Below are 72,089 nucleotides of genomic sequence, written 5' to 3' on the forward strand. Positions count from 1 at the left end.
TGATGGTGTAAAATGTTGCGAATTGATTCGTGAGACACGGTAAGGCCACGAGCTATCTGCCTCAAGCTTAAATGCTGGTTTGATTGTTTTCCAATACCATTTCCTGGACTTTGTCAACGTTTTCATCCGTAGAAGGGCGACCAGATCGGGGAAAATCTTCCACAACTTCTCGGCCTACTGCAAAAGCCTTATACCACCCGTATGTAGACCCGTGTTTTTGATAAAGTTCACTCGCCATAGGCTGCCTGCAACATTTTCACCGATTTGGCGTACGAAGTCGATTACAAAGGATATTCGCCACTGGTTATAAGAACCACAATCACAAATTTCTATTACATCCGCTATATAGCTAAGAGTCTATGTCTAGGAGATATTATTTAAAAATTTCTTTTCTCTTGGTTTTTAGAATTTGTTTTTGTACCTTTCATTACATCTTCAACTGTATTCTATTATTCTTTTCAGACATGCAATGAGCTTGCAGACAGATGTCCATTACCCTTAACTAAATAACGACTTAATTCCGTACTTGTAATCTGTGTTCCTCCCACTAACAATAACACAGAGTGTAGAACCCCATCACCAGTTACAACGCAACTGATTCGTATAATTTAACGGCCGCTATGCGCTAATTTACCACAGTTGCAACACTCAAATAGTCACCAAAGTATAGAGCATTAAGTGGGAAGGTGTAGGCACTAAAGGGAGGCGATTGTGTTGGGATTTCGATATACATAAATACATAATTTATGTACGCGGCAGCCAATTAGTCTTAGTTACATTTTCGCACGCAAATCAACACTCGTTCAAATGAAGTGGAATAAATAAAGGAATGAATGAATGAATGCCGGCAAAGTGAAGTGGTGTGAATTGAACTAAAGGAGTCGACCGAAAAGTTGCCAACGGCAAGCGCAAATGACAAAAAAAAGTGGTAGGCGACTGTTGGTTACAAGAGCAAAGGGAGACGAGGTAAGGTAAAGAAAAGAAAAGTAAAAGGAAAGAAAAAAAGTACAACTGTGAATAATAATTGGGGCTTTTAAGTATAAAAATTGCTAAAGAATTTGTGACATGAGTGCCTTCATTGTGCGAAAAGTGCCCCTACTAACTTGCAGCAGAAAAACGAAGTTATAGAAATGGGCGTGCAAAAACAAAGCAAAAAAAAAAATATTTATAAAAAAGAAGAAATGTATGTGCGTGTGTGTGAGTATTTATAAGAAGAAACTATGTATGCCGGCAAAAGAAAATCAAAAGTGGAAGCAAATAAAAGTTAAGCGGGGACTGGTGAGTTTAACTGAATAAGACAAATAGACAAATATGCAGAAAACGTTTTTCATAACTACCAATGCCACGAGCATATTTCTATGTGGTTACACCATGTCACAAATTTAAATTTTTTTTAACACAAATGAAAAATGCACTTTTTTCAGCAGCACATCTGAATTTTAACAGAGGACTAATAAAACCTACTATTTTTCTGATGTCTACTTTTTGCAAGTTGTGAAATTCGCTATTGCAGGTAAAAGGTCTTATAAGCCTTTTAGTTTGACAAAGTTCCCAAATATACCTACTTTCTCTGTTAAAAAAAAAAAATCCTCCAATACGCTTCCTCTACCCCCCAAAAAAAAAAACGTATCCTTTCCATCCTTACCCCCGCACAATAGTCTGTGCATTATTTGCATTGCAGCTGCTAAAACAAGCAAAAAAAACACACACACACAGTTTCACATTGCATCAGTGGCGCCAGCAAGTGGAAGCAGGCAACCGCGGTAATGGGGCAGACACACGAAATTTAGCGAAGTCTTCAACCATCTGGGTGATCCTGCTGACAGAAAAATGTGAGACACAGATGTCCCTCCGAGCAGTAAGAAGGCGTTGTTGCTAAGCAACGACAGGTGGGCATTCCTACTACTTAGAACTGATAGCGGCAAGCTAATCATCTACTCTGTCAGAAATCAAAAAACGGATTAACGAAACCAACGCAAGACTGAGTCTTGTCGAGGCCCTATGCTCTCGAGAGGACCAGAAAAAAAATCTGTGAGTATTCTCCCAATTATTTATGCTACATTTAGCTTCTTTGCAGTTGATACCACAGTAGAGTCCTGGACCATGAACATCTGAAGTCTACCCCGCCCTAGTGAGTCCATCGGCAATTTCGTTACCTTTTATTCCAGAGTGACTTGGAACCCAGCCATGTGCAATTGAAGTTGTAATACTAAGCTCATTATGATTTCAAAGGCATTCGTACACTACTTTCGATTCCACAGAATGTGAAGCTACTGCTTTTAATGCAGCTTGACTGCCTGAGTATATCACTGATAGATGGGGTTGAGATACGCTTTTCTTTAGTTTTAAAGAATGGACATGAAAAATATCGAATTTATTTAACAATTTATTTAATTTTTTATATATTAATTGCATTTTATCTTCTTCTTTATTAAGTTTTCTTTGTCATAAATAAAATGGCACAATTTAGATTTGTCTCCTCTCATTAGGCGATATACATCAGTTTTTGATACCTGGTATCTGCTGCCCTTAATTCATTTTAAACTGCTGTACATTTTTCATTTCTTTGTTTTAATGCTTAACCAATTTTTTTAACAATCGCCCAACATTTTACAATGAGCTGCAATTGCGGACAGTTTGGTGGGTTGTGGTCATTTTGAACAATATTTACCCGTGATTTTCATAGCAGTTCATGGCAGGACGGCTATAATGATACGTTGCTGAAGCGGGCCAGCACAGAACTGAGCCTGTATGTTGTGTCATGAATGGCAGCAAAAGTTTTGGAAACATTTCTTCAAATAAATTTCTTGTTTTTTAATGACTGTGGTAATGCACGTTTTGCTTTTCAAGTGACACTGGCAGATGACTTTGGCAAACCAATTATTTTTTAGCGACTTACCCAATATTTTTAGCTTAAAGCTACCTAAGAATACGAACTAGGACTTGTATAGGGATATACTATCAAAAACACCAATGATACCCCGGAAATACAGGTCACACGTCGCACTTGAGAAAGGGGTTGAATTATTTGCAACTACTCTCATCAAAGCCTTCAAAAGAGTCTGCCCCCTAACGCGTAATAGACTTAAGGCAAAGCCACCTTGGTGGAACAAGGAATTATTGTAGAAGCATAAAGGCGTAGGGTACATGAATTCTATAGGTTAGCCAAAGTTGCTGACAATGATAAGGATCTACTAAAAGTATACAAGAAAGAGATACGTAAAGCCAAGAGGGAATCTTAGAAAGACTAGCAGTATAGAAGACACTAACGAAGTGGCTAGACTTAGAAAACTCTTGTCCAAGAATCCGTCTATGCCCAGAACAATACGAAAAATTAGCGGGGAGTGGGCTGACAGCTGTGAGGACTCCCTAGAAGACCAAGTCAGCACACATTTTCCAGGGTGCGCGGACACTGCAGATCTCGAACCTAGAGGAGATATTGTGCACGAATTCCCGACGAACGTAATTGCAACCAACAAGATAGAATGGGCTATACAAAGTTTCGACCCATATAAATCGCCAGGGCTGGAAGGAGCCATGCTCCAAAAGGTAAGCCATCTTGTGGTACCATGGTTAAGGACGATATTCAGGGAATGCTTGAGGTTCAGCTATGTTCCTGTATTGTGGAGAGAAGCGAGAGTTGTGTTTATTTCAAAAGGTGGAAAAAGCAACCGTCTCTCCTCTAAGGAATACAAACCCATTAGTCTGACCTCATTTATCTTGAAAACGTTAGAGAAGATTCGAGACACATACATTAGAATTAAAATTGCGCCGGACGTATTATCTAAGGCGTAGTACGCCGACAAGAAAACTGACATACTAACCACTAGAAAGGATTCAACGACTCGCTGCTCTGTGCATAACAGGAGCTATGAAAACCATCCCAAAGGCGGAAAACCTGGCAGCGAAATCCGCGAGGAGGTTAGGGGCTGCTGGAGTATTCACCTGCAGAACCTTTGGACACAACTCAATAGGAAAGTGGAGCTCTGGTTGCACAGACTACATGACTCCGTACTTGGGTTGGGAGAGAAGGTTTCGCACTACATGTGAAGAGGAGGGATGGCACAATGACATGATGCCTGGCCATAGAACTTTTCACATCTATACAGATGACTCTAAATCTTTAGACGGAGTGGGAGCAGGTATTTCTGCTCAAAACTAGGGATAAGGTAGCCTATCATGCTGCCAGGCCACAGGAAGTTTTTGCTGTGGGAAAGCCGCGGAGCTATATAATAATATATACGGGGACAGTTAAGCAGCAATAAAAACAATAAGCTCATATTGTATTAAGTCAATAAATGTTCGAAATGCAGGGAGGCCATAGAAAGGCTAGGCATATTTACTAGGTACCTGGTCAGAAATGCCTTATGGGGAACGAACTAGTAGATGAGATAGCAAAAAGTGCTGTTAGGCTACCATTTGAGCAAGAGAGCAACATACCAAAACCGTTAAATATCGGTATCGCTAGGGACCAAAAGGTCTATTGCCAACCAGGCCAACCTAACCTATCTTGGGGGACTCCTTCTCTCTTCGTTGCAATATGAAACTCAGCGACCTGAATATTCTTAGAGTCTACTTCGACGTATGTTTCATCGTCCACAACCACAAAGCTATTTTTATGGATGGCTTGCCTGTATAATAATTTTCGCGCGCTCTTATTTTACTTATCGTTTTTCTTAGGCCCTACAATGATTTTATATCATCGAAAACCTTCAATTTTGCGCACTTATTGGACGTAACCTTTCGACAGACGAGTCTGTTTTGCAGCTTCTCGAAGTAAAAGGCTAGTTTTTTTTTTTGTAATAACGACACCACTTCTTTGGGGTTTGTTTCCGATGAAAACCCTTTTTTCCTACCACTTTTAAGCCTTCGTATCACCGAGAAGATTTTATTAAACTTCCAACAGTTCAGATACCCTACTTTTCGGACAATTTAAAGTTTTTGCTGTGCCATTTTGCGACAATTGAGAATTTTCTTGCGTTTTGCGCAGTGAATATGCCAAATTAATAGTGGCAACAAAATCTATGAATGTGTGTACTTATTTTTTAATTACAGTTAGTTTTACGCAAGTGATGTGTAAACACAGTCTACTAATTTTTTTCATATCCACCACTAAAATCTTCTAGCTTTGAAATATCAACGACTTCAAAAGACATTCGCCACTTGGTATAAAAATAGTAATTTTAAGTTGTAAATGTTTCCTCATAGCCTGCTTTCATTAGCTACCCATGTATTCACATTCGATACTTTGCGAGATTTATAAGAATTTTTAGAATCCTGCGTCTTAGTTGAAAGTTTTAAGTCTTGAAAAAAAAAAATCAAAATATCCTGAAGTGCGGGTGTAAGACTAAAAATACAATTTTTCTACCTATAAAAGAACTGAGCGCCAGTGTCAAATACCCAGCGACTTTCTTATATGCGAGAAGCGCTGTTGCTTCGTTTTATTTGCGTGTGTGCGCCAAGGCAAACGTTGAAAAATATTTCATAAAGCCACCAAACTGCGCGCATAGTTGAAGTGAACGCGAAATTCATTGGCTCAGATTGGTGTTTTTTGCCGTTTTTATTTGTGCGATTTCTTCCTTCAGATTTCCTTTAGTTTTACTTTTTTGCTTTGATTTGTTGCCGGTCTGTTTTTCCTCCATTTAGTTGCTTCCTCCTCCACTTCTTATTATTTTATTAGATTAAGTTTGTTTGCATGCTGCTGCGTATGTTTTTTGTAAATTCAAATGAGCGCAGACAACTGAACAGACACCAAACTTGTTAGGAGCACACACACACATACACGCGTACTAATGTATGCGTGCGCCTAAGTGGGTGCTCGCACAATAACTGAAATTTATTCGGGCATCATACCGCCATAGTTTATTTGGCTTATTAAACATTCGAATGGGAGTGTGAAGGCGCTAGCGTTCAAGTGCACAAATGCCGGGAAACGCACACATACACACATGCATGCATACATGCACACTTATAAATTGAATTGTATATGCGCGCGTGAGTGGGTACAAAGCTTTTAAATGCGCAACCTACCTCACCGCTCGTTGGCGGGCTGTAGTGATGGCAACGACAACGACGACGACGATACCGACGACGACGACGACGATGATGAGGACCACTTCTGTCAAGGGCATGTCGCATACAACAAAAATTATGAGTTGGCAGCGCAAGATGAACACAATAAATGGAGGAAATAAAAAAAATTATCGTCAAGCGTAAAGAAAAGTCGAAGCCACAAATGCTAGCTAAATGTGAAGGCAAAAAGAAAAAAATACAAAAAAAAATACAAAAAAAGAAAATACAAAAAAAAAAAAACGAAATTCACGCAAACTTAAAAGTGCGCATAAAAGCGAAAATTGTAGGAAGCCTCTCGCATAATCAGCGCAGTATGTTGCCGCCGCCGCCATGCTAAGCAGCGCCACACAAAAACTTTCCCCCCTTAGCGGCCTCCGCACACTGGAGGTGCTACAGCCCGCATAAATAACAACCACAAAGCAGGCAGATGCAAGCTAAAATGTATAGGAAGAAAAGGAAAAATAAAATGAACGAATGCGGAAGAAATGTCACGTCGTCACTTCCGCCCGAAAATTCACCGCTTACGCTTGGCGCCCAACATTCCAGCACGACGGGCTAATAATAATCCTCTGGTGAAAAATTATGAGTCGACCCATTTGATGCAGCCGATAAGCGCGCAGGGGCGTATATACTAACATAGCTCTTCGGCAGTCAGATCTTGCGTTGGCTTGAAAATCAGTCCCTTTGCTATAAACACCACGACTCACTGCCTTTGCTGAGCCAGCGCTTAGTTGCCCTCTGGCTTTGCTTACATTTGACCGACATGTTTGCTTTGGTTGTTTTTCTGCAAGCTGTTGTTGGTGAGTGCTCTGCATATCCACATACCGCACGGATATATAAGTATAGAAAAACGTTGCCGCCTTTTGGGCGCGCTGGTATTTTTTATGGCAAAACAAATTTATTTGTTGATATTTTCTTTCGCCGGCCGCATAACACGAAAGCCGTACGCCCCTGTGTGTGTGTATGTGTATGTGTATGTATGTACATCCACTATTGCATGTATGTGTGTGTATTAGCATTTGTAGGTATGCGCGTATTTTAACTTATTTGTTTGGCTGTTTGTGTGCCGGTTTGTTTACTATTCTGTGTGGCTCAGTCATACAAACGGAATACGGACATGTTGTTGTTGTGTATATGAATATGCGTATGTATGCATGCATGCTTGTCTATATGTATTTGCTTCCGTGCCACTCCTCCAAAATGCATGAATCTGTTTTGTAAACACTTGCGGTTTTTTCTTACAAATATATGTATGTATATGTGTGTGTGCCCGCGTTCACGGCAGCACTGCGCCAAGTAGCAGACGTCAATAAGCCGGAAGTGGCTGTCTTAGCCGATAGCATAAAATGAGTAAGTGCCAATATTTTTGCTAAAATATGCGCGAAAATTAGCTCGCCAGAGCAATTGAGGTCGTTAAAGGTGACAGCTCAAAACATCCGGCAACAAGCGAAGTGCTTGTGGCAAAGAAAATATGTGAGCGTGTGAAAGTAATTTAAGGCGTTTTTTGTTTTCTTAAACTGTGCAACATTTTGAGAGTCATTGCTTGGCGGTTGGCCTTCGGAAGATAATGGCAGGCCGCCGAGTGTATTTTTGGCAAAACAAAAACAGAAAAAAAGAAAAGGAAATCTGATTTCGAAAATCATTTCGCCGGCCATTGTTCAACACCAACTAACTTTAATTATACTTTGCTCACTTATTTCTAATTTTCGTTCTTTGCTGCTGCTCGCCACAGCCAGATATTAATAATGCCGGTTCTCTCATACGGCTGCCTGCGAGTGCTGGACAATGACAAGCAAAAACGAAATGAACCTAACAGTTTGTGGAAGAAAAGTACTCCGAAGGGTGTTTGGCCCCATAAGCTGCAACGGCGAAATACTCAACTTATCGCAGAGAGAAGGCGTTGCTAAACACCAGCATGAAGGACAGCCGGCCTCAAAACAAACCTAGCAATAACTTTTAACAAGTTGAAGCACTCAGTCAGGAGAGCATTGTACTACACCTGGATAGATTTCAGTAGAAAGAATAGAGAGATAGGAAAGATAAAATGTGGGTGGTAAGGCGGAAAAATTACAATAGTTTGAGGTCACTCTTCCACAAACCTCCTTGGCTTCATTGATGAATCTTAAGAGATCCGGAATAGGAAGAGTATGAACTTTATCCATATCGCAACCCAATATCCTAAGTCTGAATCTGGAAATAGCCGGACAGCTACAGAGAAAATGCTCTGCAGTGTTGTCATCCTCAAGACAGAATAGGCATATCGGGCTGTCGACCTCATGACCTCAATCCATAGTTGAATCGAGGGTTCAGGGCGTAGTGGCATACTTGCAGAGCCTTCAATAGCCAATTTATCAGTTAACTCGTTCCCTGTAATACCATAATGCCCAGGCACCCAAAAAAGACTATCTTTGTTGTGTTTTGCAACATTGTTCAATTTACTAAATCGCCTCGATCTCTTAATTTACTGACTTACTTAAGTAAGCGTAACAAGCTACGGCCTTACGTTATCGAACTACGGCCTGTCGAATAATGTCCCGCCAGGTGTTTTTGTTTTCCGCACACCTTTTCTAGTTTCTTAAGCCAGGAGAAGCCAGCTCATCTTGTAATTAGTCTTTCCACCGGATACGAGGACGTCATTTTCGCCGTCGACGTCGATGGACGGCTGGGTCCATTGGGAGTAAAGTACCTCACAAGGGTTTTCAATATATCTATGGCTACTCTCATAATTCCTGGCGAGTGGAAATCAGGCAGAGTGGTCTCACTACTGAAATCTGGGAATCGCGCCAACCAAGGGGATTCTTATCGTCCGATAACTCTCCTTTCCACAGTAGTGAAGACCTTGAAGCCCTTCTACTCCCATTCTACACGAAACATCTGACCCCAGCCTCACACCAGCATGGCTTCCGAACAGTGCACAGAACCACCACAACACTCACCGTAATTAACACTCAGGTAAACCGCGGGCTCAATCAAAACCGCTCCTGCGAGAAGACTGTCCTAGTAGCATCGGACATAAAAAAGGCTTTCGACACAGTCAGCCACGCCCCGCTTCTAGATAATATTTTACAATCGACACTTCTGCCACAGCTGAAGAGGTGAATCGCGAACTACCTGAGTGGTCGTCATTCGTCGGTGCTATTTCGTCTTTGCTTTTCTAACTTTTATAACTCGAAACTGCCCCAGCCACCAGATGGAGCCTCCTGGTATCCTACGCTGACGACTGCACGATAATGGCGTTGGGCAATGTCTTTGATGGCCAGTGCGCCAAGGCAAACGACTATCTCGCCTGTCTTACTCGTTTATTCACTGCGAGGAATGTACAACTTTCCCCCAGGAAGTCCACGGTGACCCTCTTCACTACCTGGACAAGTGAGGGCAAAGTGCAACTTAAGGTAAAAGTCGATGACCCACCAATTCCGACTGTTAACAACCCCAATGCGCTAAGTGCGGCGAATTTTTCCATTTAGGTTGTGTTGGGATTTTGCAAAGCGATTTAGAGTTTTTACTTAGCTCTAACAACAAATATTTGTGCAAGGACTGTCAAGCTACTCGTCGGGCGTCTATTCGCTCCCCTCCCCTATGCCCTTCCCCAAGTGAGTGCATAATAAATAATACAAAAAGTTCGTGTTTATCTAATACACAAAATCAAAATGTGAATATCGCAAAACAAAAACCGTTGCCGACTAAACAGCCAAATCAAAATGTAAATGGCAATAACCAGCAAGTCTCTTTGTTAACAGTGCTAAATGAAATTTCTGCTCTTAAAATTGAATACAAGAGCGCGGTGACAATGCTAAATATTTTTCAATCAGAAAAGCAGCTCTTAGTTGAAAAAACGGAACATATGCATTCCGAGATTAAAGCTATGCGCAAATCACACGCCGAAGATGTGGTATCTGCTATTTCCATGCTCACAAAAGAAGTTAAAGAACTCCGACGCATTGCATGCTCTTGCAAGTGTGCTAATAAAAATGTGAAAAGTGCATCAAAACAATTGTCTCCTAAGTCTGCCGTTAATTTGCCATCTACCGCTTCTTCGCTTTCTCTTCAAATAAATCCTCTCCCAGCCGTCGAAGAGGGAAATAAATCAAATCAACTCTTACAAACAGCTCAGCCAATCGAGCGACGCAATTCCAACAAAGTGTCGTGTTCAGCAACCGTGGTGGATTCTGCTGCGGCTGTGACTGCATCCTACGCCGACGTAGCTAAATCAACTTCACATCCCGAACAAAATGCCTCTGCTGCGGATGCCTCTGCTTCTGCTGCTACCTCTGCTTCTGCTGCTAACTCTGCGTCCGCTCATTCGAATAAGCCAAAAGTGAAAGCGCTTACTCGTAGAATCGTTGTTGGGTCGAGCTCAAATGATGAATTAAATGTTGCGCACAGAATGAAATGGTTACACTTATCTTCATTTAAGCCATCTGTAACAGCAAATAATATTATCGCCTACGTATCTAAGCATTCATCTATTAGTTCCGAAATGATATCTTGCTATAGCCTTGTAAAGAAGGATGTGGCTGTTGATTCTCTAAAGCGAGTGAATTTTAACTAGGGGTCTTCTCAGTTCATTATGACAGCTTACTAAACTCAGAGCTCTGGCCAGCTGGCGTAAAAGTACGCCCTTTCAAGTTTTTTCAAGAGCGAGTAAACAAAGAAGTGACTACTTAGGAACTGTACCTTACCAAGCAAGTAAATCAACCGCAGAATTAGTTAGGCCTAATAATCGATTAAAAATTTATTATGAAAATGCGTCCGGACTAAGAAGTAAGTCAGATGAAGTACGATTGCTTAGTTCATGTTGTGAGTATGATGTGGTGGTTATAACCGAGACAACACAAACTTTTTTGATGCTGAATTTTTCGATCCAAACATTTACGTTCTTTTTCGTAAAGACAGAGATGCTTTTAAAACTGAATGTAGCAGAGGAGGCGGAGTAATGATTGCAGTTCGCTGTAATCGTCGCGCATCACTCATTCAATTACATGAGACTGATACTGTATTAGACCAGCTATGCGTGCGAATACGTGGTGTGCATAGTTTTCTTTATATTTGTGTGTCTTATATTCCACCCTTAAGTAATGAGTACTTGTATAAGTCGCATGTGAACAACATATTAGCCCTTCAAGATGTTATTGGGAATAACCAATTATGTGTCCTACGGGATTTTAACTTAAGCAATATAAATTGGGTATATTTAGACAATAACGTATATCTAACGCCTTCAAACGTCAATAGTCCTACTGAATCTTTTTTTATTGATAATTTACTGGGCATGGGTCTAACTCAGATTAATGGGTTAATATTAGTATGAGTCGTTTACTAGATTTGATTTTTATAAGCGACAACATTAGTTTTGTTCTATCGCAGCCTTTTTCTTCTATATCGCCGATCAACGTGCATCATATTCCTTTAAAGCTTGACTTGGAATTTTTAGAATTTTTTGAATCCAGGCCCGATAGTGCTCATATTTCCTTTAACTTTGCCAATTGTGATTTCCAAACTCTCGATAATGCCTTACGTGAAATTGATTGGGAAGTATCTCTAGGCAATATTGAAGTTGCTGAGTCCTTTGAGGTATATATGCTCTCATGTTTCAATTTTTAAGCGTGTAAATTATAAGATTCCTTGGTGCACGAAAGAACTTAAACATCATACAAATTTAAGAAATAAGCTTTTAAGAAGTTCAAGTTAACTAACGAAACCCGCTATTATGATTTTGTTATCCTCCACAGGAATAAGTTTCGTACTTTAAATAAGTCTTTGTATGAGGAATTCATTCACAAATTTGAGCTTAATATAAAAAGTAATCCGAAGAATTTTTGGCGATATATTAAATCGATTAAAAAGGCCGCTTCTATTCCTAATTCTGTTTTTTATAGAGACGTAACTGCCTGCTCTGTCAGCGATGCAGCGAATTTATTTGCTGATTTCTTTTCATCTAACTTCGTGTCTGATGAAGATATTTAGGAAGAACATTTGGCAGCCATTCGCCATAATTTCTTGGGTAAAGTGTCTTCTTCAGTTGACTTTGGTTCGCTTGTTCTATCTGATGATGATGTCATTGACGGGTTGTTAAAGATTAAAAACTCGGCCCATTCGGATGTAGACGGGCTTTCTGTAACTTTGTTTAAAAATTTTCGCTCTTTAGTTCAACCTCTTAAACTGATTTTTAACAAATCCTTGGCCGAAGGAATATTTATCGATGATTGGAAGCTGACTTTGGTCACTCCTATTTTTAAAAGCGGTAATAAAAGCAATATTGTAAATTACAGACCAATTTCCAAATTATCTGCTGTATCTAAACTCTTTGAATGCGTTGTTAAAGACAAGTTATATTTTAGTGTTAAACGTCTAATTAGTCCACGTCAGCATGGTTTTGTAGCTGCAAGGTCTACCTTATCCAATTTATCCGTTTTTTCTGATGATTGCCACGCAGGCTTTCAGAATGGTTTCCAAACTGACGCGATATACACGGATTTTTCTAAAGCCTTTGATAAAATCTCCCATACAATTTTAGTAACTAAATTGGCTTGTCTTGGTTTTCATTCAACTTTCCTCGATTGGATTCGGTCCTATTTAATAAAGAGATGCTGCACTGTAGTTATCGTTGGTGTTTATTCGAAACACTACACTGCCACCTCTGGGGTACCTCAGGGTAGTATTTTAGGTCCTTTGTTATTTATTTTGTTTATTAATAATATTTATTCGTGTTTTTCCTTCGCTAATTTTCTTCTCTATGCTGATGATCTAAAAGTGTACGCTGAAATAAGAAATTCTAGTGATTCAGCCGCCTTACAGTCTGAGTTGAATAATTTATTTTCCTGGTGCCTTATTAATCGTCTATTTCTTAACATTGAAAAATGTCATAAAATCACATTTTCTAAGCTTCAAAACCCCCTCAGCACCTCTTATCATATCAATTATACATATCTTGCTTCGTCTGATGTGATAAAAGACTAAGGGGTCTTCTTTGATTCAAAGCTTAATTTTATCACGCACCTAAATTATGCCGTTTCCAATTCTCTTGCTATGCTCGCATTTGTTAGACGTCACTCATCGCACTTCACTGATCCATATACTCTTAAGATTTTATACTCTGCGTTTGTGCGGTCCAAATTAGATTATGCCTCTTTTATTTGGAGACCTTATCATGCAGTTCATATAAATCGAGTGGAGAGGGTTCAACAAATTTTTGTGCGTTTCGCGCTACTTTCACTCAATTTCTCAGACCCCAAACCGTCTTACGTCTCACGCTGTCGTTTGATTAGTCTCTGTCCATTAAGTGACAGAGGTACGTTCCAGGCAGTTTCTTTTATCTTCGATCTCGTTAATGGACTAATTGGCTGCCCGTTTCCTCTAGAAAGAATACATTTTAATGTTCCTTGCAGGAACTTTCGCCGTGTCAAAATTTTTCATGTTGGCGTTAGGAGGACATTATATAGTTCCAAAGCGCCTCTTGTTAGAACGCTGTCTGACATTAACTATCTCGCCTCCCTTTTGGATCTAGACTTTTCCAGGGCGAAACATGTATTTAAATCCCAATTAAAAAATTTTTTCCTTTGTAAGAATTCTAAATAATTACCGAGTATATTTTGTTAATTTAGTTTTCTAAGCTTTGATTTTGTTAATTATTTCTATTTATATATAATATAAATACTCTTAGTTCTATGTAGTCTGTAAGAAACTTTGTATTTTCTTGTCTTACTAAAATGAATAATCCTCCTCTTTAAGTTATAAGAAAGTTTATATTTTTCTTTTACTCATTACAATTGAAGCTAGTTAATTATAAGTTTAATTTTACTTTGATTAATGATTTAGCATTAATCTGTTTTCATAGTCTGTAAGAAAAACTGTATTTTTTAGACTATTAATTGAATTAAATAAATAAATTGCTTGCCGGCAGCACTACACTGACAGGGCAAAGTTACTGTTGCAAAGACAACAACAACTTGTCGAATAAATACAAATAGCACTCGACTAAAAATAAATTTGTACAGTAGTTTTCCTGGACATGTCACACAAAAGTCTGTTCTTAAAAAAAACAACAATTAACCGCTTAATGTCTATTTCCTCCTTAAATCATATTTAAACCAACGATTGTTCTATGCAAATAACGAAAATGAGTTCTCTAATTTCCAATAAATTAAAGCTGGGTCCCAGAAGCCAGAGTTTGAGATCTAATCCTGTGGCTAACCACAAATGTTGCTCTAATCGATACTTTTGCTCATGACATTGCTAGTATGACGACATCAGCGGATTCTAAATAAGCTTCTGGCATCGGCATAAATGAAATCTGCCAATGGCTCCGGACATGGCGTCTGAAAGTGAACGAAAATAAATCTTCACATGCAACCTTTACCACAACTCGAAGACAGTAAAAGAATGTATCGACGTGTTGACAGAACTATTGCAGTACTTTGCAATAAACCTGCTCTAGGTACTGGGTCACAGAGACATAGTAGGCAACCGCAAAGCATATCAACAGTGAGATTGAGTACCACATTACCGATCCAATCGGACAAAGTGAACATACTTATACCCTTAGCAACTTGTAAGATGCTTTTAGACAAACAAACTATCAGAGCTGCCCAAAGGCTATGGACTCACTTCCTGGTCTGTGCAAGAAATAGAATGACGTGGGCAGAATGGAACATAGGCCACACAAACCGACTGTTGAAACTGAACAGGAAGAACATGAGAAATCTTCATTGTCTGATTGGCAGGCATGCTAGTAGACTGGGATCACCCTATTGCAGAAGCTGTAACGACATTGAAGAAGAAGAGACTATAAAACACTTTCCATGCGGGTGCATAGCACTGGATAGAAGAAGGATCAATATTTTACAAAAAAGTTCCCTGAATAACTTGACAGAAGTAGCAAATATGAAAATAACCAGCCTTGTTAGATATATCAAAGCCACAGGTTGGTTCAATGAGGACAATGTTTAACCTGTGTGCTCAAATTAGCCCTGAGCTATGAAATCCAACATTAACAGGGCACAGCATCAAATAACTACAAACTTGAAATATCGGCAACATTTTCCGTGCAAGACCCTACGCACTCTAGCAAACTCTCCGTGACACGTGACGAATGTCTAAACTCAGCGGCACTTAAATATTCTTCCATTGTAGTAAAAGAGCAAATAAAAAATTTTGCCATCTCAGTATTGATCGTCTTCAATCACAACCAAATGAACTGGCCTTTACTCTCATCTCACCTTTGCGTGTCTTTTTAATGTTGGAAAAGAAAACATCGATCCAGGTCACCTAAGAGCTACCTATGAAATGTTGAGTTTGTTTATTAGAAAGGATATTTCAGGGGAAATATACCTTTAATACTTAAACCGATGACGCTTTTCAAATAAATTGCAATATTTGTTGAAGGTCTTATATGAATTATTGGTATAGACAGAATACAAACTAAAATTCCTATAAACAAAAAGAAAAACAAAAAATGTTTGCCATAATTTAGTACTTTCAGTTTTTTTTTTTCAAATATAAAATTCATACAAAAAAAAAAAGTTGTAAGCCATTAAAGCGACCTAAGTGAGGTTTGCAAGTGAGATACCATCATTTGCTGTACAGTTATTTGGTTTTAATATAAATCATTTTTCCCATTTTACGGCAATGAAAAACCGCTCCAAATCTACTTCATAAAACACAAATCACATTGAGTGTATTTAATGCCAAAAGCATTAAGCAGTGCCACGTCCCGAGTGGCCTTTCGTTTGCAAATGCATTTATTTTTAATTTGCCGACCAACGTCAAGACAATACAAAGCCCATTTTAATTACACACAGAATCAGGCCAACTAGCAGTCGGCGAGATGGGCCGCTTTATCGCCAACGCCTGCCTAAATTATATTTAAATACCAGTAAAATGATAAAATGACTCGCAATCATAACGATTCTCTGACCTAAGCATTCACATAAATTAAATTTATTGCGGCACAGATTTCTTAATAACCGACGCCGCTGGTGTGCAAAAATGATAATTTGTTGCCAGAAAAGAGGAAAAAAAAGAAATAAAAATTCATAAATACAGCGCATAAATAGAAATAAAAAATGTGTAAGCAATAACGGGAGTTGGCGCAACCGCAACAATGACAACAATGCGACACGTGGCGAACCGCGTTGACCAGGGCGGCATTGATTGCCAGGTACTTGAGGGCTGAGTGGCAGATAAAAGTGAAAAAAATAAATAAATAAAAAATATTAAATTTCATTAAATTTTCTTGAAATCATTTTAGTTCTTAAAGGCGCTCGTTTATGAGGCCCACATTTTAACTTGCATCACTTCATTTTCTGCGCTAAATCGTTTTAATTGCACTTTATTGCAGCGGCAGTGTTCGGCCCGGCTGCCTCTCGTTTGCTCTAAAATTCCCCATTAACGGCAGTTTTGCGCGCGCCTTTGATGTAAAAAATGCGCCGTGAATTTTCGAAGCCTCAACCACGAGAACTTTCTAACCAACTGCCACACCTACACTAACCGCACTCGCACATACTTTGAGCCACTCGCGCACACAGAAATTTACACAATCACGACTTGTGAAAGTTAGGCAACTCGGCGGATGGCGTGACGCCAGCAGTAATGGCAGTAGCAGCGGCAGTCAACAGCATAATTTTGTAATTAATTTGCCAACACGAATGCGAAGCACGACATTTTATCATGTAAGCATTCGCACACCACCGCCACCGACGATATGCTGCGTAGCCCACTAAGTCCTACTAAATGCATGCATAGCAGCGTGCCTCTACGCCCCTGATAGTATGCAACACTCCATCAAAAAATAATACAGCACTCGGAGTATTTAGGGCGCGCTCTGCTTCTACAGCACACACGAACTTACACACATTTAGTAAATTATGTTGTATTTGTATTAGTAATTCACATTCGTGCGCGCTTATATCTCCAATTTGGCTGCTGAAATATGAAAACTTGTTATGGCTGTAGTGGGTTGGCAGCCTTTCGAAAAAGCATTAGGCTTATCAAGCTCTCGTTTGCGAAAAGCAAAAAAACAAAAACAAAACAGAAATATTAAAACAATCAAGTAATTTATGCACTCCGCTCGCGCTTCGCACAAAATAACGCTTGCCAATTTTCTAATGCTGAGAGTGAAACTAGCGCCGCTTAACGAAAAAATAACACACTTTTGGGCTGTGCGCTGTGAAAATGCCAAATTGCTGTTGTATGCTCGACATTTGTATACCTTCATACACATACATACGTATGTATGTGTGAGTCAACTTTAGGTGGCAAGTTCGGCAAAATGACTAAATGAATGAATATAACTGACAGAGTTGCGCATTTCTGCACACACAAATTAGTTTGTTGCCTCCTTTTAGGCGCGCTAATTGTGTTGCTGCTCTTTTGTGCGTGTGTGTGTGTGTGTGTAATGTGGGTTGTGCAAGGTGAATGGCATTGATTTAAACTTAATAAGCTGTATGTGGTTGCATTGTTGTTGTTATTTATTGTGGTAGGATGTTTATTTTTTATTAGAAAGTTTCTATAAATTAAGTAAAGGCTTAATTCTGCAAAAACAAATATTAAATTGGGGTAAAAGAAATATATTAGTTTTTATTTTGCGGAACTCATTTATAACTGTTTCATGGGCGATCTTTAGCTTCTGAGCGACTACTAAGATTGCGGTCAATTTCGATTATTTCTGTGATTTCATCGACATTTTCGGCATTATTGACACTTTTTTTAACATCAAAAATGTTTGAACTGAATCGACGAAACCAAAATTGCACGTCATTAAGCGTTACAGTATCGACACCGTAAACCCCGGTCACAATTTCAGTGGCTTGGCTTGCATTTTCGCCTTTATCAAAGAAGAACTTTAAAATGTACCGGATTTTCTCTTGGTTGACTTCCATTCGCAACACCCTGTAACTCACAACAGAATTGAGGAAACAAAAAACAGCAAAAGAATTTTTTTTTGTGAAATATCACCTTGACAATGAGCAAACTTTGAATTCTTTGGTCGAAATATTGATCACCACAGCCATCTACCGAGAAAATCATGGATTTGTTTTTTTGCCACCTAATGTAATTCCGGTCAATATTAGCTAACTTGTCGGTTTTTTCTGAAGATTGCCACGCAGGTTTCCAGAGCGGATTCCAATTTGACTACAGGATCTTCTCTTAAGCCTTAGGTAAAATCTCCCATACGATTTTAGTAACTAAATTGGCATTTCTTGGTTTTCATTTGACCTCCTCTGATTGGATTCGATCTTATTAAGAAAGCGGAGGACCAGCATATCTCTTATTGATGGGGTTTCTTCGGTACAGTTTACGCCTACATCTGGTGTACTTTAAGGCAATATTTTAGCACCTTGCTTATTAATGAATCTGTTCGTCTTTTTCCTTTGTTAAATTCTTTTTATATGCTGTTGATCTAAACGTGTCTGCTGAAATAAGAAATTATAGTAATTCAGCCAAATCACAAGTTGCAATGTGAAATTTATTAATATATCAGACCATATATAAAATGTACAGTTAGAAATAAGTCATTTTGCAATGGAGTTATTATGCACCGAAGGCCCTAGTAGTCAGTGTGCTAATTAAGTTACAGTTACATTGCAAGGGTTTTCCAATAAAAGGTGTTATTTTCATATTCAAAGAAAAATACTATTTTTTAATATAAATGATGATTATTTCATTATAAAGAGGAAGGTATGCCAATATGGAAAATAACATCAGCAAATTACCACCACGACCAAGCTTACAGGACAATATCCTTTTCATGAAATTTTCTACAACCGAATTGCAAAGTGGCTGCCCTATGTCCTCTATAGCCTCACGAATTCCATCTTTGTGGTCTTAAATCGACCCTGGGCTGTTGGCGTAGACCCTCTCTTTCACGTGGCCCCAAAGAAAAAAGTTACAAGGTGTTAAATCACAAGACCTCGGTGGCCAATTTTGATCACCTCTTCGAGAGATAACACGGTCCGGAAACTTTTTCCGTAAAAGATCAATGGTTTCGTTGCTTGTGTGGCACGTAGCGCATTCTCTTTGATCACATCTATGGACTGAAATCTCCTTCTATGAGGTGCTAGCTTCAACTTAGGAAACAAAAAAAGCCGCACGGGGCCATATCAGGTGAATACGGTGCTTGCATGATGGGTATTTACTTGGTGTTTGGTAAAAAAATCTAGCACAATTTGGGTTTTCTCTTATGAACCTTCGTCCGTAAAGAAATTCGGACGAAGAAGTTAATTGTTTCCTTGGCCCACTTAAGATCCTCTCGCTCCTTAGGCCGCCTTGTATTGGGCAAGAACTTTCAGTCCTTCCTTACCCGGTTTCTTCCTTGGTCCATTCCTGCCTTCGAAAGCAGTACCTAGAAGGTTGGCCTTTGAGGAAGTCCGCAGCTTCTCTTCCGCAGCTGTGTATATGGTCGTCCCGCTGCTCACGCCTTCTAGGTCCGAGCTCGATTTAACCGCGGCACCTCATGAGAATAACCACTTCGATTGTTTTGCAGTAACATTTTGACTGCTGGGGCCTGCAACCACCTCAGTAGATGTGTGACTGCTGGCGACACGTCGAGCAGAATCAAGTACCCCTTTCTGTCCACCGATGGTAGCAGCTACTACTCCCACCGACGTTTGTACCGATATCTCGGCTCGAATTTGATTTCGGCCCATGTTGATTTTACTTGTATTGTTCAGGGACTTCTCCCATAGCGTTTCATGCCTACTCGCCAGGCACCTCCCGACCATGACTGAAACAAAGTTCTGCACCTTTTGTCCCGCCAAAAGAGTGGTGAAAGAAGATATACAAACTCTGTATAAAGCGTTTGCTACATCTCTTACCGACTGCCACCTCGCATCTTCGTCCCCTTTCTAATATACAATTTTGAAAATTCGATCTTCAGAAGTGCAACGGGGGTGAGAAGGGCTAGAATGTCGGGATTCACTGCCCAGGCGGTACACTCGCGGTGGGTTTAGTTTATTGCCACCCAATAATAATGATATAATTTTCACACAACAAAAACAATAATAATTCAAATAATCAGAATCAAAGAAATTTTTTTCCAAACCAAATATTAATAATAAGGACAAAAAAATCAAAAACAAAAATATGAACAGAAAAATTGGAAAACTTGAAAACAAAAAAAAACACAAAAATGGCAGCAGTTACCTGGGCAGTTGCAGCTGCTGCTGTTTGTTTATGAAATAATAAGTCATGTGTCCTTCAGCGCTTGCAGCTTTCAGCACTTGCGCAAGCAAAAACGCGACCAGAAAATATCGACGGAGAGTGCGCCAATTTGCTAAAGGGTAAATAAAGTGGTGGCATGGGGACAGGGGGGCATGAGTCACATCACACGCACAGAAAACGAGTGGGCTGCGTGCACTTGCTCAATAGAAGCTTTACTATTGTCACGGCCGAACAAAAAAAAAATAAAAAAAATAAAAAAAATTTAAAAATGTGTGCGCATAAAAAAGGATAAAGCACAAAGTGGTTTTTGTGTTTTGTGGTGGCCTGTTTCGATATGTTTTTGAAATCACTTCCTCAGTTTGGTTTGCAATTTTGTGATCTTTGTTAATGCCTGGAAATTTTTTCTGTTTTCCTGTTGACTGCCACTCTTGAGTTTTTTTGTTTCCATTCAACGCCACGCGCCTGGTCTTTTGTCTTCCTCGCTGATTGACTACTAACGCTTCACATAGCTGTGTTGCTCTACCTGTTGACTGCTGCATTGTTGTTGCTTAGATTACATTTTTACTCAACGCGCTTGTCACAGCTGTCACTCATTGTTGCTGCATTGGCGCTGTGCTCGCGTAGGCGACTGCAGTTGCTGTTAAAGCTACAGAGTTGCCGATGTGGCCGCCTACGGTGCTGTCAATGCAGTTAGTTTGGTTAAGCACCTGTCAGTGTGTGCGCGTGTGTGCGTGTGTGTTAGTGCATGTGGCTTCTCTATTTGCCAGTATTGTTAGTAACTGGGTATTACGGTTTCCTGCAATTTTCCATCAACTAAATGGCATCTCTAATCCATTTTTAATTACAGTATTTTCCATACAAAAGCAAAATCAGTAACAAGAAAGGGAAAAAAGAAAAAAATCAGCAAAGTGAATGTAAAATAATAATATTGAAATTTCCGCTATGAGCGCACCGATCGTCATCAAATATCAATTAAGCTTCGCTCTAATCACGTTTCAAGTTAATTTCCTTGAATGCCACGAGACCAGAGAGGCAGGCAGCAAGCGAGCTATGCAACACCCACTCGTAGCTAATGGCGACAGAAAGTGTTTTTGCATTTGATTAGCAGCTTCCTGACTGCTGGCTGTCGTAATAGCTGTACTCGTGCTTGTTGTTGTTGGTGCTGGCGCTGGCACTGTTCAACATCGCACGCTTTTAGTTGCAGATATCCACTGGCTGATACCTGCATTCGTCCTTTCGCAGTTCTTTGCATTCGATCGAGTCAATAGGCACTCAATAAAAGTCATTAAGTTCGCTTTTGTATTAAGCCAAGGCTGTAGGTGAAAGGCATAAGCTTGTGCATATGTATGTGTGAGTTAGAAATGTTGGCTTGTAAGTATTTGTGTGTGTTTTTGCTGCCAATTATCCTCTATAGAATAGAGTTTCCCCACTCATTGAATGACAATTTGCATTTTCCGCTGTGTCATCGTTTGCTTGTGCAAATACTCGCAAAATTACTGGCAGCTCCTCTGCTCTTAGTTAATGTGCGACTGCCAATACATGGAGAACTCAGCGCTGTACTCAATTATTTTCGCTCCAACATCCGCGCTCCAAAAACCTTGATGACCACGCCTCTCGAGTGCCGATAAATTTTTATAGGAAACTGATTTGAAAGTCAATTATCCATTGCCATTGCCGCGCTTCAGCTCCTCTGCTCTCGACTTTTTTTCTCAACTTACCGCATGCAGTTTTTATCCTGTCTTCACCTTCAGTCTTATCGCACACTGCAAATCGCTTTCGAATGCAAACGAGACAATTTTCTGCAGATTTCGTTTGGTTGTTGCTGCTTCACAGAAGGCGCGCGGTGCAGGGAAGTCGGTTGGTGTATGACATGGCCGCCATTTGACATTCGTAATCGTGCCGGTGCCAAGGGGTGACTTTGTTGGCAGTTAAATGCATCCAATTCGTGCGCTTATGCGGTTTATTATTTGCTTGCAACCCTTTGAGGCTTTCGTTTCTAGTTTTCATAAGAAAGAGGTAAATTTCACATTTAAAATTTTTGAATTCACAAAACAAGAATATTTAACAATTTTAGGCCGGCGTGAAAGTTGAAGGCCCGAATTTTATGCTGCACCCATTTTTGAGACCCAAATGGTTTAGTTATTTGAGAAGTCGGTTTAAACAAAATTGCTTGACCATTTATGAGCGTAGAATTAGTAATTAAAATTTGCTTTATTGTAGAGTGGGAGAGTATTCTGCGAGAAGCTCCCCATCAAGCTCAAATTTAGTCTTCTGCACCACTGTAGTGTATTCCAGGCCGAAGTAGCAGCAACTAAGGAACCAGTAGACTGATTGCTTACCTCTGTAATTACCATAAAGGGTGTTAATATCTACTCCGACAGCCAAGCGGCAATTAAGGCCTTGGGCCCGTTGTTTGTGCGTTCGAATTTAGTCGGGAATGTCTGATTTCTCTCGGGATTGCATCACAAAACTAGGATATTAGACTCATTTGCGTTCCCGGTCACAGCGGCATAGAAGGAAACTGCTGGGTTCGTGAGCTCGTTAGAGAGGAAACCCTGGAGACGGTTTCATCGCAAAATGAGGGGATTGGGGTTCCCTTGTTCCCAGGTTCAGTAGTCTGCTCTTGAAAAGATGGGCGTCGCGTCAACTCAGCGAGTACTGGGCAGGGGTAGATCGGGCGCACTTGGGTGAACTTATAAGGCTAACAAAGCCGCAGCTCTCGAATTTGGTAGATATTCCTACCGGACTTTGTCCGTTAGGTGTCCATGCGATGAAGCTTGGTATTGCTTCAAGTTCTTTTTGTAAAAGCTGTCTGAAGGACGAGGTGGAATTATCTCAGCATCTTCTTCCCAGCTGCCCTGCTCTTGTGGGGCAAAGATTTAGACATAAAGGGTGGTTAAGTTTCAAGGGCCGGTATTGATTTTGAATAAAATACAACTTTTTTAGGAAATTATTATCATTTGTCTTTATTTTGATAATATTGGTATGGCTCAATTACGTATGGAACAAAATATTGGCCAAATAGCCGCCGCGGCTTCGGTGGTACACCTCCATCCGATGGTCCAAATTTTCGATGACGCTGAGGCATAATTGAGGATCTATGCCGTTAATGGGCGGAATTATCTCATCCTTTAGCTCTTGAACTGTTGCTGGCTTATCGACGTACATCTTTTCTTTCAAATAACCCCAAAGAAAGAAGTCCAACGGTGTCGTTGACGTTTAGGTGTAAGTATCGTATACCCGGTGTAATTCATTAGCAGCTTGAAGCGATTAATACGGACATCACCGCCGTTTATCGTCATGCTTTAACCCAAATGCGCTTCTTCCTTTTTTCCACCTGTCTGGTTGTTTCCCTTCACCTTTTTTCATTCCCTTCTCCTGTATGGTATCACAACGGACAAATTGTGAATACTTGTGCAAGTGGTTTCCTCGAAGGACATCCATTTATCCTAACCTTACATAACCGAGCAGCAATGGGATCAATTTTGGAGTAACTCTTTTTTATTTAAAGTTCCGGACTTGATGGTGGCCATTCCAGAACTGTAATGTTTCGACTTGTTAACCAGCTCGGAGAATAAAGTGTCCTTTGTGGCCTTGCACTGCCCTATTAGAAGGTTTTTCTCGTAAAATTAAATCTAATAACATAAAATATGCATAAGAATTGTAAAAAGAAAAAATTCTATAGTTTTCTATGTAGTTTTGCACCAGTGTAAATACTATGCTGTCATTAGGTAATAGGATCTCTTTTGCTGAATACCTGTATTCTAAGATAGATTGCAAATAAAGTATTTCCATTTAAAAAAAAAAAACAATTATATGCCGGTGAAATGACTTCAACTTTGGATAAAAGACCTAGACTTATATAGTAAAACCTCAAAATCCTTTTCCATTCTTTGATCGAATTTCTATGCATTTCATTTTAAATTTGCAACATTGTATCTAAGGGTGGTTAGAATAAATTAAGTAAAGAGTTAAAATATGTATCGGAAAGAAATATGTTGTTAAGGTGCCTATAGTAAAAGTTTACGAGGAATAATTTTGTAGAACATTTTAACACATTATCTCTCTCATTAAAGGGCCATTTTGACCCATTTTTCAGATAGTCCGAATAAAATGGCATTTCGAAGGTCGCTAGAGGCTTAAAATGTTGTAGAAAATTATTTGCCGTAAAATTTCACTAGCGGTTCCCTCAGACAAAATCTTTGTGCAAAGAATCTGTAAGTCCACAGAAAATAAAAAGAACGTATATCCCCTTCAAATATGCAATACAAAATTACTATGCTTATTTCAGGCCGGTATATTGTTCAAATATGTATGCATATGCGTTTCAAAATGACAATGACCTCCGAATGTATGCCGAGGAGCGACTGCTGCTGCTATAACTAAATTTTAGAGGTCGAATGACCGCTAAAAGAGAGGTCTAACTTACCGTCCGTATGCAGCATACAAACACATACCCAGTGACTGTCATCTATTCGGCCCAGTGTCCATAAATATGCCAACAAAATGGGAAAACATGAACGCGTATTGCCTAAATTATTGTTTTTCAATTTAAATTTTTGCAGACCAAGTTTACGCATTAATGTGATTTTGAGTTTTCAATTTCCAATGCTCCATTACCAAAATTTTAAAGACAGCGAAATTTCATTTTTTATTTTCAACTTTAATATATTTATTACTTTGTTTCGCCATAAATTTATTTTCCATGCCGGTACTTATATTCTCATTATGCGCTGCTCGGTCCTCTTGCGCGTGCTTTTCGTCGCTATTGTAATTGCTGTTATTGTCCTTATTGTGTTTTATTACGCGGTAGATTTATTATTATGTCGTGTATAGTTTTAGGCGGACAATTGTGATTACGCTGACATTATTGCTAACATTCATCAAGTGAGGCAAGACAGCAGAGTAGTCAGGTAGCCAGACAGGCAGCACGACAAGTCGGCATACTCTTACGCATACACGCACACGCACACGACGCTGTAGCTAAACAATTGTGTTGTTGTTGTCTACACTTGAGGGAGCGATAAAATTAAATTAAACTTGAGATGATTTCATTAGGTAAGCAAAACGGACGTGCAAGCGCACAAACTTGTAAGCGTGCGACCCAGCGGCACAGCAGTACTCACTCGCTTGCGTTTACAAAGTATATGTAGAGGGGAGCGTGTGAGAGAGCAGGCTTGCGTCGATTGTTATTGGTGAGCAGACAGCAAGTAATACTCGTAGTGGGGAAAATTACCCCGGCTGTGATTCGACAGCGATGCGAAATAGATAGCAGCCGTCAGTTAACTGTAATTTATCGCTATTTATTGTGAATTTAAGTATATCGGAATTTAATGTGAATTTTGCGATTGCAGTCTAGGCGAGAAAGTGATTTTTGTCATAGAGCTTTAATAACATAACGTGAAAGATTTCGTTAGAAAATATTTTTTTTGCATTTAAGTGCTTTTGGCAACAGTATTGCAGGCAATATCTATTATGAAATTGAAAATGAAGTTCAAAGCATACATGCATAAGTACGAAATTTGCATTAAGGGTCCTCTGTGCTGATTTCCTCAGAGTGAGTGCCGGAGTTTTTGTTTCACATAATTAAATTTTAATTTTTGAAGAAAAAAAAGGTGTGCTATAGATCAATCAAAAATAATTTTAGCTCCATAAGCAGCATTGAATGGATTCAAGTGCTTGAGAGACCAGCTAATCAGGCGGGATATATTACTCTGGGGGTTGCCGAAAACGGCAGGGAAGATGGTGCCACTTGCAAGGTTGAATGGAAGAAAATGGCGTCCGCAGTCTCTGCAGTTTTCATGAAGGTAGTAAGGGAAACTCGCACCGCCATACTGTGAGAGTGCCGAATGGCAGTAAGGCAATTTTAAGCGTATTGTGTGCGCCGACGAACGGTCGGCTACAATATAAAGGGCGGTAGTAGCTCTGGTTGGAGAGGTCTGGAAAGGAGCTATGGACAAGCAGCTGTGGATAAGAAGGAACTGTCTCTACGCCCATTGTGTCCCAAACCTTCTCACATACAACTGGAAGGTGAGTAAGATCGAGAAGTTCGAGGGATATTTTCGGCAAACGCTGCTTCTGCTAAATGCGGAGTCTCTCGACCCTCTCGCTGAAACTAAAAAGGTCATCATAAATGGCTTCGAGAGCGTAGTCCTAAGGGTCTACTAAACCGATGCCAGGCGCGTTGTCTCTGGAGTTCCGGTTGTACTGGGAGGCGATGCTGATGGTGCAGAGTGGGGAAGGTAAACGTACTCCTGTATACTCACCAGGAAGGAATTAAAATCATTTATTTTGCCTGATTTTAGCAATGTCACCACAATAATGGAAAGTACTATCGGAAGAATCTGGCTGATCTCAGCCCATATGGTGAACGACCATGAAGAGGAGTCACCTACGATGTTGCTAAGGGAGGCGCTACCTGAAGCGTGACGAAGAAAAACCGGCAGCATCATTGGTACCGACGCGAATTACCATTCCAAATGTTGGGGTAGTTCGGACATTAATTCAAGAGGTGAGTCACTTTTCAATAACTCGCTCATATGCGCCCACATCCCATACGGAAGGGAAGAACCATGCGACCAAGGACTCCTTCTATGAGCACCTGGAGCGTTCCTATGAGCGTTGGAACCACGTCATAAAAATCGTGCTAGGCGAAGTCAATGCAGGGGACAGAAGAAACATGGTAGTTTGCATCACTAGACTCCAGCACAAGAAGATACACCAAGCTACGCGTACGGCTCCTGATCGAAAAACGCGAATCCAGTTCGATCTTGCTGTGATAGATGAAAGATCCGAAAGGATCCAACATCGACTCGGATCATTACCTTGTTGCAGTCAAACTACACACACGCTACTGTGCAGCAAAGACGTACACCCACTTACGCAAAGAATGTTCGACATCGGGAAGCTGCAATCGCAGACAGCCAGAATATTCGCCACTCCACTCTCACTCCCGCTCTCAGAGAGTACCCAACAATCCGGCACGCACGAGCAATAGAGCAGCATTTCTCGTTCTTTACGTACCACTGCCGAAGAAGAAATCGAATTTCGGCGAGCCCGAAAAAAGCATCGGTACGACGGGGAATGCCAAGCCGCCGCGGAAATATGAGATGCTGCCAAAGGTGTCTTACTTCTCGATTTAGACTGATGTCTCCTCTGTGTGCCTCCTTTTAAAAACACACAGAGCTCTCAAACACCTCTTGATACATACAACCACACACTCACATAAACTCAATGCCACGAATGCTTTGCTTTAACGCAGATTGCCTTTCACCACAAATATGGGAAGACAAGTGCACTTAATTAACGCCGTATAAAGCAGCATTTAAATTGAAAATTGAAATTATATGACTGTTAAGAACCACAACAGTTTCCCTAGCAAATAAGAAATACTAAAAAGCGTTGTGGGGAATGGTGAAAAGAAAAAAGACACGGAAGAGAAGAATATAAGAAATTGTTTGCAATATATTCGTAAACAGGCACAGATTGACGAGATGCGGTTGCTGAGGCTGCAGTGTACTTTCTACAACAACATACTCACTCGCTCGCATATGAACGTATCAATGCAACTATAAACAACACAGCTGCGTCTGGTGTATGCAACATAATACTATAGCTGTACTATGAATTACAGTTGCAGAGGAGTTGTTAGAATGGAGAATGGTGTTTGTGGTACGCACGCAATGTGAAATATTCAAGTTGCCACCATCGAGACCACAAGGCAAGACGGCAGCTGCTACCCAAAGAGCTTTCATATTCTCTTAACGCTGGCGGTTACTTGCCACAACGCTCTGGCCTTTATAGCTGCGCAAATGGCATCCACTGCTTTTAACCTCCAATGGGCCACACAATATCTGTGCGGTGGCACACTTTATGTGCACAGATACAGGCATAGGTGTATGGGTGTATGGATGCATGTGCGCAGGAGAATTAGCCGCTCAGCTGGGTAGGAACTGTGAGGCCAACTAAACAGATACACACACACGCAAGTGTTTGCAATTTGAGAATGTTTCTTGTGCTGCCTTTGAAATTCGCTTGCCCGTTTCAGAGTGCGTGTGCAGCAGAAGCGTGTAACTGAATGTGTGTGTGTGATATGCGTTACCTTCATCCTCTCTGCTGTTTCTCGTTTACTATTTGTTTCATGTTTTTTTGTTTTTTTTTTGCTTTTTGTTTGCTTTTGCTGCGTGGAAAGCAAACAACATTCATTTATTTCTTCATCTTCTTCTTCTTTGCCAATTTCACAAGTACTTTACTGTTGTTGTTTCTTCGTTTTCCGTGCGCACTGCCTTTGTGTGTGCTCGTTTGCTGGAAAACTTATTGATTGCAACAGCTTTACATTCCTGAACAAAAGCACATATCCACTTATGTATGCATGTATGTAGGTGTAGGTGTATATGTTTTTTCCAGCTTAACTTGGCTTATAGCTGCAACATCTGCTGCTCGCTCGCCACATACATCACACTTTGCACATACAAACCAAGGCACCGCATTCGTTGTAGGCTATTCAATTTCCGATATTAACAGCAGCTACATCGTAACATTAATTCATATGTCTAAATAAGTGCACACGCACACGTATGTATGTATGTATATTCATGTAGAAGTGTTTGTGCTACTTTTATGCAATTCAAAGTATCACCCATGCGGTTCTTACTCGATATTTTTCTTTATAGTTGCTGTGGAAATCCATTGTTTTCTGCAAAATAGTTCAGCAAATACATACATATATACACGCACATACATATATACAAGGTGAAGTCCAAAATAAATAAGATTGCGCTAAAATAAAAACGACAAAAGCTTTATTCTGATAACTTCGAGTTTATTTATTCAAAATAGTCCCCTTCAAAATAGGCCTCGATACACTGTTTTGCGCGATCTAAAAGCTTTTCGAAAGAGTGTTTCAGGTCATTGACCGAAGTGTCCTTCAGGATGTTGGTACTCGTACAAGCCTTTTGGAAGGCCTTTACGGACGCAAAACGTTCTCCTTTCATGGCCAAATGCAATTTTCCGAATAGATAGAAGTCACAGGGAGCCAAAACAGGCGAATACGGTGCGTCATTGATGGTCAAAATGCGACTTATAGTAAAAAAATCAGTCACAAGAGTTAATCGATGAGATGGTGCATTAGCATGCAATAAGCGCCAGCTTCCTACTTCGCGTTATTCAGGGCGAATTCGACGAATGCGATGCATCTGCAGGCAAAATATATCGCGCTGAACACTCTAAGTAAGTGGTCAAATTAGAGCTACGGTCACGGCGAAATCCTGGTTGGCCCACGGAGATTCGCGGATTGGTGGACTATTCAGTCCCGCTCACACTTGCCACTACACCGTTCACGACCCTCCTACCCTCAAGGGAAGAGTGGGAACGGGACGATGTAAGACAGGGCGAGTCTATTCATGTATACACAGAAGGGGATCTGGGGATCTCCTTCAGTTTTCGGCTCCCCGACTCCTGTAGTGTCTTTCAGGCTGAACTCACGGCAATAATGAAAGCCGCGACACTGGTACAGTGTGATGGGATATCCGGAAATGACATCTACATTTTCACTGACAGCCAGGACTCACAAAACAGTCGACAACCTCCAAGGTAGCCATGAAATACCGCACATCTCTTAACGAGATGGCTGAGTCACAGTCTTAGCACACTGATTTCATTCGTAACGGGACATTGCCTAATAGGTAGGTACGCCCAAAGGATGGGTGTGCAAGCACATGACTTCTGTAGAAGCTGTCTTAATGAGGAAGAGGAAGAGATAATCTTACACCTTCCGTGCCATTGTCCTGCTCTATCCAGACGTAGGCTTACCATTTTAGGTATACAATTTGTTAATGAATTGGAAGATCTCAGTTCCGCAGAAATAGGAGATATTCTAACAGTTTTGAGAGGTCACAATGGTTTTAGGAGAAGTAGGGAAAGCTCCCCACGCAGCATTACAATGGGCTATGAGCCTGAGTGTGTCCCACAGGACAACCGCTTCAATCTAACCTTTATATGCAGAGTTAACAGAGTTAAATTTTAGGCAAATATATTTAATCTCCTTCAAAAAATGAGCCGTCTGAAGCAACTCGCAGGTGCTAACGTTTAAGTGGTAACTTCAACTTGGGAAACAAAAAGAAGTCGCACAGGGCCATATCAGGTGAATACGGTGCTTGCATGATGGGTATTTACTTGTTGTTTGGTCAAATAATCCAGCACAATTAGGGCCCGGTCTGATGGCGCATTATCATCATGCAAAATCCAAAAATTGTTTCCCCACACTTTCCGCCGGCCAGGCAGACACTAATGATCCGATGGCGCTAAAAAGTGACAGATGTGCCCTACCAACATAAGAAAAAAATATGGACCGGTTCTCACGTACGTGGTTCGTTTAAAGTAAACATTCCCGGTACTTTTTGATTATACAGTTATTCTGTCACACCTCAAATAGATGCGCCTTAAGTCTCCAGAAATTTTGATCAGTAAAAATTTCACAAATATAAACGTTCTAAAGAGTGTGACATATCCTTCCTTAAGCTCTCTTTAACGCTTCGCATAAGAGACCCTGATATATCGACTAGATAGTACAGCAATTCAAACGGCGCATCAATGAAATTTAACCAATTTATTTTTTTTTTCTTTGCCGAACTGGCATTCTAAAACTATATTCCTATTTCTACTCGATTTTAACGACTGCATTCGAGCTTATTCTACTCTATCTACCACAGGGTATGCCCATTCCTGCATATGTACACACATACTCACATAGGAAATTGTGTACACTGGTTGCACTTAGCTTTTGTTCTACATTTTCATTTCATTTTGTCATTTTCAAGTGTCAGAGACAACAGGTGTGCTAGACTAAGAATTTAATTAAAAGCAATTTAATATTGAATTTATTAAAAAGAAATGAGACATTCTTTACCAAAGAGTTCATAGGAATATTAAGTTAAGGTTAGGTTAAATAAAATGGCTGCCCTTTTGAGGGGCTCACTTGGACACAAATTTAAAATTTGTTCGTTGTGATACCATACAGGAGGCGAGATACCAAAAAGAGAATGGGAGTAACCAGATAGGGGAAAGAAAAAGGAAGAGGGGGCTTGGATTAGAGAATGACCACCAACAGTGGCGATATTCGGCGTCGCCAACGTGCAAAGGACCAAAATTTTCCGCAAAATCTTTCTCTCAAACACTCCAAGTTACGCCTCATCGGATGTTGTCATCGTCCAAGGTAGTGCGTCAGAACGGGTACGATGAGAGCCTTGTAGAGTGTTAGGTTTGTTTGTCGAGAGAGGACATTACTACTCAATTTCCTACTTAGTCCAAAGCTGCACTTATTGACAAGAGAGATTCTCCGTTGGATTTCCAGGCTGACATTGTGTTCGGTGTTAATGCTGGTTCCTAAATAAACGAAGCCTTTTACAACCTCGAAATCATGACTGCCAACACTGACGTAGGTACCGATACGCGAGTGCGTCGACTGTTTGTTTGATGACAGGAGGTACTTCCTTTTGACCTTGTTCACCACCAGACCCATTCGTTTTGCCTCTTTATCCAGTTTGGAGAAGGCAGAACTAACAGCGCGGTTGTTACGGCCGATGAAGTCAATATCATCGGCATACGCCAACAATTGTACGCTCTTATAAAAAATTGTGCCTGAGCGATTAAGTTTTGCGGCTCGTACGATGCTCTCCAACATCACATGAAAGAAGTCACACGACAGCGAGTCACTGTGTCTGAAACCCCGTTTGGTATCAAACGGCTCGGCTCGGAGAGGACCTTCCCAATTCTGACGGCACTGCTGTTATTGAGCAACGTTATCTTGCATAGCCGTATTAGTTTTGCGGGGATACCAAATTCAGACTTCGCGGCATACAGGAAACTCATTTTCGTTTTGTCGAACGCAGCTTTAAAGTCGATAAAAAGATTTTGTGTGTCAATTCTCCTTTCATGGGTATTTTCCAAGACTTGGCGTATTGTGAATAATTGGTCGATGGTAGACTTTCCAGGTCTAAAACCACACTGAGAAGATCCAATCATTTTCTGAATGGTTGGATTCAGTTTTTCGCATAATACGCTCGCTAGAACCTTATAGGCGAAATTTAGAAGACTAATCCCGCGGTAGTTGGCACAGATTGCAGGATCGCTCTTCTTATGGATTGGACAGAGCTGCTTGCGAAAACCGATTTCTTCTTCGGCAGTGGTACGTAAAGAACGAGAAATGCTGCTCTATTGCTCGTGCGTGCCGGATTGTTGGGTACTCTCTGAGAGCGGGAGTGAGAGTGGAGTGGCGAATATTCTGGCTGTCTGCGAATGCAGCTTTCCGATGTCAAACATTCTTTGCGTAAGTGGGTGTACATCTTTGCTGCACAGAAGCGTGTGTGTAGTTTGACTGCAACAAGGTAATGATCCGAGTCGATGTTGGGTCCTCGGATTGTACATACATCTAAAGCACTAGAAGCGTGTCTTTCATCTATCACAACAAGATCGAACTGGATTCGCGTTTTTCGATCAGGAGCCAGCCACGTTGCTTGGAGTATTTTTTTATGCTGGAGTCTAGTGTTGCAGATTATCATGTTTCGAGTCCCGGTGAAGTTCATCAGTCTCTGTCCGTTACCGAATTCTTCGTTGTGCAGGCTGAATTTTGCGAGTGTGGGACTAAAAATTCCCGCCTTGCCCACCCTGGTGTTGAAGTCGATTTTTATGCCGTGGCAGGGTCATCACTCATGGAAACGTTCCAGATGCTAATAGAAGGTATCTTTGGTCGTATCGTCCCTCTCTTTCATCGGGAAGTGGCCGCAAATGAGCGAGATGTTGTAAAATCTTGCTTCGATGTGGATTATTGTGAGGCGCTCGTCCGCCGAAGTGAACGACAGTACCTGGTGACGAAGTCTCTCTCCCACTATAAATTCAGCACCTAGTATGCGCACCTTTACATGTCAGCTTTAGTAGATGTCGCAAGGTCTATCCTTGCCTTGCCCCTTCCACCGCATATCTTGAATGACAGTAATGTTAGCTTTTACTCTCACGAGGACATCAACCAGCCGGATAGAGGCGCCTTCCCATTAAGGGACCGGACATTCCAGGTGCATGTCCTCAGAGTATAGTCCTTAATTAATTTGCAGTGGCCGTCATCAGAATAACCAGTTCTCATACGAGGATTTGTTTGGTTTTTCATTGTGGAGGGATTTTTACGTGGCAGGTTTCAAATTCAGCGCACAACCAGCTATCCTGGGATGCATCGCCTTCTCACATTAGCTTAGCTCTCGAATATATCCAGAGGGTATTTGGACTAAGCGCGGAAATTGTGAGCTGCTTGGACCGTATGCAGAAAAAGCGTGCTGGCCACTCCCAAGTGAGTGGCAATCAGTTACTTCCGTCGCTTGCGTAAAATGCTACATGCGGAACCATCCTCCAATAACAAACTGAAATGTGGTATTATCGGAGATGAGGGTTGACTTGACGTTTATTTTATGTACGGTTAGTGTTATAGTACAAGCTGGCACAAAAAGTATCACGGGCTTTAAGGGGTCTTGAACCTTTTCCTGCGGCGGTTAAGATACTTGGTTTATTTTTGAAATTTCACAAGTGACAATTGCGAACTTTATTCCACTTCAAAATGAAGATTTATTGAAAGAAAGTCCTCAAGAAAGAGGAAAAAACGTCCTACAGTGCTTTTGTTGATGGAGTTTAGTTATAGTTTAGTTGGTAACTTTTTAATAAGACGATGTTCTGCCTTATTTCTTACTCTTAAAGTTGTTGTAACGCATTTACTTAAACTGCCAGCATTGCAGTTCTTGCCATCGGTCAAGGCAGCAAGGCTGACTGTGATACTGTCCCTTACGCGCTGTTAGTAGTCCACACCAACTCGGCTAGGGTTGTTCACCTTCGCGCGTACACTGATGCCATCATCGAATAGGTGCTTGCCATCAAGGGCGAACGAAGTGTTGTTACCACCAGACGTCCATGACAATGGGACGGCAATATCGAGTTTGGGAGTGCATTTCTGGAAAACTGAGTGACAGCTGTGTGGAGCACAAAGTCCCTGTAAGTAGAGACCAAAGGAATAAGTGGAAAAGTTATTGGTTTTCAAAGAGTTGTTTTGGGTGTCGAAAGTGGGCTTCCAACCGGCTAACCAGCCTTCATAACCTAAAACAGCTGAGGCCCAGTAGACCATTCAGATCAACACTAACGTCTGGATCTATGTTGATATTTTCATGGCCGTAGGCAGCCTTGAGCTTGCCTTGAGCTTGCCTTAGTTTTGTTGCCAGATTGGGGAGCGAAAGTTGCTCTGAGTGCCAATTTCAAAACTTTCAGCTACTTGTATTTGAGAAACACTTGAGAGAATGAAGTGTTGTGGTTGTTGGTGTAAAATAATTCCTCAGTGTTTTTAATTGAATTTTAGAAAAAATATCCTGCATTTGGTCCTCTGCTGAAAAAATTGCAAGTCTGGTGGCTCGACTTTAATATACTGAGTCGACTTCAGTTCGGAAATTACCTGTGTGGTCTGGCGCAGGGGGGGCACTTGCAAAAATCTATGCTTTGGGGTATAGTGTGGAAGGCGAGCCATCAGTATCGACTCGTTCAGACGACAGTCGGTTCTATCTAACCGGAACGAACTAGATTTTTATGCGGCCAAGAACTGCCACCTTAGAAGCCTTCCTCGTGTATGTATGGGGAATATTTTATGCAGCTACAACAACAACAATAACTCGAACCGAACGAAAATTGGCTATTTCTTGGCGGTCGCTGGAACAAATTTTGATCAAAGATTTGAACATTTTTTCGTACAAGTCTCAGATGGATCAACAGCTGTTGGTAGATGACCACTGCAAACAGTCTGAGTTTATTGCAGCCGAATAACAAAACTACCGATTTTTTCTATAAACCTCTGATGAGTAATTTCACAGTTTCACACTTCACAGGAAACAAATAAAATTTATGAAATATATTGAAACCTGAATTAAAAAATATATACCACACACATCACAATCAGTTAAAGCACTTAGAGTTGTATGAGATTTCTTTTAAGGCTACTACCAGGCAGCATTTACTTCGTTTTATTTAACGCTGCATTTTCAAGTACCAAATTGAGGTCAATTGTATCGAATTTTACATTTGTAGCAGAATTTCACTCATGCAAAATTAATAATGAATTCGAAAGTTATGGCTACAGTTACACACTCTTCTTAGGCCAAGTCAATTTCCAATCGTTTTTCCGCTCTAAAGCAGCTATGGCTTTTAACTTAAGTGCCATATTAAACTTGCATTTGTATTATGCCTCAAACAATTCTGCTCCATAAACATTTCATTTGGTTATTTATTACATTTGTCTGCATGAATATTTTCTACCTTTATGGCCCCACAAATTTTATGCATTTATTTGAGAAGCGCCGCGCTCTGAATGCTGCAAGTCACGGCAGAGTTTATGCGCACTCAAGTGTGAGAAATGGTGCACCGCCAAAAAAAAAAAAAGCTTAATAAAGCACCCACAGACACACACACACAAGTTGGCAAACAATGAAATTTGTATACAATGTCAGTACAGCTATTGTTCAACAATGAAAAAAATCGACTTATATACACACACACCATGCATGCAAATGGAAGGTATACAAATTACACCCATTTGAAGGTGGTGAATGTCTCGCAAAGAATTTGTATTTACTCGCATGTGCATGCATGCAAAGTATTACATGGGGTGCTGGGGCAAGCATGAAAAACATAAATAAGTAAAAGTGGCGGCATGTAGTGATTTTTAATACAGTATATCACTCATACGCCATGGTGCCAGCGAACACACGCGCATAGCGTTCGCTACATTGTTTCACCTTTTATGGCGTGTTGTAAATGTAGTGCTGTGTGTGTGTGTGTGTGTTGTCTTCATGGTGCCGGCCAAACATTTTTCACACCAAATAGTATGTTTGCACCTTTAGGCGCACTTAAATACGTTGAGATTGCGTACGCACACCCAAATTCGGGCAACTACTCATAAAAAGGCAATATGGAAGCGGCGGCGCAAGCAGAAGCACCGAAAAAGTGCAAAAAATTATGGGAGGAGCAAAAAATAAAAAAGTTATGCACTAAAAATTTCGCAATCAATTGCGCGTTTGTATTGAGCCACACTTGTGTGTATGTGCCAATACCGCATTGTCAACAATGAATGTGTTGCACGCCGTAAGTGGAACATGTTGGCACTGAATTTGACTTGTGTATATTGGTTAGTTTTTTTTCACCATGTAACACAGCAATTCACATGCAGCATGGCTGCTAAGCTGCTACGCTGGTCGCCGCATTCAATAGAGGTGTTTGCATTGGAGTGTCTTTTCGGGTTGGTTGGTGGTTGAACTGCCGCTGCCACTGCCACTGCCACAGCGATTGCATTCACCATTTTCATGTTGCATACTTGTGCTATATTGTCTCATATGCAACTTGTACGCTGTCGTGATTCCACATTTTTTCTCGGCTGCTGCTGCTGCTGCGCACCGCTGTTCGTTGTGCTGCATCTCCCAGCTGTCAAAAGCTTTCATGTGACTTTTTTATTATCATTTTTCGTTGTTTTTGCGATTTCCACAAAGAAAAAAAAATGTATAAAAAATTTTGCACAGTTGAGGCAAAGAAATAAAATTCGTTCAAGTGAAATGAATGGCTGCAGTGCTTTCGCTGGCAGCTTCCATTTTGGGCGTGCGTTGTTGAGTGCAGCGACATAAAAACGAGGTGAGTAAATTTCTTGGAAATATGAGTTGAATAGGTGCCAAAACGTTGTTGCCATTTGAATAAGTGTTGACTGCAGCGGAAGGAGCCAAGCATTCGCACACCCCTCGTGCACATTTTCTTATGCCGTAGACAGCACTGGGTGCCAATCTTCGAATGGTTTGTGTGTGTATGTGTGCTTGTGAGTGTGCCTTAAACAACCTTCGTAACAACATTGTAAAAATACGTAATTTATACGCCATGTCTGTGGCCGACAATGAACATGCCAGCTGCGCATATTATCCGTGCAACGAGTATAAATGTGCCACACCACCCACCGAATTTCCAGCACCCACTTGTGCTTAACTACACCACACTAGACGACTACACTTTTTTCTCGCATTTCCACTTATTTCTATTTCTGCTTATCCGCTTGATTCATGACATTTTAATATGTTAAGTATACAATTGGCGTTAAGATGAGTGCAAAATTTATGCCAATGTGCGCCGCTGCAGACAATTTCGCCACTTTAGCTAAATGTTGCACAATTTTCAAAGGGATCCTCAAACGGGAGAAACACAAAATAAGGCGTTAATAGTGTTGCTATTTTCACGCGCATACTTTTTCGAGTACTTCTTCCTCTTAATATTTTGGTGTGATGTCACTTTCAGCGTTGAGCGTCCGTGCATAGATTCAATTATATAGGGGCAGTGGTGGTAGCAGTGATCGCCAAGGCATCGCAATTTCAACACCATTGGCATCAGTGGTGGCATCTAATGCGGCTTTATCTTTGTTGATGGCGCGTAGCTTTGGCATAAATTAGGTTTATTTGTACTAATATTATGTACGATTACAAGGCTTCCTTCTCCCCTTCGCGTAGGTGGTGCTGTGTGTGATTGCCTTTAGTGTGGAATTTGTTCTGTCATTTACTACAGTTAACGTCTTACAGGCGTACAGGGTGGGGTAACCTGTTTTGAAGGCAAAAAGTTATTTATTTTCTTGAACCTAAAATCACTGCTTAAAATACTCGTTTCCTGAAATAATAATATCGGGTATTTTTTAAAACTCAAAATGATAGAGCAAACGGGAAAAAAATTTAAACAAAATTGTGTGGGAATGCATTTTCTTATTATAATCTGGTAGATAATTTCATGGCCGGCATAGTCGACGCGGCTCTGAGCTACATGGTCCAATCGTTCAATCCATTTTTTTACTACTTCTTCCAGTAAATCTGGCCGTATGGCTTCAATGGTGACTTGAATACTGCAATCAATGCACCATCGCGTTGGAGGTAAATGCCGTCGAAACTCAGCTGATTAATTTTTGGAAACAAAGGTTCAAGAAAAAAAATTAACAAAAAAAAACCAAATTCAAATAAAAAACAAAAGTTCAAAAAAAAGTTAAAAACAAATAAAAATTCAACAAAAAAAATTAGAATCACGAAACAAAAATTTAAGAAAATAATTCAAATATTTAAGAACAACAATTTTTATAAAGTAAAAAATTAAAATTAAAAAAAAAAACAGTTCAAAAAAATTCAAAACAAAAACTCAACAGTTCAAACCAAAAATTCAACAAAAACAAACAACAATATTCAAAACAGAAATTCTAAAATTGGGAAAAAAATAAAAAAACAACTCAAACAAAAAAACCAAAAACACAAAAAAAGCAATTCTTTACTCCAACACAAAAATGAAAAAAAATCCACAAATTCAAAAAAAAAAAAACAAAATTCTAAGACTTAAAACAAAAATTAAAGAAACTGTCTGTATGATGTGAATGGCGGCTTGAATGTTGCTATAGATGGTTTGCTAACGAGCCGCATGGCAAATTGTGCCGTCTTACTGAAGCCAAATATCGTCGAAATCGATCTGATTAATTTTTAGAAGCAACAGTTCAAGAAAAGAATTAAAAAAAAAATTTAAATGCATGAAATAAATCATCAATTAAACAACAAAATTCAAAACGAAACTTAAAAAACAATCAAAAATTCTAAAAAAAATCAAGAACAAAATATTAAAAAAAAATTAAAAAAAAAAATCCGAAACCTCAAAACAAAAATAAAAATAAGCGGAAGATTTAAAACAAAAATTAAAAAAAAAATCAAAAAGGCAAAAATTAGAAAAAAATCCAAAAACTCGAAAAAAAAAAATATTTAAAGGAAAAATGTAAAACAAAAATTCAAAAAATCAAAAAAAACAAAAATTCAAAAAACCAAAAGTTCAAAACAAAAATAAAAAAACCAGAAAATTCAAAAGAAAGTTATAAAAAAAAAATATTCAAAACAAAAATTCGAAAATTAAAACAAAACTTCTTGAATTAACAAAACAATATTTCCAAACAACAAAAAAAAGATCCAAGCAAAAATTACAATTTTAAAAAAAAGACGAAAAACAAGGCTTAAAAAAGGAATTCAAAAAATCAGATTAAAAATTAAAAACAAAAATTAAAAAAGAAAAAATTCAAAAATTAAAACAAAGCTTCGTTAATTCAAAACAAAATTTCCAAAAAAAAAAAACGAAAAAAAGATCCAAACAAAAATAAAATAAAAAAAAATATATTAAATGTAAACCTAAGCTTAAAAAAATAAATTCCATAATCCAGAATAAAAGTTAAAATAAAAATTCGCAAATGCAAAAAAAAAAAAATCAAAAAAACAAAAATAAACAAACAAATTCGCAAAAATTCAAATAATTAAAGAAATCTCAACAAATTTTCAAAACAAAAAAAAATTCAAAATTCAAAAAAAAAAAAAACTACAGCGTACGCCATTCACGGTAACGACAGTTCCTACCTCATTTCGAAACAAATAAGGGCCGGTGATGCCACCAGTGCTCCATAAACTTCGCGACATTTTTTTATTTTACCTTTCCATTTATCTTTGGTAGCGTTTTTCTGGCTGCAAACGATTCATGATAATTTACCTAGCCTTACTGCCCCGAAATGTCAATACAGTCAATTGTCATTCCTTCTACAACAATATGAGCTAAGAACTGAATGTAAAGAAATAATTTATATAACTTTTGCGGGAAGTTAAAAAATGGTGTATCCCGCGAATAAAAGGCGGGATGGCTCAGTGGTCCTTGTATCATGAAGAGCACCCTGTTTCCTAATTTGGAATTCCATTTCTATTACGGTGTATGTACATATTTTAGTTTGTTCTTGCGTTGCTCGTTGCTAAGGCAATACGCACACATAAACCAAACACACATCATCCGTACATGGCAAAGGCATACGTAATCCTTTATTGTATTGTGAGAGTGAAAGCTTTGGTCGCCGGCGTAAGACATGCACACACACACACACACATACAAATGCTCGGCATAATTCTTGTATATATATATGATTGCACATTACATAAACTTACATACACGTATGTATTTTCATCCGCAAATGAAACAGAGCCACTTTCGGCAAGTATTACTTCAGCTATGCGTGTATGGGTGCTGATGTTTCGCAGCTGAATTTAATATTAATTAAGCGATATGTGTGCAATGCGAGTGCGCCTTAGCGTTAATAGGTTGAACGCGAGACGCAGAGCTTAGATGAAAATCTACATATGTATTTATTGTATTTTATTATGGCAGTAAATGATGCTGAGCTAGAGCGTGTTGCAACATGAATATGCTATTTTGAGCGAGTTTGTGGCACATTTGGCGACCACTAATTGGATGGCTATGCAAATCAACAAGACGATTCATGTGCACACGTACACGCACGCACACCTAAATGGTGGAAGTAATTAAACGCAGCGTAAATTGTAGAGCGCGACTTCTAATGATATGCACGCTCGCATGTTTGGAGGAGAAAGCAAGAGAGACGAGGAATGTATTGTATGTGTGTATATAAGTATGTATTAAATGTCTGTCTGTCAATGTGATTACTGAAAGTGAGGCAATATTTTTATATTTTCCATCATCCACAGCTACGTCAGTTAATGTTAGTCAATATGCAACGACAACCCGGCTGCGTAACTTACGCTCTCAATACACCAACTTTCGCTACTATCATTAACGTAAATGGGCTGTACACTGAGCGCGAATCAAGCGCAATTTAACGCTAAAGCTTATGCCACTTGGATGCGTAGAGAAACTTGAGTGCGTTAAGAAACTTAACGGCTTAGCTGCAAACAAATTATCGAACTATTCTAGGTGCCAAGGCATAGGTAGAAAGGTACAAAGCAGACAAGTTGACCATAGAAGCTGTCAAACAACATCAATGAACAACAACAAAGAAGGAATACGGACTGGATATAAAATATACTACTCAGAGAATTGTACCGAATCAAATCGCGATGCAATGGCAGGAAGGTTAAGCTAGGTTAGCCAGGTCACTTGTCTAAGACAAGACACGTGGTGACCCTAAAGCCCATTGCGAAACCTGCATTTGATTTCCATCCCCTAACTAAGTTGCTTAAACCACTTAGATATTTTTAATAGCGCAGAAGTATGGACGTTGACAATATCCGATGAGGCGTCCCTTGGACTGGTTGAGAGAAAGATTGTGCGGAGGATTTTTAGGCCTTTGCACGTTGGCGACGAATATCACAGGCGATGGAACGATGAGCTGTATGAGCTTTACGACGACATATACATAGCGCAGCTAATAAAGATCCAGCGGCTACGTTGGCTGGGTCATGTCGTCCGAATGGATACAGACGCTCAGGCTCTGAGAGCATTCGTTGCGGCATCAGCAGAGGAAGAGGAGGGCCTCCTATGCATTGGAAAGATCAGGTGGAGAAAGACATGGCTTTACTTGATGTATCCAATTAGCCCCCATTAGCACGAGAAAGAAACTACTGGCGCGCTTTGTTAAACTCACGTAAGTGGTTGGCGCGATAGCCAATTAAGAAGAAGAAGAACTAGACCCTCCAGGGAGATATTTAGTAAATTTCACAAGTTTTCAAAAAAAAAAAAAATAATCACCAAGATATTTGGCATGTCTTTTTCAAGGGCAGCACATTCACGGAGGAGGTGTTGTACCGACTCGTAGTTGATCTCTTGAATCCAAGCAGACATTTTGTCCTTTTAAGATTCAGTTTCGGCCAGAGCACTTTGGGGACCTGGCAGGTAGTAGTTAGCGGCCACCTTCCATTGGTCTTTGGTTTCCGCGATTACGCTCAGGTCAATATGATTGTATAACTTGTTTAGGCATTCCTGTCCTCTTCCACTCGCTGAAGGCCAAGCTCAGAGCCTTTACTTCCACAAACTCAGAGCCTTTCCTTGCACATTCATCCATTCTTTCGCTTCCGTCCACTCCAGAGCGAGCGGTAACCCAACAAAGTGTGGTGTTGTGTTGTTGGATAGGTGAGAAAGACCTCCTTCTTTACCACATCTCGATGCGCGTTGAGGCCAGTGCCTTGATCACTGCTTGACTATCACAAAAAAAGAATAAAGTTTACCAGAGGTAAGCCCATTAGTTTTATCGTCTTTGCAGATTTGTCTATAGCGCACATCTCAGTTAGACACTACACCAGTCTGCGAGTCTATAGGAATAATTTTTGAATAATTAACTGAAATGAAATTTGAAATTAACCGATTAACTCCCGATCCAGTACCATTGCCCATCTTTGAGTCGTCAGCATAAATATGTCATCCGATTCGACTCTGGCCAACTCTTTCTGTCGGGTATTCTTACGTTATAGTCTTGGAATATGTAGAACAACTTCCAGCGCCGCCTGAGGTATCGATGGATCGCACCTGTTATTCGTACATAAGCTAATCGTTAGGTTTTTATGATATTAGTTAGGTAGGATTGTGCCTCCCCCCTCGTGAAAGCTCCATAAGTCTAAATGGGTGATGATCGTATTGTACGCCGAGTGGTTTACGTACGGTTTCAGACCTAATTTTTTTCGATAAAGAGAGCTTTCTTACCATTCCTCTGTGTTCCTTTTCCAAGAAAGTTTTGAGTCCAGAATTGTGCCAAGATGCTTGGCTTCGGTAAGTGTTACTCTATCAATAGACGGTAACTGAAAACTAGGTATCTTTTTTATTTTATTGATCATAACAAGTTCGGTCTTGGCTGGGTTAACCATTAGACCGTTTGAGGTCGCCCACTTAGAGAACTTCCGTAACGCTGATCGCATGAGCCCACTGATAGTCGAGGGAAACTTCCCTGCCATCAGGATGACTACATAAATGGCTTAAAGGAGCGAAAATTTTTACTCAAAAAATAGTCAACAATTTCTTAAACTCCCAGAATTGAGTTGAACTACTTTTAATTGCTTCGCTCTTAACTTCGTTTACCTATTTCACGCACTTTGTGACATTAAAGCACATTTCCAAATTGTCTGCGACAACTATAGGCCGGTCATGACGCCCTCAAACTAAATGCCCTTAAAGTCACCAAACAAATATTATCGCATGCATTCCGCACCTTGACCTGCGAATGACCTTCGCCACTAGCCACCAAAGGTTTCATACAAATTACAATAAGCTCATGCACGCAATAGTTTGCAAACTATCGAAAAGGCAGCCACGCATACACAGACACACAAAAAATTGCAAGCACAAACAATGTCGCTGTTGCACATTTGTTGCTGAATTTTATGCCATAATTTCGCCAACAATAGTTATTGTCATACCCGCACATACACACATTCATACATACCAGTACGCACATTAATAAATATACGCATATGGCATCATGCAACACTCTGCCGTGGCGGTAACGGAATTTTCAAGGTAGCATGAATCTGTGAGTGTAACGCCTGAGTACATTTCACAACTCCAACGGTCGGGTGCATGCGCTGGTGATCGTAATTCATGAAGCCGCACATTAAACATGCGAGCAAAACATTTGTACGTGCAATTGTGTGTGTTGTTAGCACATATGGCTTTGTTGCTGGTATGGCAGATATTTGTTGAAACATATTGTATGCCATTTTGAATATAACGTAAGCTGATTTGTTAGTCAACCATTAAGGCAGGAGTTTACGGTGGTGGGGAATGGTGTTTTTTAATTGAAAATAAGTTCAAAAAAATTACACAATTTAGAAAAATGTTTTTGAGTAGCTCATAGGAGAATATGAAGAATGCGGAAAGCAAGTTTTAAATCAAAGGCGATTTACTAAGTTTTTCAATCATTTTTGCGGTTTGATGAGATAGGACGTTGCTACTAGCCAATTTTTTTGTTTTTTGCAAAGGATATTTATGAGCGCATGTTCAAAGTGTTGGAGTATAAGGACTTTTCGCCATCAAGCCTTGAGTGTCAGTTCAAGGTCAAACATGGAATATTCACCAGAAAAGTCTCAAAAAAATGAAAATATACATTTTTGGAGGTGAGATCGATTTCGTTGTTCATTTGACCTTGGGGGTGGTTCAAGATGAAGCATTGAATATTCACCTGAAAAGTCTCAACAAAAGTCTCGAAATGGGGTTGAGCTCGATTTCGTCTTTTTGGCCTTGGGTGGTCAGTTCAAGGTCAAATATAAAATATTCACTAGAAAAGCCTCAAAAAATTAAATTATACGTTTTTGGGGTTGATTTCGATTCCGTTGTCGTTTTGGCCTTGAGTGGTCAGTTCAAGGTCAAACATAAAATATTCACCACAAAAGTCTAAAAAAATGAAAATATACATTTTTGGCGTTGAGTTCGATTTCGTTTTTCATTTGATCAGTCAAAGGTCAACGGTTTAAAGTGAAACATTTAAGGGAAATTCACAAAACATTGCAGATTTTGTTTTTTTATGAAGAAATAAAAAAAAGTATTTTTAAATTCCAACTTTAACGTTCGTGCGCTTCTAGCTCAATCTGCCCTTACTTGCAGAGACCAGCACTCGGTGTCACCCAAAAGTGTTCCACTTGAATATGCAGCCTACGTTGAGTTCCTGACAGCTATTTTCCCGAAAATATATTACGCACTTGCAGTTCCCATCAAAGGTTCTACGTGTCTTCAAATAAAGCCCGTTACATACTTATAGTATATGTATGAGCTACTCGCGCATATGAAAATATCACTCATACGCCATGGCTTTCGACTACTACAAATTGAAATAATTCGACTAGCGAACACTCAACTTATGGTTGCTACGCGGTTACTTTCACACACATACACGCTCACTACTGTTATTCACTGCACTTCAGCAAGTTCTTGCAACGTTTGCTTAAGCGGCACTACTTGTCAACATTTAGCAAAATTTTAATATGCTTGCAACATGCAATAGCACTCAGCAGTTTAGCAAATTTACACTTTTGCAGCGAGGCAATGTCTGAAATTTTTGCAAAAATGAATTTCGTTAATGCCACATGCAACTTGATGGCAATGAGTACAAATTATCTTATGGAAAACTTTAACTGATGTGCGCGAACACAATTAACATTCTAATGAGAATGCTTGCATATGCACACATACTCATACATATAAATATATCTACATGTGAATAGATGCAAACGAGTGCTTGCCGCTAGCTGTCTTATAATCTTTCAGTTTGTCTGCTGCCTCATTATCCTCCCGAAACGTGCATGTCTGCTTAGAGTTTATGAACAACATGCAAGTTGACATTAATTATCAACGCTTTTGCTGCTGCTTCTACTGCTGATGCGGCGCTCACACTTTTGCCGATGCCAACTATCTAAGTTAGGATACTTTAAAATTGCTAAGTTGATATAAGCAGAGCTTTTTCGTTAAAATGTCAGCTTGTCACATGCTTTTGCATCAGATATACGAGGCAGTCGCGAAAATGTTTTAAGCGTAAAATAAAAAGTAGCATAATAAGTCGACATACTCGTGGAGGTCTTTCAAGTGTACCCTGGTCCCTTGAATTTATGTACTGTGCGCTCTTTTCTTCACTTCATTTCTTTGAAATTGAAAACCAATCAAAAATTGAGAATTTTGTTCGTTGTCGGTGATCGTAAGTACTCTAATTCCAGGCTTAGGAAGCCAAAATATCTGTCCCGTTTTCTGATTATGGTGTCTTACTTCAGAAGCACAATTCCCAGAAGCCTTTGTCGGTATACATTATTTCAAAAGTGAAGTCTCAGTGTATAGTGAGCTATGAAAATGTCCACCAGAATCCTTAAACTATTCTGGAGGGGACTTAGCATTGGGACCTCACAGATCTATAGTGTCCCCTTCATATGTTCAGCGTATTTCTCTTAGCCCAACTTATTTGTTACTTTTTTTATATCAGTTTAAGTTACCTATCATTGATTTTGATTCCGATATTAATCACCAACAATCTACCAGATGTCTCTGTATGATCTTCTTTGACTTTCCTCCCTTGGCCGCAAAATGGCTTTGGGCCAATAAATGGAGAGGCCACCCTTTTGCTGGGTAATTTATCTACCTTTTCATTCGCCGCAATTCCTATATGCCCTGGTCCCACAGGACAAATATCTGGTTGCTGTATGCTAAGGTATTCAGCTTATGGTCCTGTAACCATTTTTGATGTAATTTTGAAAAAGTTGTGAACATTGATTGCTGTCTGGCTATCAGTAAAAGTAGTTATAATTCTGTTGTCTGTTGTGATCACGACTAAGGCAACTTTCTATCCGCTTGAAAAATATTCTTATTCTTGCCTAGCGCTTCCGCGTGTCTTTCCCCAGGACGCAGACAACTGCCCCTGTGCCTTCCTCGGTGCACTTTCTAATAAGTGTTGGTGAGTTTTGAAATATCTTCCCATTGTTGGTTGATTGCTTCATTAAAGTGGTGATTCATCAAGAATCCTACTAGCGCTTTCGCGCCATTTTTTGCCACATCCTTGCTGCCAACTTATTTAATGGTTATTTTACAGCATGACTTTATCCAGTCTGTACTGTTTAATAGCCTTATTAGATTACTGACGTCAAAGCCAGACAGTTGTTCGAGACTCTCAAACAGTGGTTTCCCCAGAGTTGGCATTCTCTTCTTCACCTTTTCGAAGACTGGGGTTTCAATAAGGAGATCGCTGGACCAGTATTCGGGTAGGTAGAGCAGGCATTTATACTCTTGCCAGGGGCTCACTTGGGCAAATATTTAAACAATTTTCCGTTGTGGTACCATATAGGCTGAGAAGAGGGAGAAGGAGAAGGGAAGGAACCAGACAGGAGGAGTGGTTTTGGGTTAGAGAATGACGATAGGGTTAGAGGATGACGAGCGGTGGTGATGTTCGTATTAATCGCTTCAAGCTGCTGATGAATTTCAACAGGTGTACGATACTTACACCGGCAATATATGCAGGTCTAGCGAAAAAGTGAGAGCTCAGATGTCTAAAACTTCGTCGGACGAGAGCAGGGCAGCTGAGAAGATTCTACCTCATCCTCTGGATGATTCTACCTCATCCTCTAGACAGCTTCTGCAGAAAGGACTTGAAGCAATCCCAAGTCTCACCGCATGGACACCTAACATAGAATGCCCGATAAGAAGATCTACTAAATTCGAGAATTGCGGCTTTGTTAGCCTTATAAGTTCCCTCGAACGCCCCCGATGGTCACGATGTGACCAGAAATATCTCACGACTTTGCACGTTTGCGCATTAGCCCAGCGCTCGCTGAGTTGAAGCGAGGCCCATCTTTTCGCGAGTAGACCACAGGTTCCCAAGCGAATACCAGTATTCCTTGAATCTGATTAAAAGTTTTGCCCTATTCGAACTATCTGACCAATGAAAAGTTTTAAACCGAGAAATCTCGTTCCCGGCCCGGCACTGGAACACGCATAAAGTTGTGAACGGTCATTTAAGCGTTAATATCATTTGTCCTCTGTTTTTTGTTTCTACTCATTTCGTCTTATAGTATCTCCATTTACAATTTCCATAACCACACTATTTTGCAGCAGAGCAGTCATTTCACTAGAAAATGTCAACATGAAGGACATTCACAAACAAATGCTCCGACATGACTCGAACATGGACATGCACACATACAAGTAGACATGCAACTGCTTACATAATAATAGACTGACGCAAGCATTCTTGAAGGGGGCTTAGGCCAAGTTTCGGCTTTAATTTGGCGCGCGTCTTGGCGTTGTGCCACTAATCAAAGCATCGCAAAGTTGATAGCGCAGCTTTTCGTTGACGAAAATATACTCAGACGTCTGCCACAATGCAACCGGAGACGTTGACTATTCTTTAATCTACTCTGCTCACAGTGGGCACCGAACACAGCACCCTGACCTGCGGCAAGACACGGACAACGTGTACACTAAAGAGCTGCGCATATTCTCGATATAAGGGCCGGACTCACTCACGTTGTGCAAAAATTTAATAAGAAAAACCCAAAAAAAAAGAAAACAAACAAAGACATTATGTGTCCATTTGCTTCAGTGCGCATTTGCTTTTGTACACTTCAACGTGCTCAGCCGAAGCTCATCTCAACTGTGCTCAACTCGTGTCGGCTTAGCCGCTCGCCGCTTGCCGCTTCTTGGTAACACCACTGTGTCATACTTATGCACTCACTGTGTAGCTGATCCCCTTTTTACAGCGATACGAACAAGTCACCAATGCCAAAGACGCCACTTAGTTTATGCAACTCATGAATGAGTTGGTTGAACGCGCACGCACACACATCCGTATGTGTACTTGAACATGCACAGTTGCAGCAACAAACAGCTACATAGCCAGTTATCCGCTGGCGCACACTGGTTGGAACAAAGGCCACAAGCCAAGCAAAAGCCAGTCAGCCAACCAACGTGCAGACAAATCAGCAGCAAGAGCAGTGTAGCGTTGGCAACGTGCACTCGAGCTGAGTTGAGCTGCAGCTTGGGTTTGACGCCACATTTCGATAAAATACAAATCCGCCGGATTATTCATGCGCATTGTTATATAGTAATCGCACAACATATCGCACTGTTCATACGCATCCACATTGAAATGTTGGGAAATCCTCTGCGTTACAGCAAAGCGCAGGAGTGGTTGAGCGCATGAAATGAATTGAATTTGTACTTAATTGCATAAATTTGTATATTTCTTTTATTTTGTTGCATGCGCATCTCTTTAGAGTAGTTGCTGATGATTTTCTTGAAATATTTCAAACGATTGTATGAATTTTATATAAGGATTAAACCGATTTAATTCGCTGCTTCATCTGAAACAATTCGCTCCATTATTTCAGTCGTTTGAGGAAAACGTCAGCGGCTTCCGAAAAAGAATTTTTCGCCTGAGTTGAAATTTCCACACAAATCTACGGAGGGAATTATGCAACTTTGACTGAAAGAATTTAGCCATGTCAACTAGGTACAACAAGTTCAGCAATCAGACAACATTAAACACATTGTACCGCACTCGGGTTTCCTTTTTAATTTTATTTAAGTCTACCCGATCTCCGAAGAGATCTGAGTAGATTTTGCGGTACCAAGGACTTTAAGGTGGCCATTTCTTAATACATCAGACCAAATACCAAATACCAAAGACCTTACGCTTGATTCGAGCGAAGGCCGGGCAGATGCACAGAAACGGTCCGTCAACTCATCCTCCTCTCCACATGTTGGGCAGAAAGCTCTGTTTGAGATGCCTACTTTTTCCATGTGCTTCGCCCATTGAAAGTGGCCCGTCATAAGTCCAACCAGCTGTCTGCAGTCCCTTCTGCTTAATGATAGGAGGATTTACGACAGTCGGTTGGACATGACAGATAACATCAGTTTTGGTTGAAATAACCCGTTTGCTAACCGCGGCTTTGATGGCTGCAGGGCGGACTCTAAAGCCAACTTCTTTGGCCATCTGCAACTTTTCTCAGCCTGCCGAGCTCGCTTGTGGGTTGAAGCAACCCATTTGCTAACCGTGGCTTTAATGGATGCAGAATGGGCTCTGAGGCCAACTTCTTTGGCCATCCTAGAGTTAGAGATCTCGTTACCCACGATACCCACGTTAAACTCGTGTTAGCTTCAGGATATTTTGTCTAACTACATAGTTTAGCCTGGATTTATAGGACTCAACTACGATTGAAGTGGTTAGCCATGAGCGCAGCTTTGCTGTCGCTGCAGACACATTCACATCTGCCTCTCCCACTGTTTTCCACAACAAAGTTCATTCCTTCTTGAACATGGTACTGTTGTGCGGTGTTTTCACGTCATGAACTGAGTACTACTTTGGCGTGAAATACATATGAAATTTCACGCATATTTCACGGCAATGCAATTTGTATGGATTTTGACAGCAATTTCACTTGAAACGCGGTAGTGTGCTTTAAGAAGGTAGTTTTTTTGAGGCGCTTCCAGAGATTCACTATCTTCCACTTTATTTTCAGTATTTGCAGTGCATAAAAAAGCATTGTTCAAATGTTTCATTTTTATGTTAAAATTTACTGAACATACTTACATAAATTTTTTTCACTGAATCTTAGATGGGATCCACCTGATCTATGCTGGTGCACCCTCTCTGTGCTTATCCCCTTGTAGCCTTTAAACAATGCGCAAATGTTGATCTGACCTGAGTGAGTCTACGCCCAGGCCAAACTCCCTTCAAAGTAATCGAGAACATTCAAATGGGCTGTCACTGAAAACAATGTTGTCAATTTAAAGTTCTGGCTTGAAAGAAAAAAGCATTACTTTTTAACAGTTATATGCTTGAACATATGTACGACTATAATTATGTATACACATACAGCCAACAATCTGCTTGAACCCAATTCCACATTTCCGTGGAAGTCATAATCCCTTCTCATTTCTCAGCTACATTCTGCCAGATTTTGTGCAGCCATTTTTCATTTACATAGTTCACTCACATTTCTCTTTTGTTACTTACTTGCACATTTGGTGACGTGCAACAAATTTCAATGCATTTTACAACCAACAAAATAACAACAGAGCCATGTAGTAAAAACAAAAACAATTCGCATTCATGTGAAATGGCAAGTAACAGAGTAAAAATATAAGTGCAACGCATAAGTAGCAGGATTTTGTGGAAAAGTTTGAGCAGCAAAAGTGCACGTGCGAATAGGAGATGATGAGGATGTTGAGTGGCAGCAAGAAGCAGCGCGGGCGGTAGGGATTTCAGTTGCTTGTTGGTGTGTCACGCGAGCTAGCATACGCACAAACACTCGCATACGAAACGACATATGGAGCACGCGCACACGCACACACCCAAACATACACACATACGTATTTCTATGCTACTTTAAGTCTTTTCCTCGCAAGTTGCACGTACTTTACAAATCGCATACTTTGCACGGTAATAATGTTGACGCTGCAGCCGTATAAGGACTCCCTCTCCCCTCTCACACGAAACCGCCGCTGCATGAATGCTCTAAAGTGCACATTTTGTTGTAGGGCGCATGTGACACTTCACTTCGGCCTGAGCTCCATTTTGGTATTTTGCTTTCACAATCCTTTTTTTTTTTGTAACTTTTTGTAATTTTTTGTTTTATTTTTCTTTGTTTTTTTGTTCTGTACCAGCCCACTGTGTTTACATAATGCGAAATCAGCACGAGAAAGTCTCGACTGCAGGTTGCATGCAACTTTGGCATGCTCGCAGCTTTAGCGAAATTGAAAACGCGCAAAATTACTTAAAGGTGCATGCAGAGACGGTGGCTGTTTGTACGCACCATAACAACAAAAACAACTGGAGAGCTTGGCAGCGCCAAAGGATCAACTTTCGCGCTAACGCATGCTTAGTACACATTCAGTAAACGTGCAATGACTGCAACAACAACTAAATCAACCAGATCAACAACAACAAATATGAGTATGCAAGTAAAGAAAAATTAAGACTTTAAAATAACTGTCAGGATATCGTCGCAGTAGGGGGGCCACAGTGTGTTTTTCAGATGTGCGGGAGTGCAATGCAAGGCTGCTCTAAATGCGTGGCGGAAAATTATTATTATGTTGCTGGCGTTGCAAAGTTACCAGTTAAAAGTTAACGTACGCTTAGTTGCAAAAAATTTGGCAGTTTTTCATTTTGTGATTTCCGCCAGAGGGCGTTAATTCACAAAAATTCTGATATAGCTCTTGTGTGTGTGTGTAAGTGACTTTTAAGATAAGTAATTAATAAAATGATGATACAGAGTTTCACCTTTTAAAAACAGGTGAAAGACCGAGGAGGTTTGGTTCGCGTTAAAGTCCCACGCTGTAGGGGTAAAGGCTTTCGATGCTTCCTTCTCGTAAAAAAAAAAAACAAAACAATAAAAAGACCGGTTGTTAGTGAAGTGGATTCGTTCACTAAAGAATTGTCATGGCGCGGGCAGAGGTAGATCTGGAGTTATTAATAGGCCCTTTGCTTATGAACATCTACAGAAAAATGCAGAAAACTGTGGATATGACTGACACATGGTGCTGTGCGAATGGGTTATCATCAAACTCTGTCAAGACTGGCATTGTCCAAAGCTTGATGGACTCGTTCGCGGAATAAAGTGCTTCAAAAAAAAAAAATGAATTTTGGGGCGAATTTTCCTACTATTTTTGCTTCGAAAAAATTATTTTTTCGAAAAATTTACGAATTGTAAATTCACATAGAAAATAATATCATAAAAAAGATGTGTGCGAAATTTCAGGGAGAACGGTAAATAACCTTTCGAGTTATCGTGTACGCAAATTCGAAAAATATAGTTTTGAGAAAAAAATTGAAATTGAATTTTCCCTTACCTTTGCAGGAGAGCATTAATGACTTTAGCGGTAAACAAATTTAAACAGTTATGACTTAAAATGGTATTGGTTTTTAGGAACTGTTTTCCTCAACTTACAATCTTGATGGAACCATCGCTGTTTTTACATATTTTGTGACTTTATTTTACGTCACATATAAGAGAAAAATCCCTGTTATGTCATAGTTCAAAAATAAAGAATTAAGTGATTAAAAAGAACCAGCGGTCCTCAAGATAAATTAAGTAAATACGAAATATATAAACGAGCTTTTCAGTCAAATAAGAATCGGAAGGTATATTTTTGAGCTCATGTAAGACTTTAAATACTTAGGCGTAGTACTCAGCATAAATAAGGAACCGTCCTTATCAATAGAAGACCGTATTCAGGCAGATCACAGAGCATATTTGGGACATATCAAACTTAACTCTTCACTGATATCAAATAAACAAAAGGTCAAGATGTACAAAACTATAATAAGACCGGTTCTCACCTAAGGCTGTGAAACATGGGTCCTTAAAGTTAATGACATGAACTTACTGATGTGATTTGAAAGAAAAATTCTCTAAAAGAAAGTTATTTCAGTCTGGCTTTTAAAAAGAAAGCTGTCAACCGCGGTCTGGGTATGTGGAACTCACGAACGATAAGAAAACATCAGAAATTCGAATTGCGATTAGCAAAATAATTCGCAGTATTGCAAAAAGTGTGAATTTTAGTTGTTCTTAAAGTTATTCGCTTGGTTTAATATTTTGTCAGCACTTCTTTACTTCTCTCACCACTTGTTCTTTGTGGCATTCTATGCACGAGTTAGCAAATGCTTACCTTTGCTTATCTTATGAGTCAATGCATGCCAAGTGAATTAGGATTTTGGACATTGCCGTCAATGCTTCTAAGAACTGGTTTATTTCTGGGAAGAGAGCCCAAAAATGTATGGGATCAAAGCTAAAAGAAATTCCGAAAGAAAAGAAATTTTAAAGTGAAATTTCTGCGGTTCTTTTTAACATTTTTAACATTTTTATAATTTTTAATTTTTTATTTTTTTTATGAAATTTACTTAAAAGATATATTTTCGTTGTAAATTTTTGGTAACAATTTTTTGAAATAATTTTAATATAGATAATCTTACTTTTTGATTAAAAGGACAGATACCTGTAAAATTTCAAATTTTTTTTTTGTTTTTTCCTAAAATGTTATATTATTATAATGCTTTATGAATGTGTGAAAAAAATTTTAGAACGTAAATTTAAGTATTTCTTGTATTATAAATCGTCAACCGTGACGACTCTATTCTTTGCGTTCGAGCGCTGGGGGAGGTATAGTTACGTTGCATTCAAACTTTAGACGCGGTTTTCTCAAAACTATATTTTTCGAATTGGCGTACACGATAACTCGAAAAGTTTTGACCTATCTTCCTGAAATTTTGTACACATCTTTTTATGACATTACTTTCTATGTGAATTTACAATGCGTAAATTTTTCGAAATTTTTCTTTAAGCATTTTATTCCGCGAATTTTCTTTCCGTATTTGTTTCATTTTTTTAATTCATATAGAAATTATGACATTAATAAACAAAAAATCAAAAATTTGACACCGATACTACAATGCCCGCCGATTGACAAGCTCCGCTGCGACCTTCCTGGAAGAATTGCGTGTACATCCGAGTACAATAAAAAAAAAATTTATATTATTTTAATGTATAAATAAACTGTATGCCACTTTTGAAAAAAATGTATTGACTCCTTCATTTTACAGGTATCTGCCCCCTTAGTAGCTGAAACTGCTCTCAGTATTCCCTCCAAGTTTAACCATTCGATTCACATAGTTTTGGTAAAACTTTTTAAAGAAACAATTTTTCGATTTCTTTCGACATTTTTCTAATGTTTTTTTTTTAATTTACTTTTTAATTTTTTTTTAAATTTTTTAAATTTATATATTTTTCTCCAAAATTTTGTGAATTTTTTTTTTTATTTAATTAATATATAATTTTTTTTATTCCAGACGTTTTGTTTTAATTATTCCAGACGTTGTTTTTTTGTATTAATAGTTGAAATTTTTTAATAATTAAACATTCCAGATTTTTTTTATTTTTTGATTAATAGCAGAAATTACGCTCAACATTTCCTGGGCGTTTCATAACGCAAGCCCCACAATTTTTGTAGTTAAATGCACAGTCGTACAGAAAAGCAGTGCAAAATGGTTCTCTGGCGACGCGTTTCGTTATTGCGCACTTTTGCAATCCATCGAAGCATAGCTGCCTAAATTACTTGTAAAGGGTGATTTTTTTAAAGCTATAGGAAAGTTTTTCAAAAAAACACACGTAAATTTAGAAAAATGCATGAACTTTTTATTTAAATCGATAGTACAGTCCATATAATCTAATGTTTGAAGACTATTTCATGTAAATGTTGAGCGTGACTGCGCTTCAAAGGGTCCATACGCTTAGTCCAATTTTGAGTATGCAAACAGTATGCTTTTCAATGTTTCGGCCGGTATCTCACATACAAATGCTTTAATGTTGTCTTCCAATGCGTTAATTGAACCAGGCTTGTCTGAGTAGACATGAGCTTTAACATACCCCCACAAAAAATAATATAAACGCGTTATATCGCACGATCTGGGTGGCCAATTGACAGGTCCCGAACGTGAAATAAAATATTCACCGAACTCGCCTCTCAACAAGTCCATTGTTACGCGTGCTGTGTGTCATGCAGCACCGTCTTGCTGAAACCACATGTCATGCAAGTCAAGCTCTTGCATTTTGGGCAAAAAAAAGTTGGATATCATTTCACGGTAGCGCTCACCATTCACAGTTGCGTTACGATTCGCAGCATCTTTGAAGAAGTGCGGTCCAATGATACCTCCAGCCCATAAACCGCACCAAACTGTGACCTTCTCTGCATACATTGGTAGCTCTTGCAATTCTTCTGGCTGATCTTCACTCTAAAATCGGCAATTCTGCTTATTTACGTACCCATTGATCCAAAAATGAGCTTCGTCGCTGAACACAAAAGTGGATCTTCGGCCAACTTTCCAAGAGCCCATTCACCAAAAATTCTGCATTGCGGTAGGTCGTTCGGCTTCAATTCTTGCACCAGCTGTATTTTGAAAGGCGTTTCACTTAAACCCTTTCGCAAAATTTTCCACGTTATTGAGTAACAGATGCCCAATTGCTGCGAAAGGTGACGAATCGATAATTGATGGTCATCATTAACACTGGCCGATACAGCTGCGATATTTTCTTCAGTTCGCGCTCTACGTAAGCGTGTTGGTGGTTTGATGTCCAATAATGTTAACTTGGTGCTAAATTTAGTCACAATAGCTCGAATAGCCGCTTCAGTGAGTCGATTAAACTGACCGTAAAATGAAAGAAGCGCGCGATAAATTCATGGTTAAATTATAGACCAAACTGAAGATGTTTCACAGTGAAACAAAACACGAAACGTGCGTCAGTTATTTAAGCCAACTGTTTAAAAAGATAATAGCTAAAAAATCACCCGTTATATGGGTATTTTTGGAAATTGATGAGAAATAAATAAGATTTTTCAAAAAAAAAGTTAGAACAAAATACACTCTAAATATTTTTTTATAACCATAGAAAATTGTGTAAAAAGTTTAAAATAAAATTAAAATGTAATATTTTTCTAAATTTCTTTCTATTTGGATGCATAAAATGTTATGACTACCTCATCTTGCTGTGCCAACATTCACATTTATCTATACACATTTTTTTTTTTCCTTTTTTATTTAATCTTTATTTATTACAATCTGTTAGGTCTATTATATTCTTTTACCAATGTAAGAAGAATCTGTTATTACTATTGTTATTATAATTATTTTTTGTTTTTGTAATTACGCTGTATATCTTATAGTTAGATCAGTCGGTGTGAGTCACTTTAATCTTCGTTTCATATTTTCTGCCGGTACTATTTTACGCACTTGTTCGTTCTGGTGGCCTGACAGCCGCTTATTTGCTTAGTGCTACATTTTGTGATTGTTTCTGGGATTGTGTCTACGTTTAAGTCATTTGCCATATTTCGTAATATTTTGGATTGTGTTCGCTGTTTGAGCTGAAGATTTGTGTTTTTAGCCGTTCCCCATATTTCTATTCCGTATTTCCAGATAGGAGTAAAAATTAATAATAATTATAGGGTTATAGTTTTGATGCTCGTCGGATTAGCCAACTTAATTGCCGGTACTTATTCTTAATTTGATTTCTTTTGTTAATGATATTCTGTTTCCATGTTGGTTTTTCATCAGTAGTTATTCCAAGATATTTTGCTGCTGGGCAGATTTTTATTTTGTTGTTTTTTAAGGTTAGATTATATTTTGATGTCTTTTTGTTTGTATATATAACTTGTATAGTTTTGTCTTTATTAACTTCTATACCCCATTCGTCAAATCAGTTTACTGTATTGTTTATTAAGTTTTGAAGTGCAAAGGTCGCCGGTTTTTTGTCTTTGTTCGATGGCATTAATACAGTATCATCCGCCAACGTTGCTATCATTGCATTATTTGTTGTCGGAGTTGGCACATCTGAGGTGTATATTAGTTATAAAAGAGGTCCTAATACACTGCCTTGCGGTACTCCAGCTGTTATATAAAATTTTCGATCAGTTATGTAGCTCTTCAAAAGTTCAAAGTAGTTTTGTGGAAAGATTCGTTTGAGCTTATGCAAAAGTCCTTATGGCAAACTTTATCAAAGGCTTTTGCAATGTCCAGGTATACAGCTACACAATTTTTTTGCCATTCATATCGTTAAGTATTTTGTTAGCAACCCTGTGGATTTGTTGGACTGTTGAGTGTTGCCATCTATATCCGAATTCATGGCTTGGTATCACTTTTTTTGCTGTCAAAATTGGTTCTAGTCGGCCGAACAAAATTTTTTCAAACACTTTTGAAAGTATTGACAATAAGCTGATGGGTCGAAAATTTAAATAATTTAAAAAAATTTAAATATCAAAGTATCCCAAACTGAGTATTTAAAAGCAGCTACATTTAAACTTCGAACAAATTCACTCATTTTGTCGAAGGTCTTATTTAATATAATTTTGTACCTACATAAGTACGCTTTAAGCTCCAATAAATAAACAAATAAACTTAAATGGGCATTCGCCATAATTGAACAATTAAAATTGTGTTATTTTATAATTTGTATAATCGTGGATAATCGAGATTTCATTTTTGTAAATATATGCAGACAATACTTTTATGGTTATGGCTAACTTTTTTCCACTTTCTCTACATACTTATGTATGTGTGTGTCCGCATGTAGACAGTTACTGGGTAGTGAAGCCCAATTACCAATTAGCGCGAAAATTATAAAGTTGCATTAATTTACAAATTATAAAGTCAATAAAATATTATATTTACATAACTGCAATGATTATCGCATGATTACATATATGTTTATGTATGTGTGCGTGTATATATGAAACGTTGGATTTAGTGACCATTCATTCACACTCAAATCGCGTATATAGAAATGAAAATGGTTTAATACTTTAATGCTTTAAACGATCCTTTAAAGTACGACCTGCTCTTTTGCAAATATATTTTTTTGTTAAGTCCGTCAGCTATTAAAATGCTTTTGATTTCGCTTAAAAATTGTAAACAACTTGAAATTTGAAAAGGTCGAGCCAAGGAACCCCAGGAGATTTGGTGGCTCCCAAAACACTCAGGCTAAAAAGCCCATTGTATTTAAAGCTCTGGAAAGGGGGTAAATAGTCAAGGAGGGAATGAGAAAAGTATCAGCGAAAGAGATAGGAAAGAATAGAGACAGAGATAGAGATAGTTAGTTCTGTGAGAATTTTCCAGATTCTTTGGAAAATCTGTAAATATCCTCCAGTTTTAGAGAACGAATATTACTCATTCTCATGACATCAGAACCCAAAACTCGTAGCCGTGCTCTAGCAAAGGCAGGACACATACAGAGAAAGTGCTCAGTGCTATCCGCGTCCTCCAAGCACGATAGGCACACTGGGCCCTCAATGACTCCAATAGTGGTCACGTGCTGACCCCATGGGTAGTGTCCTGTAATGATACCGACCATCAATGGAACTTCTTTCCTTCCAAGTTTTAGTAGAAAGTTTGACAGTTTTCTGTTCGGACTTGTCACAAAACACTTTGCAGTTCTGCAGCGTTCTAGACCTGACCATCGCTGATTATGTAGACTGCCTACATAATCGCTGATCCAATTCATGATTCCTGCGGGATTGATTCCGATTATTGGCTCTGGCCCCTGTGGGGGCACCGCTGATTCATCGGCGATTTCGTTTCCTTGAACACCGGATTGTCCAGGGGCCCATATAGAACAAGCCTATTTTGTCTTGTGACAGAATTGGGCTTCTTCTTCCATTCTTGAACAATCTTTGAGGTTTGCTTCGCGTTCTCTAGGGCCTTCAATGCCGCCTGACTGTTACTGAAAACTCCAATCTGTTTCCCGCTCCATCTCCTCTTGATTACCCATTCGGCTACTTTCAGCATGGCAAAAAGTTCTGTTTGGAAAACAGTTGCCATTCTTGGACCCATCGGTAAAGAAAATATCCGTCAAACCTCCCTGCATGCATTCTGGATTGCTTCATTGTTCACGCAATGGAAATCTGACAAGAAAAAATTCCTTCCAAATGAAACTGGGGGTATCAGGTCGTCTGTAGGTGCCAAAAACAGTGGATACTACTCAGATAGCAACCTAAAGATTTCTCTGTGTGCCGAAGTTCCGTCTTCGTGCCAGAAATCATATTTATCGAGTCTACACATTGCTTTAATTGGTTCCTGTTGTATCTTAAGATCCAGGGGGAGCAAATCAAGCACAGCATTTAGGGCATCACCCGAGTTTGTACTCATGGCACCCGTGATGCATAAACATACACTTCTTTGTAGCCTATATAGTTCCCGGATGGTGGACTTAACAATGCTCCGTCGCCACCAGACCACAGAAGCGTAAGTGATGATTGGTCTGATAAGTGCTGTGTATATCCATAGGTGTATAAAACTTAGAATCCACCACAATTTTTGTTGTTCTGTGAAAACTCACAATTTCCCAAAATTTTGAGTACTTTCGAATGCTAAAATCGTTCCAGCAGAGCTTTGACTGAAAAGTTAAACGAAAAATTTGAATCAACTGACTCGGTACAAAATATAAAAAACGCTAGCATATGCACATGCAGAAATGCTCAAAGCCGGTCCCACAACTACCGCTAAACTACTACACCCTATTTTTGTAAAAATACAGGATGACAGATGGGATAAGCTGCCAGATGATTGGTTATAGGGAGTCTTAGTTGCTGCGTCAAAAAAGATAGAACTAAGTGAGTGCCGAAACTATATTGGAATTATGCTGCTATCTATCCCGTTGAAAGTTTTTACAAGAGTTCTTTTTAACCGCATAAAAAAGAAGATCGGCACTGCACTACGCAGGCAACAAGCGGGGTTCCGACCACACCGTTCTTGTGTCGACTAAATCAACACGTTAAGAAAAATTATTGAGAAGTCGTCAGAATGGATAGCGCCGTTACACTTTATTTTCCTCGACTACTGTACCTCTTTCGACAGCATTTATAGAGGATGGATCTAGGATACCCTATTCATCTAAACATTGCGAAGAAAATCATCCAACTAATTAAAGCCCAATGTGGGAGCTTCAAATGCAGGGTCCAACATAATGGAAGCCTAACGTCCACCTTGGACTCTATATCTGGTGTTCGGCAAGGTTGCCTGATTTCTGCTGTGCTGTTCCTAAACGTGCTCGATGTCGTGCTTTCAAGATGCGTAGACGGATGCCACAGAGGCATACAAAGGCATGGAACTTCAGCAAATACTTCGAAGAACTAGATTAGGCCGATGGCAGCTGCCTGTTGTCAACAAAGCACACCGACATGCAGAAGAAGCTTGGCGTTTCGGTGGAAGATCAAATAAAGTCGGCCTGAAGATTAACAGGGGGAGAAAAAAGTCGCTTAAAGTAAATGCCGCGGATCCAAGCAGTAGCTTTAGTGTTATGAATTCCAGCATTCAAGACGTCCACAACTTCACCTAACTGGGAAGTGTAATTTCTATGGACGGAGGTGCAGCAGACGACATACGCAGCAGAATCGCCAAAGCTCGTAGTTCGTTTGCTCAGCTGAACAGGATATAGAATTCTACATTGATTTCCACACATACAAATCTGCGTAATTTTAACTCAAACGTAAAATCTGTTCTTTTTTATGGTTGTGAGGCCTGGCTCTTGACAGACTTGCTCGCAAATAAGCTGCAAGTTTTTGTCATTAATTTTTTAAGACTTTTGGTGGTCTAAAATAATCAGAGACAGAGGTATTTGGGAGAATTGTAAGCAGTCATCCATCGAGACTGAAATAAAGCAGACGAGGTAGAGGTGAGTTGGCCACAATCTTCGAAAGGATGCCACAGAAATTTGCAGGCAAGCACTCGATTGGAACACGCGAGGGAGTAGAAAAAAATACGCCCTAGATGCCCTTGGAAGAGAACTCTCAAACAAGGTCTTAGGGCTTCAGGGAAATCTCGCAGGCCGTCTGAAAGTTCAGATCTGAGTGCATTGGACTGCAGTTAGAAATTTGAAGAGTGTCAAAAATCTCGTTTGATGGCTTGTGAAAAGCAAATGGTGACCTTTTCGAATGAAAATAATTTTTTTTATATCAAAATGACTAAATAAAACTAACTTCATTAAAAAAAGTATTATAACTTGATATCTATAACGCACTTAGCTTGGAACAGAATTTATGGTAGGACGAAGTATATATACATTTTTTTTCTCGTGGTTCCTAGGTGGAATAGATTAAAATTTGATTTATTTGCAGCTAGAAATATTATTTGTCTTCACGAATAGCCTGCTTTCTGCGCTTCTGCATCCACCTGCCGCTTCCAGGTGTTGGCTGGTCTCCAGCATCTGCGTTTCGCTTGTGGATTCCAATCCAACGCAGCTTTTGTGATGAAGCTATTTAAGTAATCTTTAAAATTACTATTAAGATTGAAAGCTATTCGTATGGTCTCAAAAGATAAAAGGTTATCCCTTTGTAAGCCGTTAATTAGACTGATTGAAAATCAGAAAAAGAAAAGCTATTAGACCTTACCAGAAAGTCAACTCATATAGAGAAAGGGCTCCGGCCTGCCAAGGGAAGAATAAGAAGTACTTCTGGAAGGGGGTTGAGATGCTATCTTCGCAAACTGTAGTGCGGATGAACACATCATTCCAAAGCTATGAAGGAAAGCGGCGATAAAAAGGGAAAGGAAAAACGGTAAAAAAAAGAATGTAAATAAAAAAAGTTAAAAAAAATGAAAACAAAAATATTAACGGAAAAGGGAAAAATCATAATAATGAAGTTAATGGCGATGCAAATGTGAATTTAATTGAATCGGAAATTAATTGGTTTGCCCTGCAGGCGCACGTTGACCGATTTAACTCAATTTAACTGTGATTCTTAAGCAACAACAGCAGCGACGCCAGACGGACATGTGTTTACACGCCGGGCTTTGATGGGCTTTGTGCGTTGCGTGCATACAATTAAAATGGGCAAACAATGCCATTGTAATTTATTAAATCTGGCATAGAATATATGTGCATATGTATGTGTGCGTGTGTATTCATGTAGAGCAATTTTCCAGTTTATAAACAGTAAAGTGTAGATTAAATTTCAATTGCAACGCATTTAAAATGTAATAATTTTGTAAGTTTCACTCAAGTCATACCTGGGTGGTGGCGGTGGGGTGAAAACCTGCTCACTGCTGTACAAATATTTTGCGTAAACATAGCTACACACACGCACTCACACGCTATATGCAGATAAGACGCAGGGGACAAATTAATGCACAGCGCATTAACTTAAGCCAACCAATCTGGCCATAATGTGTGCATTGAATGAATTGATTATTCCGCTGGGAATGCTGGACGTGGTGCGCAAGATGCGGCCATGGTTGCATTTTTGTCTGAATAAATCTTTATAAGTTAACGTGCGTGCGGGTGTGTGTGAGCGCTGAACAAGTAGGATATTTCATCATTCAATTTGTCGTCATGTCGTGTAATAATAACTGCATTACACGGCAACAAATATTTGTATTTTCTTGCTCAAACTATAAATATGTAATACAATGCACTCGCGATAATATGAACTAATTAAAACCAGGCCTGTTCAGCTTTGCGAGATTGTTCATATTTACGAAAGGCAACTAAATTGAAAAATATTCTATTTAATTAGTTTTGAGAGATTTTTTTTTTTATTTAATATAAAAACGCAAAAGAAACGTTGTTTATTCATTTTCTCACATTTAACAAAAAACAAAAAATTTTTTACAGTCAAAAAGTTGCTCATAGTTAAATTCATGCTTTGTTTAATTAAAAAAAAATTGAGTTCATGTAAAAAAAAATCACTAATCCGCTTTTGTTGTTTCTTTTGCTCAAACATCTTAAAAACTGCCTTTTCCCTTAGCTTCTTCAACACATTTAAATCCCATTTATCAACCATTTCAATCTCAGCCCATCCCAAAGTCTTATTAACCATGTCACTCCCTTCTGCGGCCATCAAAGCCACGGTTAGCAACTGGGTTACTACAACCCACAAGCGAGCTTGGCAGGCTGAGAGAGGCTGCAGATGGACTAAACTGATGTTACCTGGCATGTCCGATCGACTGTCACAAACCCTCCTGTCATTAAGCAGAAGGGAGTGCAGACAGCTGGTTGGACAGATGACGGGCCACTTTCTGTGGACAAAGCACATGGAAGAGGTGAGCATCTCAGACAGTGTACTCTGCCCAGCTTGTGAAGAGGAGGATGAGACAGCGGACAACTTCCTATACTTCTGCCCCGCCTTCGCTCTAATTATATTAGGTTTGAGGTCTTTGGCACTGATGTGTTGAGAAGCGACTACCTTGGCTCCTTGGCACCACAAGATCTACTCAGATTTCTTCGGAGATCGGGTAGATTAAAAAAAAATTAAAAGGGAATCCAAGTGTAGTACAATGGACTCAATTAATGTCTGAGTGCTGCACTTGCTAGTTGTCCCGACAAAAAAAAAAGCATGTCAATAGCGTCCTTTGATGTAATCGGCCTTTCCGGCTTCACAGAACAGTCATCATCATCGTCGGAAGTTTCCTGTATTTCATTGTCATTGCATTCAATAGCATCAGCGTTCCATTCTCTAACGTTGAGAGCAGTGAATTCAACCTAAAGTGAAATAAGAAAAAAAATAAAAAAAAGCAAACTTCTTTGACTAACGGTTCTATAACACAAACCTCAGGTCTCAAGTGTGACAAAAGATTGGCTGCACCTTCCTCCAAATCCCTTACATTCATAATTAAGTTGCTTCGAAGAACACTCAAAGGAACTTCATCTTCAGGGTCCTCTCGATTTTCTACCATACTTAAGACATTGCTCCAGCATTTGCATAGCACAACAGCATCTACGTTACTCCATGCTGATTCTAAGGTAACAATCGCTTCCTTAAGCGTGATTTGCTTTAGAGCCTCAAGCAAATCAAACCCCTTTGCAGCAACAGAAGCCAAAAGACTGTTTCTATAGCAGAGTTTCGTAATCCTGATGGCATTTTGATCCATAGGTTGTATAAGAGGGGTGACATTTGGTGGCATATGAAGGGTGTTTAAGTTTCAAGGGCCGGTGTTGATTTTGAATAAAATACAATTTTTTAAGAAATTATTGTCATTTGCCCTTATTATGATAATATTGGTATCGCTCAATTACGTATGGTACAAAATATCGGCCAACTGGCCGCCGCGGCCTCGGCGGCACACCTCCATCCGATGGTGCACATTTCGATGACGCTGAGGCATAATTGAGGTTCTATGCCATTAATTTGCCGAGCTATCTAATCCTTTAGCTCTTGACTTGTTGCTTATCGACGCACATCTTTTATTTCAAATAATACCAAAGAAAGAAGACCAAAGGTGTCAAATCACACGATCTTGGCGGCCAATTGACATTTCGACGATTAAATTGACCGAAAAAGTCTCGAAGTGCGCGATGTGCATTTTGATTTGAACGCCCGTTTTCATAATAAGCCTGAAACACTTTACCGCTCGATTATGGTTAAAATTGAGTTAGTTAGTTGAAACGCAAAAAAAAGCTTGACGTTTAGGTGTGGTTTACATTCAACATCGGCCCTTGAAATTTAACCACCCTTTACATTGTTAATATGCAGCCGTCTTCAGTTATTAGTTCATCCTCGGGTGGGTGCGATGGAGCGTTATCAATTAAAAGAGCGGTTTTATTGGTAATCCCTTTTCCATCAAAAACTTTATAACCTAAACAAATTGTGTGAGTCTTAACCTACTGAGATGAAAAAATGAAAGCTTACCTAAGGTATGAATGATCGGTGGAATCAATCTTTGAAAATAACCGCCGTCATCCATGCGGATTTCGAATGTCGATAATACACTGGGTAGTCAAAACCTTTAAAACAACAGGGATTTTTAGCCTTTCTGACTACAAGAAGCTTGAATTGATGAGATCCTGACGCATTTGAATAACACAAGAAAGTTACTCTTTGTCTTTCCATCTTTGCACCTGCATCATATTCTCGACTTGATGTAAAAAAAATTAAAAGACCAAATAAAAATAATCCACAAGAAGAATCAAAATTTTTATTTTTTTTTTAAATTACAGCCAAAAAACATCGCAAGGTTACTTTTGCGCCACCTTGTACATGTGTATGTGAGTGAACGCAAGCATTTCTCTGCGACGGTTTTGTTAACTTTAAATTTTATTAACTAAGGGATTCCGCGATTTATGAGGCTAATGAAATTCGATAGAAATTTGAAAATCAATAATATTCATATATTAGAGTACTCAGTGGAAGCGAAAACGTGTTCATATTTTGGGCTGTTCATATATTAGGGTCTTAATATTATCGCGAGTGCACTGTATGTATGGGTGTATGTGTGCATGTGTGCATGTAGGTGTTTGTGTGGGATTGTATTGGCAATATACGCTGAAATTGAGACGTTAAATGTTTAATCGGATATTTCTCTTCAGCAAGTTTCCAAACACCCATCCATTCATACTGATACAGGTGCAAGTGTAGGTGTATAACGGTCGCATACACATTACTGTTATGTTAACATTTACTCTACCTTTGCATGCATGCGAAAATAATTATACTAGTGGGTATGTATGCGTATATGAGTGTATACCTGTAACTTCTTATTTATGCATCCTACACACACACACACGCACACGCATACACATTCACTCATCTATACGTAAGTACGCAGCTACCCGCATTAAAATCAGCGCTGATGATTACTTAATGAACAGCAGCATGCGCGAACAACAACAACAGAAACAATAACAATAATAAATAAATAACAACAACAACAACAAATTACGACAACAACACCACTAAATACCAACGACGGCAACAACAACAACAACAACAACAACGGCGACGTCAACAGCAAGCAAAACACCAACAACGGCACCAACAATAAACAACAAAAAATAAATACTAACAACAACAGCAATAAACGAACAGCGCAACTTAAGCCAACAAGCGTGCAAAGCCGGCCCAGGGAAAACAACAGAAAAAATTAAAATTAAATATTTTTCAAGTTTACATATCCCTTTTCTCCTTTCATACACGCATGAAGGATTAAATCGTTGCTGTGGCATTTTTAATTGCAGCAGATTTCAATGCGCTGTAAGCATGCAAATACATGCCCAGCTCTACATATGTATGTATGCATGTCTGTATGTGTATGTACGAGAATATTATTATTGCCGTCTTAACTGCATTAAAATGGGCATTTCGTGTATATGTATTTAGTTAGTGGTGGTGGCGGGTATAAACAAGTGGGCTTTGCTTGCAAGCCATTTCGAACTTTTAATTAAATGTGTCCAGCGCTTGCCTGGACATTACTTAAGTGAGCGCGTGGTCGTGTTATAAAAAATTCACTTAAATTAAAGAAAAAAAACTTAAGTTTGAAATAATTTCTTTCGGAATTTTATTATTTTGTTGGTTGCAAAGCTAAAATGTTTTGCTATATTTGCGATGCATTCGAATTTTGGCCACGAAATTAAGAAATGCCTTTGCTTTTTTCGGGGTATTTCTTTGTATACCACAAAATGGGAGTGTGGAGCACGCAGTCTAAGCGAACGTTGGCGAGAAATTAAAAGAACAAAAAAAGATTAAAATGATAATAATAATAAAATATGTTTTTTGTGTTTAAAAGCTGAAATTTGTGTCTGTGGGCGCTCCAATGCATCCTTTCGCTGCTTGCATAATTTTCGTCTGGTATGGCATTGTCGCTTAATAACCCAGCCTCCTATGAAATTTGTAAATAAAACGGCTTCTAATGTTACCGCAAGGCTTTCGCCACTACTTGCCACAAATTTGGGGTAAAAAACTATCATCGGCTAAGATTCTCGAAAAAAGTGTTTGAAACCACCAGAAGTTCAACGAACACGTGGTTAATCGTCGGTTACACATCACAGAAATATTCGACTTTTTGGGACGAATAAGGTAAAATACATACTTTTGAATTTGCTTCCAAGCAAAACGCGAGCCTGTAGTTAAAAATAAGAAAAAATGAGCTTTAACAACTAAAAATTGTAAATTATTAATTTTGGAAAAGAAAAAAAAAAATTGAATAAAAATTCGCTTCAACACTGATGAAGAAGAATTAGAAATTGAAGAACTTTATTTACCTCTTATCATTTAATAAACTAAACGAAATTGCTCGCATACGCACTGGACTTCTTTATTCCATAAGCTCTAAATGCTACAACACCGTTTGATTACGTATACGCAGTGGCCGAGTAGACGGAAGAGGAGCCAACTAATATGCATCTTTTGCGTTTTTTTGCACGTAAAATGAACATTCAATTTCGGAATGCAATGAACGCCTCAACATGTTTGCATTCGTTGTATAGAGAAAATGCACGAGACCGCCAGAAAAAAAACACAACATTTTTTTTTTTAAATCAATGCAATTTTCGAACGTCTCCTAACGTGCATTTTATTATATTAAAATTCTGTAGGCTATAAAATTGCGTAATCGAGATTTGTATAAGAGTTGTCATTAAAAAGCTTGAAATATTTCCCGAAAATTTGTTGAATTTGTTTTTTAATTTGCACTAAGTTTGAAACTTGTATTTGAACGGTTTTGGTAGTAGAGCATAAAAAAATATTGAAATTAAAGAAGGAACAAGTAAATCATGAAAACTCACTAACTAAAACTAAGGACCTGATAAATCATGAAAAAATATATTTAAAATACTTAAAACAATGTCGGTTGTTAAATTAATTCAACTCTTTGTAAATTATCTTCTATGATTTATCCAGTCTATACTGATGCAATACAAAATAAAATTTAATTAAAGAATATATAAAAAAATTATTTATTTTAATCGCGAAAAGTGGAAAAGTCGGCCACATATTTTATTCAACCTTTTTGTTCACTACTTAAAGTTTTCAGAGTTTTTCGAAACCATGTTTCTAAATTTATTTTTTTGAATATACTTTTTTGAATTTTGATAAGTTTATTTTTTTAACTATTGTAATTTTTCTATACTTATTGTTCTGATATTTTTTTCTTAATTTATTTTTTCTGACTTTTTTTACTAATTTTTCTAAGTTTATATTTTCTCAATTTTTCTAAATTTATTTTTTGTGAATTTATTTTAATCTCATTTTCCTAAATTTATTTTTCTGAATTTTCTTAAATTAAGTTTTCTAAAACAATGTTTCTAATTTTATGTTTCTGTAATTTTCTAAATTTCTTTTCTTAATTCGTTTAATTATTTTTTCTAAATTTATTGTTGTGGATTTTTTCAAATTTTTTTTCCGAATTTTCTTAAATTAACTTTTTTAAATTAATTTTTCTGAAGTTTTTAAATAAGTTTTTTCTAATTTTTGTTCCTGAATTTTTCTAATGTTTTTTTATGAATTATTTAAGTTAATTTTTTTAAATTAGTTTTTCTGAATGTTTCTAATTCACTTTTATTTCACTTAAATACATTTTTTTAATTTTTGTTTCTGAATTTTTAAAATTTTTTCTTATGAATTTTTTAATTTAATTTAATTTTTTTATTTTAATTTTCCTGAATGCTTCTAAGTTCACTTTTTCTGAATTATTTCCAAATATTTTTTCAAAGTTATTTTTCCTGAATGTATTTTTTTTTTTTAATTTTTTTAATTAAGTTTTCTAATTTTAGTTTTTTGTTGGTATTTTATTGGGGTGTATACCAATATATTCACTTATATTTTAAGTTATTAGTCGTTTGGAGTCGGCTTAAAACTGTGAGTCCCTCCATTTGTGAAACAACATCAAGACGCACACCACAAATTGGAGGAGGAAGTCGGCCAAACACCTAACAGAAGTGTGGGCGCCAATTAATAATTTTATTTTTTATTTTAAATTATTTTCTACTTTAAATCCATTACAACTCGTCAACAAATCAAATGAAAAAAAAAATAAGATAAAAATAAAAAATCATCTGAAAGTCAAAATGAGTCCCTTTCTACTTCTTAGACATTAAACAATGCACGCACGCATCCGAAAGTTATTACACACTTTCAGTTGAAATATACGATTTATAGAAGCGTGTTTTCTGTTCATTCGAGGAGTCAGTCACATTTACTTTCAAGATTTATTTCTTGGTTGCTGTTCTACTTGTAGAAGTATTTTGTATTGCCATGCGCTCACTTGAATTTAATCTCTACATCGGAAGGATGGAAGGGAGTGCTAAGACAGGATATTCGACCCTTAGCCGTTAAGTGTTACGCTGCGGGGGGAAATTTGTCGCCGAAATTGAAAAATAAAAGCGCCAGCTGTACTGGCATCTTGTCGATTTTATTGCAGTTGATTTTAGTTGTTATTCCATCTACGTATTGCTACGCCTTTATTGTTGTTTTATGAATGTGCGCGTGTATATGTTTCTTACCGAGTGCCATAAATCAGGCAACAAAACGGAAATGGCGATGAGCAGCATAAGTAATGGTGCATCGACATGCTTAGGGAAACATACACAAGCATACACTCACACACACATTAGCTGACAAACACAACCGACACATGTCAAACCATAAAACGCCAGAATATCTACGGCAATTTCGTTATCTCATTTTACTATTGCGAATTCGATAAATGAAGAAACTTGGAGAACCAAATGTGTATGTGAATGTGTGTGTACGTGTGCGTGTTTACGTGCGTTGTACGGCGACGTATACGTGCATGTAGCGGGTATTTCGTTAGAGGGGCAAAGCTTTCTTCTGTTATATCTTTTATTTAGAACCTGTTTAAGAGCAACATTTGACAATAATTTATACCCTTTTTGGGTGTTTCGCCGAGCTCCTCCTCGTATTTTTGTGGGAACTACATTTTTAAGCCGACTTCGAACGGCAGAAATTTTTATTGAAAGATTTTTCATAGTAGAAATACACTCGGCGGTTTGCCATTGCTTGCTAAGGAGCGACCGCTATTAGAAAAAAAACTATCGGTTTTATAATATAGCCAATATTATTATTTGCTTCTTGGGCCTGATGTTCAACATTTATGCCATCTTCTAAGGGGTCTTCCGGGGGGTCTTGTTATGGTGGGTCTTTCCAACATCGCTGGCTTCACGAGTCGTTCTGTTAGCAGCCCTTTAACGAGTTTGTTCCATTCTTTCTGGGGTTTTTGCCTCTATTTTATTACGTTTCAATTTCCCACATGTACCTTAGAACGCCGTCCATCGTAAAGTCTGCATTTCTGTTGTGTTTCGCGTTGTTACGCTGCGTTGTAAGCGTACGTGCTCGTTTTTCCACACCGTACACCCTAATAGTCTTCCATACTACATTGCATAAACAGCCAAATGTGCAGGATGTGTTTGTACTTTGCGTCCTAATTTCTTTTGTTAGATCTCCGGGTGACATAGAGTAAGCGCGTAAGTACTTATACCCCTTGACGTGCTCCAAACGTTTACCATAAATAGCAAATTTACACCTGAGAGGGCTTAGTCTTTGTTAGCGATCTTTTTTAGTTCAATTTTACTGCAGATTTCCTATACATGAAAACCATTCGTTGTCAGTTATCTTCATCTTCAGCTCTTGCTAGCTCTCTTTCTTGCAGCATCGTCTGCGTAGAAAATTATTTTATATTCTGTGTCTACTGATTTATAATCATACAAATGAAAGAAAACTTTCGAAAATTTATTACTACTTCAAAAACACCCCTTACATTCTTATCTTTGCACGAGTATGTAGTGATTTTAATGTATTTTGATTTACGCCTTATAGCTGTCAGTTGTGTTGCAGTATAAATATATTAATATGTTGCAGGAATGTAAACTTTATTGCATTTTAACACCAGAATGATTGCAGATGAATACAAATGTGTGGAGAGCCAGCCCATATATGTATATATATCGCACCCTAAATACAAAAGGGTCACAACTCAAAATGTTCCTTCTGCTCAAATATGAACGTGACGTTATCAATAAAACGGTCCGCGGATGACATATGGCAAAAATAAATTTTTTGTTTTTTGGTAGGACTGTTATAAGCTTACATGGCAAATTTCAGCGTGATATGTCACATAGTTTGTTTTCTGTGCTACTGTAAACAAGTCAAGCTCGAGTGTGGAAAATTTTGAGTTGTGACCCTTTTGTATTTAGGGTGCGATATGTATATATTAGAAGAGGCTAAATTTTTCTTTGAAGTTCTTTCAAGAAAGAATAATTTATTTCGATACCCAGGGCTTTTTATGAAGAAAAATGACCATCAAAGGCAATTCCGACCGAAAAAGTTTATGGAAGCATAGCTTTAAAGTGGATTTCGAACTTTCGCATTATTAAGTTCAGTTATTAATACTCAATAATTTTGTTTTTGTTACATCTATTTGGAAGAAAATTGTCGCAGTGTATGTAGTCCTAGAGGCCACAGGAAAACAGTAGGTACGATGAGTCTAAATTTTAACATTCTAACTATCAATTCAAAACCATCTATAAAATACCTAGGAGTGATGATTGATAGTCCTTTAAATTTTAAAACTCATCTGGAATACTCTGTGAAGTAGATATCGAGTGTGCAGTCCTTTCTGTCATTAATAAGGCCAAACAACGTTGATCCTAGTCATATCATATATCACATCATATCAAATAAACTTATACAGTAGTCAGTTCGATCCTTTTTTTTTATGTCGCACCGATCTAGGCTGACGCACTGAACAGAAACAGCAACGCAAAAAAACTGATATACGCCTATCGGCTAAGCGCTTTGCGGACTATCTGCGGCTTCCGTACAATTTCGGACGATGCTTCCTTCGTTATAACAGGTCTAGTCCCCGTAGACATTTTGGCGAAAGAAATGCAACGATTCTATTATATAAGGTTGGCAAAAAAGTCTTGCGGTATTTCCGCAAGCTTGTCTTTGCAAGCGCGTAGTTCTAGTTGTATTCGTCGCATCGGTTCACGCTAGAGCTTTTTGGAAAGCTCTTTTCACGTGCTAACACGTGTTTGATTAATTGTTGTTTGCTTTTAGTCGTTCGTGAGTTATAGCGCCGCAAACATGGAGCAAAATAAAGAGAAAATACGGCATATTTTACAGTACTACTACGATAAAGGCAAAAATGCATCTCATGCTGCCAATAAAATTTGTGCAGTTTATGGACCCGATACAGTTTCCATTTCCACCGCACAACGATGGTTTCAACGTTTTCGTTTTGGTGCAGAGGTGATCGAAGATGCGCCACGGTCCGG

At 38.9% G+C, this 72,089-nt stretch overlaps 1 pseudogene; it reads right to left on the reverse strand.

Annotated features, from left to right (window-relative positions):
• Positions 1-20,822: 20,822 nt before the first annotated feature.
• Positions 20,823-36,604, reverse strand: LOC128864862 (voltage-dependent anion-selective channel-like; annotated as a pseudogene).
• Between the last annotated feature and the right edge of the window lie 35,485 nt (positions 36,605-72,089).

Source organism: Anastrepha ludens, chromosome 5, assembly GCF_028408465.1.
Source record: "Anastrepha ludens isolate Willacy chromosome 5, idAnaLude1.1, whole genome shotgun sequence".
NCBI lineage: Eukaryota > Metazoa > Arthropoda > Insecta > Diptera > Tephritidae > Anastrepha > Anastrepha ludens.